The sequence below is a fragment of the Pelodiscus sinensis genome, chromosome 4 (assembly GCF_052426305.1).
Source record: "Pelodiscus sinensis isolate ZL-2025 chromosome 4, ASM5242630v1, whole genome shotgun sequence".
Lineage (NCBI taxonomy): Eukaryota > Metazoa > Chordata > Testudines > Trionychidae > Pelodiscus > Pelodiscus sinensis.
In genome coordinates this window covers 130,736,935-130,809,023 of record NC_143055.1, presented here as the reverse complement: position 1 = coordinate 130,809,023, position 72,089 = coordinate 130,736,935, and the positions used below count along the sequence as shown (strand labels likewise).

The window sequence follows — 72,089 nt, the reverse complement described above, 5'->3', positions numbered from 1 at the left end:
TGATAGAAATGTAGCTGTATTAGTCTGGTGTAGCTAAAACAAAATACAGGACTATGTAGCACTTTAAAGACTAACAAGATGGTTTATTAGATGATGAGCTTTCGTGGGCCAGACCCACTTCCTCAGATCAAATAGTGGAAGAAAATAGTCACAGCCATATATACAAAGGATACAATTAAAAAAAAAGTGAACACATATGAAAAGGACAAATCACATTTCAGAACAGAAGGGGGATGCCTTGTTAGTCTGAATTTGCAAAAGCGGCGAGGAGTCCTGTGGCACCTTATAGACTAACTGAAGTGTAGGAGCATAAGCAGTCGTGGGCAAAGATGCATGCATCTGACGAAGTGGGTCTTTGCCCACGAAAGCTTATGCTCCTACACTTCAGTTAGTCTATAAGGTGCGAGAGAAGATAGGAATCACAATCTCCTGCTGGACTGGATCTATGCTACTGTTGTGAACATAGCCTTCCTCAGGACAAACTATAGCCTCTTTGTTTCTGGCCAAAATCAGGAACTGCAGAGAGGCACCAAAAATCTAGAAACAACAAAGCGACCCAAACTTTTTCTAAGTACAAAACCCTCCATTATGTGCAATGTGATCTTGAGGCAAAGGGTGAGGTCTCATCTGTAGCCACATTTTGAAAAGTGTAGGCTTCCTTTCTCAAGTTGCAATTAGGAGATATCAAGGGCCGCTTTAGTTTTGCACCTCTGGCTAATGACGCTGCAAGTCAGCCCTGCCATTGGAAGTCCCTAATAGTCTGCTTTGCAGTTTCCAGTCATTTGGAAGATACAGATTCCACATACAAAAAGGAAGGCCAGATATCCACCTTTGAAACAGGTCTCCCGATTCCTACTGAAAAGATGGGAAAATATTCAATCATAGGCTCATAAAATTCTTGAACTGGAAGGGACCTTGAGAAGTCATCAAGTCCAGTCCCCTGCTCTCATGGCAGGACCAAGCACCATCTAGATCATCCCTGACAGGTGTCTGTCTAACCTACTCTTAACTATCACTAATGATGGAGATTCCACAACCTCCCTAGGCAATTTATTCCAATGTTTAACCACCCTGACAGTTAGGAGATTAGAGAAAAAAACAAACTTCCTATCTAAACTCCCTTGCTGCAATTTAATCCCATTGCTTCTTGTCCTATTCTTTTGTAACAACCTTTTAGGATGGTACTAGAAAACTGCAATCATGTCCCCTCTTAGTCTTCTCTTTTCCAAACTAAATAAACCCAATTCCTTCAGCTTTCCAGCATGGCTCATGTTCTCTAGACCTTTAATCATTTTTGTTACTCTTCTCTGGACCTTCTCCAATTTCTCCACATCTTTCTTGAAATGTGGTGCCCAGAACTGGACACAATACTCCAGCTGAGGCCTAATCAGAGTAGAGCAGAAGAATGACTTCTGGTGTCTTGCTCAGAACACTCCTGTTAATGCATCCCAGAATCATGTTTGCTTTTTTTGCAACAGTGTCACACTGTTGACTCCTATTTAGCTTGTGATTCACTACGACCCCAACATCCCTGTCTGCAGTACTCCTTGCTAGACAGTCACTTCCCATTTTATATTCACTCTTGGCTGTCAGGGTATGGGTAATATCCTGAACAAAGCTGCGAGGGAAACAAATTTTCTATCTAGTGAGAGTTTTTCAGATTTCAAATATTTTCCCTATCCAGAATTGACCCCTCACCCAAAGTCAAAATCTTTTTTTTTTTTTTTTTTTTTTTTTTTTTTTTTTTGTAAACTGATAACCTAGAAAAAAAATTCAGATTGCGTCAGCTGAAATGCTTGATTTCAATGTCAATTTTTTAAAAACCCTTTTTAGGTGTCAATTAACTTTGAAACTTTGAAACAAAAAGTAGTTTTGAAACTCCCCTCTCCTGCATTTTTTATTTAGAAACTGTTGACAGAGTGCTGGGAAATATTTTTTTATGAAGTTGTCCAACATTTTTCCGAGTGGGAGATTAATTGAAAACAACATTCTTCCTAGAATGGCTGAGGTGCATCTTCTCTCTGCTCCAGAGGAAACAAGAGTGGACAAGTACATGGTCCCCATTGAGGACGGCAATCCAAGCACCCCAGCAGATGCAATGAGGTGTTACGTACATTCACTTTCTTGCCACCTCCCCTCACATGGGACAGGTCTAATTAGAGAGTAGTACATCAATGATCAACTTACAGAAAAGAGGAGAGGAACACATGCCAGTGGCTTATCATTAGGTATGGGCAAAACTGGGAGTGGTTTTGCTGACATCTCATCTGTCTGGTTTCGAGCGTAACATGCCGCATTTTCCAAGTTGCTTCCATTCACTTGGGTGATGCAAACTGGAGCAATCGTGTTTTCTTTTTGAAGTAATTCTTTCCTGGCTTCATGGATCATCCGAGGGAATCATGCAAAACCTAGAATCGTTGTGTTTTAAAAAAATTGCACTATGAAAAAATCTGGCACCAGGACAGCAGCGTTGTCAACCCCAAGCATTTAAAAGTCATGAGTCAGGCTCCCAAAAATCATGGGCAATGGAAAAATCATGATTTTTTTTCAGCCAAAGATAATACATTTTGAATTGTTTTGTTCTAATGTAAGGCCTTTAGAGTACACTCAGAGCATGTTTTCAGGCATTTCTGAAGCTAGGATTTACTTTTTAAATGTGAGAGCTGCAATTTTCCACCTAATCAAAAGCCTCCCGGAGCAGGTTCTTTACAAAGTATACCAAGCATCACAAGACTTGTGATGGGTTTTCACTGTGGTGTTGCAAAATGGCACGCCACGGGTGCATCTACACTGCAAGCTTACCTCGAAGTAAGCTGCGCAATTTGCTCAGCTTCTTTCAAGGTAATTTCAGAATAGTTTATTTTGAAATTTGGGATTGTGTTCACAGCACCAAAACTTTGAAATAAAGTGCTATTCCGAAGCATCCCTTAGCCCTCATGGAATGTGGTTTACAGGGATGGCGGAATAGCAAGCCCATTACATTTCGATATCCTGAAATAGCTCCGCAGTGTAAACGTAGCCACAGATACCACATATGTTTGTGCAACGGGGTGTTTGTTTACATGGCTAGTTGTGTGTATAAATGGTTGTATGCGTGTGCAAATATTTGATTAGCAGGTGAAGTTGTGACGTAAGTTAGGCACGTGGAATTGCCTTCTAATTCTCAGCTGTGGAATGTATTTACGTGTTGGCTTTCCTAATTTCTGACATATTCTGCAAATATGCAATGTACGGTTGTGGTGGCTTTATTTGTACAAATAAGAAGATATCGGATTGAGTCCCCTTGTGCAACATGGAAAGAGGACTAGGTAGCACAGGCAATGAGGCTGCTGGGAAGTGTGAGAATGAGATCTGCTTCATATACAGGGGATTGCCATGAAAAACAAAAAAGCACGGACAAAAGCCCCACCTCCTTAGCACAGGAACATCGCACCTTTAGGAAAGGCTGGGGTTCCAGTCCCGATGCATGACTTGAATACACTAAATTCTATTTCAGGACCAAGACTGCTGTCACACGAACTACCTTGATATTCTCCTCCTTTTATGAACATGGACTGGCTTGGTCCCAGTCACAATTCATTTATCTTTCCCCCTTTTGCTCATGATGTTTTGGGGGTATTTGTCCTTATTGTGTGGACATACTCTATTACTTGGCCCATCCTTAATTAGATATTCACACAAGCTCTCGCTGTGATTTTGAAAAGCGAGATTTTCCCATGACCTTACCTGCTCTCTTTGGGCTTGTCTCTGAATACAGACAGCACACCCCAGTCTGCACAAGGAAATAATGTAGTTCTTGGCAGGACATTTATGTTTTTTCTCAGGGATGGGTCTTTTTAAGTGAATGGTTCAGTGTGGAAAACGTCTGAACTCAAAATATTGCAATGGGGCCCCTGGGGATGTAACTTACTGAGCTTAGGGCTACATGGATAAACTCTAAGATGTAAGTAAGTAACCGTGCTGCTTACAGTGACTTGAGGTGACTCATATAAATTGCCTGTTGCTATTCCACCTGCCCCGTTATCTGTCTACTAGTCAGTCTTTTATTCGATTGTGAGCTCAGTCATGCTACGGTGTCTCTTATTATTAAGACATGACATTACTGTATCTCAGTTCTTCATAAAGGAGCTGATAGAGGAGGTATCGGAGCCTTTAGCAAGTAATTAAGGAATTCATCTGCAAACATCTGGAAGATAAGGTGATAGGTAACAGCCAGCATGGATTTGTAAAGAACAAATCATGTCAAACCAAACTGATAGCTTTCTTTGATAGGCTATCAAGCCTTGTGGATAAGGGAGAAGCAGTAGACATGGTATACCTAGACTTTAGTAAGGCATTTGACATGGTCTCGCATGTCCTTTTTGTCAATAAACTAGGGAAATACAACCTAGAAGGGGCTACTATAAGGTGGGTGCATAACTGGCTGAATAACCGTTCTCAGAGAGTAGTCATTAATGATTCATATTCACGCTGGAGGGGCATAACAAGTAGAGTTCCTCAGGGGTCTGTTTTTGGACTGGTTCTTTTCAATATCTTCATCAACGATTTAGATGATGGCATAGAGAGTACGCTTATTAAGTTTGCAGATTATTCCAAGCTGGGAGGGGTTGCAAGTGCGTTGGAGGACAGGGTCATAATTCAAAATGATCTGGACAAACTGGAGAAATGGTTTGAGGTAAACAGGTTGAAGTTTAATAAGGACAAATGGAAAGTACTCCACTTAGGAAAGAACAATCCATGTCACACATACAGAATGGGAAGTGACTGTCTAGGAAGGAGCACCGCAGAAAAGAATCTAGGGGTCATAATGGACCACAAGTTAAATATGAGTCAAGAGTGTGACACTGGTGCAAAAAAAGCAAACATGATTCTGGGAGGCATTAACAGGAGTGTTGCGAGCAAGTCACCAGATGTCATTCTTCTGCTCTACTCTGCACTGATCAGGCCTCAACTAGAGTATTATATCCAGTTCTGGGCACCATATTTCAAGAAAGATATGGAGAAACTGGAGAAAGTCCAGAGAAGACCAACAATAATTATTCAAGGTCTAGGAAACATGAGCTTTGAGGGAAGTCAGAAAGAATGGGGCTTATTTAGTTTGGAAAAGGGAAGACTGAGAGGGGACATGATAGCAATTTTCAAGTATCTAAAAGGGTGTTACAAGGAAGAGAGAGAAAAATTGTTCTCTTTGGCCTCTGAGGATAGGACAAGAAGCAATGGGCTTAAATTGCAGCAAGGGAGCTTTAGGTTGGACATTAGGAAAAGCTTCCTATCAGAGGGTATGTCTACACTAGCCACCCTAGTTTGAACTAGGGTGGCTAATGTAGTCATTCGAACTTGCAAATTAAGCCTGGGATTAAAATATCCCGGGCTTTATTTGCATGTTCCCGGGCGCCGCCATTTTTAAATGCCCAGTAGTTCGAACTTCCTGCTTGTGGCTACACATGGCACGGGCTAGGTAGTTCGAACTAAAGCCCCTAATTCGGACTACTTTATTTCGGTGTCATTCTTCCTGCACTGTCACAGTGGATGCTCAGCATTTTCTTAGGTTTCACATGTGTTGCTTCTTGGTCCTTGTGACCTGTTAGCACTCAAAATATAGGTATGCCATTTCTTCTAGCTATGAAGTATACCAGAATCCTCAAGTTTTGGACATATTTTATAGAACCTTCATCTGAAACCTGTTTTTGTCCATAATGTTCCTTGCTGTTCCTTCTTAAGTTCTCTCTTAGCCAAACTTCTGAAGTCCTTTATACTCAGAGGGTTCTTTATATCAGCATCCTCATTTTGTAAGGCATTTTCTTTTGCTGCATTATTGGCCATTTCAAATGCTTTACTAAAGTCTAGGTATACCACATCTACCGCTTCCCCCCTTATCCACAGACATGTTTTTCTATCAAATAAAGCTATCAGATTGGTTTGACATGATTAGTTCTTGACAAATCCATGCTGGCTGTTACCTATCACTTATTATCTTCCAGATGTTTGCAGATATATTCCTTAATTATTTGCTCCATTATCTGTCCTGGCACAGAAGTTAAACTGACTGGTTTGTAGTTTCCTGGATTGTTCTTATTTCCCTTTTTATAGATGGGAACTATATTTGCCCTTTTCCAGTCTTCTGGAATCTCTCTTCTGTCGTCCATGACTTTTCAAAGATGATAGCTAATGGCTCAGATACATCCTCTACCAGCTCCTTGAGTATTCTAGGATGCACTTCATCAGGCCCTTGTGAATTCTCTAAGTAAATTTTAACTTGTTCTTTTCCTATTTTATCTTCTAAACCTACCCCATTTCCACTATCATTCACTATGTTAGACATTCCTTCCTCATCAGATTTCTTGGTGAAGACCGAAAAAAAGAACTTATTAAGCGCCTCTCCCATTTCCAAGTTTCCTGTTATCATTTCTCCCTCCTCACTGAGCAATGGGCCCATCCTGTCCTTGGTCTTCCTCTTGCTTCTAAAATATATCTGTAGAATATTTTCTTGTTACCCTTTATGTCTCTAGCTAGACTGAGCTTGTTTTGTGCCTTCTCTTTTCTATTTTTGCCCCTACATACTATACTATTTGCTTATATTCATCCTTTGTAATTTTACCCAATTTCCACTTTTTATACAACTCCTTTTTGATTTTTAGATCATGTAAGATCTCCTGGTAAAGTCAAGGTGGTCTCTTGCCATACTTTCTATCTTTCCTATGCAGGGGAATAGTTTAGTCTTGGGCTCTTCATAATGTCCCTTTGAAAAACTGCCACCTGTCTTCAAGTGTTTTTCCTCTTAGTCTTGCTTCCCATGGGAACTTACCTACCAGCTCTCTGAGTTTATTAAAATCTGCCTTCCTGAAATCCATTGTTTCTATTTTGCTGTTCTCCCTTCTACCATTCCTTAGAATCATGAACTCTATGTTGAGGTTGCGATCCAGAGCTAGAGCCAAACCAGTTGTTCCCCATTCTGTAGCTGAGCACTTGTTTTTCTTCCCTAAGTGCACCACCATCCATTTGTGTCAAGTTTTATTATGTTGTCCACAGCTGAGTTCTCCCATTTGTGATGATCCCTTTGAAAGCTTAGTTCTGTCCTCCAAAGTGTTTGCAATTTGTCCCCCATTTTGTGGTATCTGAATATTGTATCACTGTGTTCTCTAGTCCTCCATAAACTCACAAGTGACCTTATAAACACCATGTAGTTAATAGAGATTAAAATATGAAGAAGAGTAACAAGTGATACACTTGCTGGATGTACTCTGCATGGGTACCATAGCATTACTAAAGATGTTCAATAACTCCAGACCCAGAAAGGATCCCTGCAGAACCCCTGTTGAGACCCGCTTCCAATTTGACATCCTTTGATTAATAGTTGTTTAACTAATTATATATCCAATTCATTCTTGCTAGCCAAGGTAACACTAGGATTATAAATGTGGCAGCATAGCCCCCTGGAGTCTATGGGTATGTATTCCGGTTGCTAGCCTATGCTGAAAGCATATGCCATGTCTTCCCTACTATGGTTAACCTTAGTGCACTCACCTTTCACTTGCAGTGATTTCAGAGGGAGTTAGATTCTTGAGTGCCGGAGTCCCATTGTCTTTAATAGAATCACAACCAATAATACTTAGAAACCTCAGTGATCGATTTTTAAAGGCAATTTAGGTGTCTAAAAAGGCCGATAAACACTAACTGGGATTTTCAAAAGCACATGGGTGCTAACTCCCATTGGTCTCAAGGGGAGCTAAGTGCTTACCCTATCTAGGTGCTTTAGAAAGCCCCACCAGTTATCTGTCTGCATCTTTAAGTGCCTACATACCTATTCTTAAGTCACTTTTGAAAATGGGACTTAAATTTGGCTACTTTTGAAAGAGACTTACCTGTAGCGCTATAAAGATACAGTGTGGCTAATCGGTGGAAAATGAGTATTGGAGTAGTTGTTAAACAGTTATGTGACCACCAGGGGCCGCCTGTCCACATAGGCGAACTAGGCGGTCGCCTAGAGCACCAAGTTAAATGGGGCACCAAATGGTGGTGCAATATCATTGAAGGGTTTGGAGGTGGGGGCGCCGATTGCATTGTTCGCCTAGGGCGCCAGCTGCTGGCAGCTAGTCTAGGGCTGCCCCTGGTGACCACATGCTCAAAGGTCGTGGCTCGGGGTCTCTTCTCATTTATACCAGGTTTATACTGGCATAGCTCTCTTTCCTTCAGTGCAGTTGCTTCTGGTTTTCACCAATAGAAGGGTTAGCCTGTACTGGGAACTTACATCCGTGTAGCTGTGCCTCCAAGGGGTGTGAAAAATCCACATCCCTGAGAAAGGTAGCTATGCCAACTTAACTTCAGTGTAGCCAGGGTTGGGTTGCCAGAAGATTTGCAATGGCCTATCTACCTTTTGGGAAGGTGGATTAACTATAGTGACGGGAGACATTCTTCCATCACTGTAGTGAGTGTGTACACTGAAGCTCTACAGCGACCCAGGTATAGTGTTTTCAGTGTAGACATATCATTTCATATGTGCTGCCTTAGGCGTATACTCGGTATCTCATGGCAGGACAAGATCCCCAATAGCGCAGTGCTTGAGAGGGCAGGCACTGTCTCCATGTTCACCTTTCTCAAACAGAGGTGTATACACTGGCTTGGCCATGTCTCACATATATTGGATGGCCAAATACCGAAGGACCTTCTCTTTGGTGAACTGGCGTCTGGAAAGAGGCCGAAAGGGCGACCTAAATTGCGCTATAAGGACACGTGCAAGCGTGACCTCATCACGCGCGCTATCAGTGCGAACACCTGGCATTCGCTCGCCTTAGACAAGTATGCCTGGAAACAGGGAGTGAAGGAAGCTCTTGCTATGTATGAAACTACCTTGGTGAAGGAAGCAGAAGACAAGAGAGCCCTCAGGAAGATCCGTGCCCGTGATACCAGAGCGACATCTGCCTACTGCTGCTCACAGTGCGGAAAGGACTGCCATTCCCGGATTGGATTGCACAGCCACAGAAGACGCTGCTCGAATTAGTCCAACGGGGGCGCAAACCCATGATTCTTCAGGATCAAAGGATGCCTACGATTTATCTTAAATCAGATTAGAATTAGCCCCATTACAATACATAAGCACCAGGGGGCAGTATGCACACACACCAACAAAGTATATGGGCAAATGAGACCTTCTCTGGTAAATGTCTAACATGCTATCCTGGATGAGAAGTTGAATGAGGGCATGAATTTTTGGCACAGGGAGGGAAAACTGAAGCACCACAAGTCTGGCTCTAGGGTGTCATTACTGCAGGGTGGGGATAAATGTTTTTTGGGGGCTCCTGGATGTTGCTATTTTTTAAAAAAAAAGCACTTTCCAGGGTTCAGAGAAAGTTCAGGTTTCTTTAGACCCCAGGAAAATCTTGTATTTTAAGAGATTTAAAAGAAAAATGTGCATAGTGTGTCTGGTGTGGGTTTTTGTTTTTTTGTTTTTTTTTGTTTTTTGCTGTGATTCCTACTGCAAGACCAAAAACTTTCCTATTTGTCACCACAAAAACAATAAGGAGTCCCGTAGCACCTTCAAGACTAATACATTTATTTGGGCATTAGCTTTTGTGGGTAAAAACCACTTTGTCAGATGCATGGTGTGACTAGCACCAATGCTCAATAAAGATCCTGTAGGAGTTTGTCTCTGTCTGTGGGATTGGAGTAAATCTGGTTGTTTCTTAGGGCCTGGCTGTCGACAATGGATCTTGAGGTGTGTCCTGAACAGAAGCCAGAGGCCTGTAGGTAAGACTATCAGTCAGCAGGTTTCTGGTATAGGAAGGTGTTTATGTGGCCATCATTGGACACTGCAGAGTCCAGGATGTGGATCTCTTGTGGTCCAGGCTCAGGTTGATGATGGGGTGGAAACTGTTGAAATCCCAGGGGAATTCTTCAAGGCTCTCCTTCCCGTGGGTCCATAGGATGAAAATGTTGTCAATGTAGCAGGAAGTGGTAGGGGATGAGAGCTGGGGAAAGGTCATTCTAAGCCAGCCATAAAAAACGTTGGCATTTTGTGGGGCCATGCGGGTGCCCAGAGTTGTGCTGCTAACTTGAAGGCATAAATTGTCCCCAAATCTGAAATGGTTGTGGATGAGGACAAAGTCACAGAGCTCAGCCACCAGGTGAGCTGTGGAGTCATCGGGGATGGTGCTCCTGACAGCGTGTCATCCATTCTCATGTGCAATGTTGGTGTAGAGAGCTGCTACATCCATGCTGGTCAGGATGGTGTTTTCAGGAAGATCACTGATGCACTGTAGTTTCCTCAGGAATTCAGCAGTGTCTTGAAGGTTGCTAGGTGTGCTGGTAGCACAGGGTCCGAGGAGAGAGTCCATATACCCTGCTGCAAGTGTGTCAGTGCCTGAGATGATGGAGCATCCAGGATTTCCAGGTATATGAATCTTGGGGAGCAGATAGAATACTTCCACTCGGGGCTCGGGATGGGTTTGTGTAGATTCGGCCCCGTGCTATTGCAGGGAGTTTCTTTAGCTGATGGTAAAGTTTCTTTTGATATTCCTCAGTGGATTCAAAGGAGAGTGGCCTGTGGAATGTGGTGTTGGAGAGTTGTTTAGCATCCTCCTGTTCATAATCTGACCTATTCACGATGACTCCAGCACCCCCTTTGTCACTCTCTTTGATTACAGGGGCAGAGTTGTATTTTGAGGCTGTGGATAGTGTTGCGTTCTGCACGGCTGAGGTTATGGGGCACGTGATGTTGTTCGTTCACAGTTGCAGCCTGCGCACGTCTGCGGAAGCACTGTGTGTAGAAGTCCGGGCTGTCATTTCAACCATCAGGAGGAGTCCACAAGAAAACTTCTTTTTGTAGTGTCGGTGGGTCAGTGCATTGTTCAAGGGAGTGCTCCTTGAGTCAGAGACGGCAAAAATAGGCTTCCAGACCACTGCAGAACTGTATCGTTTGCATGGGGATAGTGGGGCAGAAAGAGAGTCCCCGAAATTGGACAGATTCCTCTGCTGGGTTAAGTGTGTGGTTGGATAGGTTAACAGTGTTGTTGGGTGAGTTAAAGGAACCACTGCTGTAGCCCCCCTGTGGCATGTAGGAGTTGAGAGACTTTGTCCTTTTTCTTTAGTACAGAAGTAAAATATGCATTGTAAATGGCTTGTCTTCTTTCTGTAAAGGCCAGCCATGTGGAAATGTATGTGGAAGGTTGGGTTTTTTATGAGCATCTCCAGTTTTGAGAGCTCATTCTTGATCTTCTTCTGGTTGCTGTACAGGATGCTGATTTAGGTGGTTCCTCAGTTTCTTTGGGAGTGTGTGGCACAATCTCTCACTAGAGTTGGTGTAAAAGTGGTAGCCCTATGAGCCTGTAACTTAGAAAAATGACCAGTGGTCCTGTAGCACTATAGAGACTGACAAAGATAGAGTGTCATGAGCTTTTGTGTGCGGAACCACGTCTACATAGTTTGTGTAGTATGTTGATTGTAACGGACTTTTCACCTTCAGTCCATTGTCTATCCATTTGCATCTGGAGAGGAAGATGATGTCTGTCTGTATCCGAGTGAGTTTGTTCATGAAGTTGATGGGTTTCCACTGCATGTGGCTAACTTCAGTGTGTTGCATGGTGACAAGTCTCAGAGGGATAGGCGTCTCAGTTTGTATCTGCAAAAGCAACAGGGAGGCCTGTGGCATCTAAGAGACTTACAGATATATTTGGGCATAAGCTTTCGTGAGTAGAACCCACTTTGTCAGATGCATGGAGTGGCAGTCACCTCCTCCTTGTTTTTGCAGATTCAGACTAATTCAGGCCTGTCTGTCGCTGTTCCACTGCTTCACAGTGAGGAACTTTTAACATATTTTGGCCTTCCCTGACCACAGTTTGGGGACCCTGGAAGATCATTTGGAGGGGAAATATCCCCTTTGCCGTTCTCCCCAGCCTGCATCATGCACTAAGAACAGTTGCAACAGGGAAGAGCCTTTAGCCTGCATACTGTAATCATCATCCTGATTTGCATGACTTAAATACTTCCTGGGATGTGTCATCATCTGTACTGTGAGAATGCCTGTCCAGCCCCTGCAATACATCCACCTGCCCTAATGCTTTGCTGTGAAAGCGGGGGCTGTTTTACCCAGTAGTTATGGTAGTTTGAACAATGTGGGGGTTTCCCTCTCGAGGCTTGTTTACTTGACCAAGAATCTCAGCCTTTATTTCCTGAATACCTGTCGGCTTCCGAACCTGCCTCCCGCCTGCTCTCTGTCTCATGCATCCTGTTTGGAGAGGACTCTTATGCTGCCTCTAGTTGGTCCCAGACGGTGCTTCCATATAGGTGCCCACCTGACTTTTGCAGTGTATTACGCCCATGTTGTGGCTGCACCCAGCCAAAGCTTTTCTCATCCAATGCTCTTGTGCATTCCACCTCTGATTCCATTGTTACTGGAATGCTGGGGACAGCTGTCTGAGCTGTGGGCTTTTTGAAGTTTCCTTAGAACCAGCCTCTTCCTTCCCCTAGCCCATTTGCTTATCCAAATCCAAATTTTGATGGGTGCCTGGAAGCTAGTTGTGAGATATGACGAAGGAACGCGTCGGAAATGTCAAATTTCAGTTGTGATTGTCTGCAGCCATCTGGGGGAGCTACATGCGGCTGGGTACTTGAGCGGAGCATTTGTCTGTTCTGCATGTGCAAATACACCTTTGCGAGAATAATATGGCTCCTCCGGTGCAGGCAGTGGATGTGCATGCAGAATCAAAGGCTGCTGTTTAGAGTAATCAGCTTTTGTAAACTGCTAGTCCAAAAGGAGTGCAGGGAAACAGGTCTCAAGCAAGTCAGTAACCAAAACCATGGTCTATCAGCAATGATGGAGCAGAATGGGATGCAGGCATTTGTAACTACTCTGTCTCCTAAAGCAAGAGGCTTCTTATAAAAGCGGTTTCTTTGTTGGGATGATTTCTGAGTTCTTAATCACTCAGTTCTCCAGAACTCCACTCAACTCCAAATGCCTCACGGAAGACTTTGTATTGGCACATAATCAAATACACTTCAATGGATCAAGCTTAGGTGTAGGGAGTGGGTACCCATCCCGCATACATGCAGCTGCAAGTTTATCACTTGTTGTTCTTAATATTTTAATCTCCATTAACTACATGGTATTTACAAGGCCACTTGTGAGATTATGTCTTGTCCCCTTGTTAACCACTGTTTCCTACTTCTGTTTTCTTTCATTATTCAAGTAAGGCTACAATTGCAGTTGGTCGTCCCTCCCCCTTTTTTTTGTACAGCAGTCTTTTTTTAATTATTATTTTAGACTTTTGTTTGCTTGTTTTTAGGCTTATTACTTAATGCTGCATTTTTTGGGACTGCAGTGGTGGTTACTAATTGTACAATTATTAAAAACAAACTTAATTAGAAGATGGAGGCTTACTCCCTCTCCAGGGTTAATTGTTTTTGCAGTGGGGTGTCTGCTTTATTATTTTGTTTGGGTAGATGTTGTTTGATGGGCACTAACTGTTTTAAAGTGTGTTCTATTAACTCCTGGCTTGGTTATTTTATTTTTTTGAACCGATTGAATTCCAAATGTGGTAATGCATCCATTATGTACAATACCCTGGAACACATGCTTATTTTATATTTATGGATAGTTTGTGTTTATTATTACTAATAAAGGGCTCAGAGGTTCTGGCTGTTAAGATTCAGGCTTAAGGAAGGCATAGGAGACCCAAACTTTTAAAGAATTTTTTTCACCATTCTAACTTTGCCTTTATTTTAATGACATTATAGAAGAAAACCTGGATATCATGTTTGTATTTATCAAGGCAGGAGATATAAGTGTGAACCAACTCATAGACAAATTAAAGTAACATGTTGGGGTTCAAACTAGAAGTGGTCCCTTTTAACTACTGCACAATGCTTGCCTTTCCCAGTACAGTATAGGAGTTTTTATTTTACCAACGTCTTAGCATTTGGCCCATGCTGTATGGTTTGGAGGCTGTTCCCTGTTTCCCAAGAGTGAACAGACAGGCAGGCGGCTTTGCCTTTATGACACGACACCTGCATGTATCAGTGTCTCCCCAAGGGCAAGCAGCAGGACAATTTGTGGCTTTTCAGATCTGGCTCTGTCTTGCAATCGTATCTGAGAAGGGAAAACAAATTTTGTTTCACACTCTGTGGACTGCAGAGTTTTTACAATTCACTTTATGGGGCTTAACCTTTGGGTAACTTCTGTACTAGCTGGTATTACTTTGTTACCTTTTTAAACTATTCTGTGGTGCTAAAAGATGGTACTTTTGTGTTTGCTTGTTTTTGTTTTGTTTTTCCTGCTCCTCTTTACTTAAGGCCACTTTTATTTTGGACAACATGTATTCCACACGTGCTACCCATGTTATTGTTAGAATACTTTGATTTAATGTTTATACTTCTAAGAAAGCAGTTATAACAATATGCCTATTTATATAGTTAATGAGTCTTCATGAATGAGTCTGTGGTTTTATTCATTCAGTGGATGCAGTCCTATTGCTGCTGTTCTTTGTTGCAAGGCTTGCTTATGTTCTCACAGCATCTTTGTGTTCGCTTGGTCTCAGAATAAGTCTCATTTCAAGTTTTCATTGTATACAAGTACTGTAAGTGTCTGAAGGTGAGATCCATCCCTGTGCCAAGGCCTAAGCACAGTTTAAGTCCAATTTACATTCTCAAAATAGGGCTTAAGTGAGATTTAAGTGGTCTCACTTAAGTTACACAGTTACATAGATACATGATCTATACCAGTGTTTCTAATCCTTTTTTTTTATAAAGTACCCCTTTAAAAAAAATTGTAAGTACCCCTAGTACCTACAGTTTTCAGACACACAATTTGTTCCCCTATCATTGCAACACATTTGTTTAAACAACTTAATCATAGCTGGGCAGGCGATAAAAATTGTGGGTGTAAAAAGTACAAACATAATAAAGTGCTGTAAAACTTAGAACAAAAATTCAGGTTTTCTCCAAATTTCAGTTGTGTTGATGTATCCTCCAGACTTCTCTCAAGTACCACTGATTTATACGTTATTAAGAGAGAGACTCCTCCAGCTTCTAACTTTGGACCCTGTATCCATCCCGGGATGGGTTTCAACATTTAAGGGGGGGGGATACTGTTCAGCTCTGAGATTTTATTTTGATCCAGTAGAGCAAAAGGAGCCATTTGTGAAATCCAGAGCTAGATTTGGATTTGAAACCCCCGCAAAGCTTGGAGGCCTTTGGATCCAGCTCTCTGGTTTGGCATAATCTTCGGAATGTATTGAAATAGCGCCCTGACATTCCAGGTGCTGGCTTGATTTCCAGAAATCAAATATTTGCCTATGGGCTTGTCTCCATTGTGCCACAATGTGGACTTGTACGCTGGGGTCATGAGAGCTCTCAGAGGTGTGGTGTGCTAGCTGCTCTGGGTAGACGCTGGTTGCCCATTCTAAACTATCCCTAATGCATGTCAGTTTGGTCCTGCTTTGAAATGGAAATACATCAGTGTGAGCTAGGTTCCTTTTTAGAGTGCATCAGGCGGGTCTTCACTGGCCTGTTAGAATGCTCGACCATTCCTCCCGCTGTAGTTTGCATGGCGGTGCCCAGCAGACAAGGCTTCAGTCCGCGTAACTCTGTAGCTTGGTCACACTAACAGCAGCTGAACTGCCCAAGCACTGCTGGGTGTTGAGCTAAGACTGTGTCAAGCCAGGGCTTTCCCTGCCAAAGTTTTGACAGCCATTGTATTCTCTGATACTAGACATTTCTCTGGGATGGTGGACCCTGAAAAAGGGGCAGGTTTTGTGCTATCATAATGGCTCAACACCACTGCTTTGCTCTGGTCTGATCCTGTATGTACCTACATACACACAGAGGGACAATGGGTGCCTTCAGGGGGAGGGGGGAAGGTGTAGGCAGGGCCACCCAAAGAGGCAGGAAGGGTGTGTGAGAGCACCCGATTTATCAATTAAAAATTTGGGGGGGGGGGTACAGGGAGGCAGTACACCTCCCAAGTGCCACCACAAGTTACTTATGTGTATATATGTGCATACACACACACACACACACACACACACACACACACACACACACACACACACACACACTTTTACACAGAGGGAAGATCTCCACCGCACTGTTTCTGACATTGCCTCAGTAGAATGATAGGGGCTGATCCCAAAGGGAGGGCCACCATTCTGGGTGTCCTCATGGACCTTCTGACTGTGCTCACCCTGGCTAGTGAGTATGTTCACTAGGAAGTGATGGAGGCATTGTGAGCTCATGCCACTCGTGGGACGGTGTCACCTTCCTGGTGAGGTGTCTCAGTTAGTCTTGCATGGAGAGGGAGATGATCAAGAAGGAAGGAGAGTCTTGTCAAGTGTTCACTATGTGCCTTCTTCACACGTGCCATGGTAGAACCAGGGCACTTTCCAGGAGACCCATTGACCTCCCATTGGTGTGAACAAGTCTTTCCATTGACTTCAGTTGGAGTTGGATGGGGCCCGTAGGGTACGTCTACACTACCCTCCTAGTTCGAACTAGCGGGGTAATGTAGGCATACCGCACTTGCAAATGAAGCCCGGGATTTGAATTTCCCGGGCTTCATTTGCATAAGCGGGGCGCCGCCATTTTTAAAACCCCGCTGGTTCGAACCCCGTGCAGCGCGGCTACACGGGGCACGAGCTATCGTTACTCCTCGTGAAATGAGGAGTAACGGTAGTTCGAACTAGGAAGCCTAGTTCGAACTACCTAGTTCGTGCCCCCTGTAGCCGCGCTGCACGGGGTTCGAACCAGCGGGGTTTAAAAAATGGCGGCTCCCCGCTTATGCAAATGAAGCCCGGGAAATTCAAATCCTGGGCTTCATTTGCAAGTGTGGTATGCCTACATTACCCTCCTAGTTCAAACTAGGAGGGTAGTGTAGACATACCCTTAGTCTCTTTCTGGGCATTGTTCCGTGGAGCAAGTATGAGAGTGGTTGGTTGTCAGATGATATTGCGTTCAACCTTGATCATTTCTTGTGCATCTGATGGAACAGTCCGGTCAGGGACCACAACAGGAGAAACCTGAATTCTGAATTAACTCAAAGCACGAGAGAACCTCAGGAAGGCCTAGGACAGCAGAGGTCCATGTCGAACATAATTCAGACCCTGCCATTGGGTGCCCTGGGTAAGTGGAGACATGCCCCACCGGTGTAATGTTGTTGCACAGTCATTCCTTTGGTTTGGTCAATGTCATCGGCACAGGCATGAGCGAATCAAGCAGATGAGATTCTTAGGCTCTTCCACCGGCTTGTAGAATCTGGACTCCAGTGTATTTTCATATGCACAGAATGTGTTTGTGACTCTACAACGGTCTTGATAATACCCTTTAAACCTGGACAGTTCTCATGGATCAATGCAGCTGCCTCGATCCAGAGTCTCATGAACAGAATGCTAACCATGACCCTGGTATGGATTGGCTCTTCTCAGCAGCACATTGGTCCTCTCATTGTCCATAATGCCCTATCTCCAAAGGCATCGACTGTTCCTGATGCTCTGGTGGTTGTACCATATTTACAGCAGAGCACCAACTGGGACAATAAGACCACCTGTGTAAGTCCACCTAAGTCCATTAGATCTAGGTCTAGACTAAACCACCCTAGGTGAAGACTGGCATGGAGCTAGGATCTCTGTGCGTCAGCCCTGGGAAAAAAATTGTGCCATACAGTCATCTCTCGGAAGCACAATTCCTCCTCTTCTGTTTTTTGGAATGGGGAATATTCTTTGTCAGCCCCTTATCGGAGGGACCCTCACATCTGAGCCAGGGCTTATGCTAAATCCTCCCCACCCCCTACAACTGCAAGATCCATGTGGACCCCAGCCATTCAGGGGCTGGATGAATCTTACTTTCTCAAGCTAGGATCCTAACCTACTGTATCCCCCTGCTCGGGAATGTGCCCTAAATGTCAAAGGCTGAATTACATTGCTAAGAGCCATATTATACCCCGGGGGGGGGGGGGGGTAGAGGAATATTCTTTCATTATGGGCTATCCATTGCATGCTATAACTTGGTCATAAAAGTAGATACGAAATGAGCCCTGGTCTTGTAGCTAGCACATAGCTTGCACACACTACACACATAAACGATAGGTATGCCAATAGCTCGCAGCCCGAAAGAGTTAGGTCATGTGTTATAATAGCATGCAGATGAACCTGCCGCTCTGCAAACGATGTGTTGTGTTTTGGACACTCGTTATGCAACATGCTGCAATGCACTCTGTCAGGGTAGCAGATATTTGGAAACCATGCTGCTGAGCCCTTCTGAAGGCTTCACAGAAGTCATTCCCACAAGAAGCACACGCCCCGGCCAGTCAGAACTCCGATTGCTCAATGCCTAGTTAGGCAGGGAGGAGAGACAGCACAGTGACGCCCTTGCAGGCATAAGAGAGAAGGGTGTGAGAACCCAGCTCCCTGGCCAGCCGGTAGAAGTGTGAGCGACCCTGCTCCAGTTGCACTCTTGCTCAAGCCTTGGAGAGGCTGGATGTGTATGCTCTTGTCACAAGAGGGCGCTCCTTCATGTTGGCTCGCTCCCTGCCAGCGCAGTCACAAAGATTTGTTGAGCAACCCCCCTGAAAAGTCGTTTTCCACTCAAAAACGACTGCAGGAACGGCCTTGTGGGGTTCTCTCTGTTCCTGGCTAGTACGTACCACTCGCCGGGCAATCCATGCACCGCTGTACCTGTGTACTGCAGAGATGCTCCGATTATAGTTAAACCCAAGTACTGGTGGCTTCTCCATCTTGTGATGGCTTCTGCTTTTCTGAAAGATTTGCCTTCATCAGACACAAGTCATTGTGCTCCATACAAAGGCCACTGGAGAAATTCTCTGGCCTGTTACACAGGATCTCAGTCGTTCTCACCTTTCCAGACTGCTGTACCATTTTCAGGAGTCTGATTTGTGTTGCCTCCCTCGAGTTGCACTTCAACTGAAAACGACTTGCTTACAAAATCAGAGCTAAAAATAAAGACAAGTCACAGCCTGGTATTACTAAAAAATTGTTTTTTACCCCAGAGTTGTAAAATAAACCAATTGGAATATAAATATTGTATTTCTATTTCAGCGAGTAATATACAGAGCAGTATAAACAAGTCCTTGTTGTCTTTAGGAAGTTTTATTTTGTACTGACTTGGCTAGTGTTTTTTATGTAGCCTGTTGTAAAACTAGGCATATCTCTAGCTGAGCTGCTATACTGTCTGGAAGAACCTCGGCACACGCCCAGGGGTACACATACCGCCGGTTGAGAAACACTAGATCAGCTGATCTAATGGTCTCATCTTGCCTTAAAATCTCTGACCCTATGAAAATCCTTTTTCTAAACAGCAAGAAGCTTGGCCATGCCTTGGTATCCACACCCTAAAGAGTTGACAAGGCAGGGCAAGATTTTTGTTTTCTTGTCCATAATCCGAGTGGGCTCGCGGAGGGAAGGAGTGGGGAGATTTTTGAGTTTGGACCCAATGCAAGAGAAACGGCTGACGGAGACTTAATTGGTTTAGAGAATTGAGTGGTCTCATCCAAGCTCCTGGAATAGAAAAGTTTGCTGCTGTTTGTTCAATTGCTGTGGCAGCAGAGACCCAGTAGCTGGCTGGTGTAAGACGGGAGGAAATGAATGTCCGTGTTCTCATATTGGTTGGAATGTGGCAGCAGGAAGAAAAACACTGACGAGCTTTAATTTTCGTGGAAAAGCTTAAAGCAGGGAAGGTCCCGCGTTCTGTAACAAGTGCCAAACCTGCATTAGTTACGTCCCGCCCCTTCCGCCCAGTGAATTAGTGCAGGGAGAGAGGGCCGCTGAGGTGTAATAAAAACCACGGTTGTTTGTTGCGGGGGGGGGGGGGGGGTTGCACTTTGGGATATTTTACCTTCCCATTTCAAGCATATCTTATCATTAGCTAGCAGGAGGCTATGACTGCACGATACCCCACGTGCCGGGGTTCGGGCCGTGCCTAGCTACAGGCCCTGTTGAAAAGCAGGCGGTGTCGGCACTGCAGTGCGTAGCGCCATGTGGCAGTGACAGGCTCTGGTGGGGGCAGGCAGACGGGGAAGGCAGCTGGCACCAGGGGCCCTACAATGCTGTCTGTGGTACGTACCCACAGGGTTCAGGCATGTCTTTGCTCACCACTGTCTCTTTTGCTATTTATACCCATGCTAAGGCGGGCGGGCAGTGCTTGTACCCTCCATGCCTCTGTAGGGAGCAAGCCGTGGAGATGTATCTGGAGACATGGATGAATTCAGTGGTCTCCAAACTTTTTACCTCAGGCTCCCCACTTAGCCCTGTCCATGCCCCACATCCATGCATAGCCTAGAGCAGGGAGTGGGGCCACGGCTCTGGGAGGGGGACATGGACAAGGGCAAGGGGGCTGAGGCTGGGGCTGCAGGTGGGGGCAGACGCTGAGTGAGTGGGGGCAGGACTGGCAGCCTGGGGGATGGGGCCGACAGGCACAGAGTCCTGGGTGCAGGATTGGCAACCAGCATGGGGGATAGGAGCAGAGCAGGGTGGTGCTCCCACCCTGCCCCCCATGGGGGCTGGCCTGGGTCCCAGCCATGCCACCTCGAACGTTCCTGGGTGCCCCCTTCAGCTCCCCAGCCTGGGGATCTCTGGAACAGCGCTGTGTAGCACTCCACGCCCCAGCTAAAATGTTCTTGGAAAGGTAACCCAGTACACAGCGTTTGAGTAACCAAAGAACTAGGAATCTGCAGTATCAGAATGAGGTGAGAGAAAACAGCAGTGAACAAAGCCTCTAACAGCCGGAAAGACACCTGCCCCAGATGGCAGCTTCCCCCAGGGAGGAGCTTGGGGTCCTGACTGTCTGTCATTTCAGGATTTTGCATCCTTTATTGCTGGATGAATCAGACACTTCATCTCTGTCCCAGGGAATTCCCAAGACACCGGATTTCCTAGTGACTCTTTCCCCGTCTGCACACGGGAAGTTAGCCTGGGTTTTGTACCATGAGCCTGACATTTCATTGATTTGAAACTTTTTTTTGTACTCTACTCAGAATGAGATTTCACGTGAGAGAATCTCCTGGACTCAAACAAGAGGCGACGTTAGGAACATCTGGCAGGGTGTCTCAAAGCCAAGGTGAGTTGGGTGCCTAATTCCCTTGGGCATTCCCTGAAAGTGCCATCAACTGCAGCGAGTGCGTATCTATAGACGATTACGGTGAGGTAAATGACACGCGCACACAGCCGGATTCAGTGCACACTAAATCAATCGATAGCATCCCTCTGACTTCAGCGGGCTTTGGGAAACAGATCCTGGGACCTTCTATTCCTGCAACAGGAAAATGCTAGTAATGTTACATGCCACACAGCTACATTAAAGGAATATCAAGGTTGCAAACTGAAGCTCTCAAAAGTTAGATGTCAGAATTTAGGAGGCCAGTGTGACCATAATTCAGCTCCCTGCATTATGTGATCACCTACTGCTCTTCTTCCAGACTCCTGCCTCGTTTGTCATTACTAGGCTATTGGCCAGATCAGTGGATTTCAACCTTTTTTACTTTTGCAAACCCCTAAGAAAGTGGAAAGGAGGTGCTGACCCCTTTGAAAATCTTAGACATGGTCTGTGGTTCCCAGGGGTCTGCCTGTGGACCATAGGTTGAAAACCTCTGTGCTAGATCATTGGAGATCAGCCACTAGAAGGCAGCATGGTATGAAGTACCCAAGTGAATCTGCTTTTGTCCTGTGGAGAGGGTGCATTTCAGTGTGAGATGTATGGCTGTCAGTGAATGTGATGGGAAAAGAGAGGTGATATTATCAGTCAGTCCCTCTAGGTTTGTTTCATTTTTGATATTTTGGGGCTAATTGGCCAGGATGACCAGAGGAAACGGGTGATCTCACAACGGAAGAGATTCCAAATGTGGTGGCAGAATGATGCTCGTTTGGAGCGGTGTGTTAATTAGGAGCAACTGTAAGTGTGTGGTCACTGCACGGTTGTGATGCACTCAGGGGAATATTAACGCAACTCATGACTAATCCCCCTAACGTGTTAAGATACCTTCAGTGAGGCCAATCTCTTGAACTACATAATTAACGCTAAAGACACAAGGCCAGATCTTCAGCTGATGTTAGTCCGCAGAGTTGTCCTCACTGGCAAGCTCTTTGATATACAGCAGCGAGGGGAAATTAACTGAGACATAAACTGATTTCTGACATTGAAAACTCCTGGGTCCAGTTCCTCACCTGGTGTAAATGGCTGTAGCGCAGGGGTGGGCACTAACATGACGGTGATCTGCCTGGCTTGGTTCCTGGCGAGGAGTGGCTATGTTTACCCGCATGGGCACAAGTACCAGTGATCGCTGCTCCCATTGGCTGCAGATCGCTGTTCCTGGCCAATGGGAGTGGAGGGAAGTGCTGTGGATCTGGACACTTCTTCCCTTAGCTCCCATTGGACAGGAACAGCAATCTACAGCGCTGCGATCATCGGAACCGGTGGCCATGCAGGTAACTATAGCAGTGGGTACCCTGATGGATTGGCTCTGGCCCGCAGGCCAGTATGTGCCCTTCCCTGGTATCTCACTGCTGAAGTCAGTGAAGCTGTTGAGCGGATTTACAGACTGTTAGGGCTGAAGTGGCCCAGACCAGGCCATCTAACGCAAACCTATTATTGGGGTGTGGAGAGGGAGGGAGCATTGCTATCTCCAGACAAGCCAGGACTCGAAGACTCTCCGTGAGTAAAGGGCTTGTGCCGCGTGACATAATCCTCAGTGTGCCCGTCACAAACACCACCCTCACAAAGGACACCAGCTGGCACCTTTGGTGGCTACGAGAGTCCAAGGACTGACTTACCCTCTTGACTCCTGAGTGTGAAATTCTGGACCCCTGACGTCCATGGCAAAACTCCCATAGACTGTAGTGGGCCAGGATTCCGTCCCCAGAGTGGCGTCTACAGCCCAAGTGGGAGGAATATTGCCAGATCCATGTGCAGGAAATAGTATTGTCCCACTTGTTAATTTAGGGCTTGTCGACATGCTGCCCTGCTGTGATGCCATGTAGACAAGCCCAGCTGAGTCTCGAAACATTGCCGTGAGCTAGGGTAGTGCCTTCCCCACTTCACATATGAGGAAGATGATGCTCTGAAAAGGGGTTTTGTTCAGCATCACGGAGGAAGTCAGACGTTCCAGCTGCCTCTGGACACGGTTTCAAGGCCTGCTGTGCAAAGTGCGGATAAAAAGGACTTCAGTTCTCAGGGCTGTCAGGCTAGTGCTTCCCACTAGAATGGGGTCCCTTTCATCAGCCGTTCTAGCTAAAGTTGTTTGGCTGATGCTAGCATGGTAAGTTATAGAACATTTTTCTATTACCGGGAGGGAAGAGAGAGCTGATAATTACCCAACAAATGTACAAGGGAAGATAAAGGCCTATTGCTGCCACCTACTAAATAAGCCCAGTTCTGACGGATTTGGGCTTGTTTAGTCTGCAGAAAAGAAGAGTGAGGGGGGTTTTGAGAGCAGCCTCCAACTCCCAGACGGGGGTTCCAAAGAGGATGGAGAGAGGCTGTTCTCAGGGGTGGCAGATGGCAGAACGAGGAGCAATGGTCTCAAGTGGTAGTGGGGGAGGTCTAGGTTGGATTAAGGAAAAACTGTCCCAACAGCCTTGCTGGGCCCTTAGGACAGGTGTGGGGGGTTGGTCCTGCTTCATACCCCCAGAAGAATCAGGCCCTGGGGCAGTTGCCCCCTTTGCCCACCCCAACGTTGGCAGGCCTGGGAACGGGTTTCCCTAGGGAGAGGGTGGAATCTCCACCCTTAGAGTTTTTAAGATGACACTTGACAAAGTCCTGGCTGGGATAATTTAGTTGGGGTTTGCCCGGATTTGAGCTGAAGGCCGGACTCGATGGCCTCCTGAGGTCTCTTCCAACTCTAATCTATGTTAGGCAATGCCCACGCCTCTCTTGGGGCAGCCCTCTCACTCAAGTAGCAAGGCAGAGGGTGCGTTGGTGATTGGATTCCCTTCAGCACAGAGTAGGCAGTTAGAAAGGACTTGGAGTCCAGGCCCTACAGGAAGAGGCAGTGACTCAGAACTCTTGGGTACCAATTCCCCATACTGCCTGGGCCTCACTACGCATACTTGGTGAATTCACTTTTCTACGCCTCAGTTTACCCTTTGAAAAATGTGTCAAACACCTTAGAAGGCTGTTGTGAGTGCTAGTTATTTAGGATCAGGTTTTAAACCCCTTGCTCCCACAAACAGGATTGGGAGGAGCTTTTGTGCAAATAATTCACCAATGGGAGTAAGGCATTCATAATCTGGGTGGGGCTATTTCAGAGTTGTCTGTGGGAGGTAAGTGACCAATTTCAGTTGAATTCCAAGGAATTCCCTTTGGCATACAACCAAATCCAAGCCCTGGCCTTAATGTTCTGGGACAAGGAGCATGCTAAACATGCACAATATGGACTTAGCGCGAGACACCTGTGGTCCTCAACCTACAAGGGACTGTGTTCCCATGGGCTTTGCTTTGGTGATGGTGAATCTCCTGGACTCAAACAAGAGGTGACATTAGAAACACTTGGCTACATGAAGCCTACATGTTAGTTTACAGGGAAACTTCTAAAAAGTGCATCCAGAGGGGAAGGAGGTTACATCATTAAAAATAGGTCAGGTAGGATGTGACAAAGCTGCATCGCAAGATTAGTCTGACTTTTTCAGGAGGAAATGTGCTTATTTGACTACTTTCTGATCGAGGCAATGTTTTTCTTAGCCCATTAACTAATTGAGTTGAAGGCAAAAGGTCTTCCTACTGCCACTCACCTATGAAGCTGCTCTTTACCCAGAGAGATGAAATGTTTGCTCCATTAAAACAGCCTGTGAAATAGATGAAAGTTCAACAAAAGCTATAAATAGTAACTGGAGCGTACTTTCCTAGAGCATGCAGATCCTCCACACTCACGATATCTTGTCTGACATTAGCTCTAGGTTTGACGTGAAATAGCTTTCTTGCAGCTTCTGGAGAATGAGCAATTAAAACAATAAAGAGGTCAAATAATTCCAGGAAAGCTGGTGAATTCCTACAGAGGAGATGACAATAATTGTTCTTCAGTGGCTCTCTCTGCTAGGCTGGGAACTTCTCTAAGGAATGCCTTCTCCTGATAATAACGTGATAGGTAGCAGCCAGCATAGATTTGAAAAGAACAATTCATGTCAAACTAATCTGATAGCTTTCTTTGAAATGAAATCAAGTATTGTGAATAAGGGAGACATGGTGGATGTAGTATACCTAGACTTTAGTAAGGCATTTGATATGGTCTTGCATGACTTTCTTATAAATAAATTAGGGAAATACAACCTAAATGGGGCTACTACTGGGTGGTGCATAACTGGCTGGAAAATCATTCTCAGAGGGTAGTTATTAATGATTCACAGTCATGCTGGAAATGCATAAAAACTGGGGTTCCACAGGGATCAGTTCTGGGACTGGTTCTTTTCAATATCTTCATCAACTATTTAGATGATGGCATAGAGAGTATGCTTATAAAGTTTGTAGATGAAACAAAGCTGGGAGGGGTTGCAACTGCTTTGGAGGATAGGGTCATAATTCAAAATTATCTGGACAAACGGTCTGAGGTAAACAGGTTGAAGTTTAATAAGGACAAATTCAAAGCACTCCACTTAGGAAGGAGCAATCCATGTCACACATACAGAATGGGAATCGACTATCTAGGAAGGAGCATGGCAGAAAGGGATCTAGGGGTCATAGTGGACCACAAGTTAAATATGAGTCAAGACTCTGACACTGGTGCAAAAAAAGCAAATATGATTCTAGGATACATTAACAGGAGTGTTGCAAGAAAGACACAAGAAATAATTATTCTACACTGCTCTGCACTGTATAGACCTCAATTAGAGTACTGTGGAGTACTGGGCACCACATTTCAAGAAAGATATGGAGAAATTGGAGATGGTACAGAGAAGAGCAACAAAAATGATTAAAGGTCTAGAAGACTTGACCCCTGAGGGGAGACTGAAAGAATTGGGTTTATTTAGTTTAGAAAATAGAAGACCGAGAGGGTACATGATAGCAGCTTTCAAATACCTAAAAGGGTGTTACAAAGAGGAGAGAGAAAAATTGTTCTCCTTGGCCTCTAGCAGAGTGATTAAACACTGGAATAAATTGCCTAGGGAGGTTGTGGAATCTCCATCGCTGGAGACATTTAAGAGCAGATTAGGCAAACATCTATCAGGTATTATCTAGCTAATGCTTGGTCCTGCCATTAGGGCAGGGGACTGGACTTGATGACCTCTCGAGGTATCTTCCAGTTCTAGTGTTCTATGATTCTATGACACTGCCACCAACCCTCTTTGTTATTGTGTGAAGTTGTTTGTTTGTCATCAAGGGTGGTATATCTTTGGAAACAGAGGCCCTTCTGGGAGACTTTCCTTCTTTGCAAGAGGATGCTGTGATCCAAGACACTAAAAGGAATTAAAAAAGAACTAAATTCATGGAGGTTAGGTCCATTGGAGGCTGTTAGCCAGGATGGGCAGGGATGATGTTCCTAACTTCTGTTTAATGGAATAACACCTCAGTGAACATAAAATATTATTCTGCACATGCATGAAAATGATTAGAGGGAATATTGCTGCATGTGTAAGAACATAAGAATGGCCATACTGGGTCAGACCAATGGTCAATCTAGCTCAGTATCCTGTCTGCTGACAGTGACCAATACCAGATGCCCCAGAGGAAGGGAACACAACAGGTAATCCTCACATGATTCTATCTCCCTCGCCCCTCCCTGTCTTCCACTTCCTGAGAAAACAGAGGCTAGGGACACCATTCCTACCCATCCTGGCTAACAGCCATTGATGGACCTAACCTCCATGAATCTATCCAGCTCTTTTTTGAACCCTGTTAAAGTCCCAGGCTTCACCACATCCTCTGGAAAGTTGGCTTTACGCTGAGTGAAGAAAAACTTCCTTTTGGTTCTTTTAAAGCTGCTGCCTATTAATTTCATTTGGTGAGCCCTCGTTCTTATACTGTAGAACAAGAAAATAACTTTTCCTTATTCACTTTCTTCACACTACTCATGATTTTATAGACCTCTATCATAGTCCCCCTCAGTCTCCTCTTTTTTAAGTTGAAAAGTCCAAGTCTTTTTAATCTCTCATCCTATGGGATCCATTCCAAACCCCTAATAATTTTTGTTGACCTTTTCTGAACCTTTTCCAATGCCAATATATTTTTTAGATGAGGTGACCACATCTGTACGCAGTAATCAAGATATAGGTGTACCATGATTTTATATAAAGGCAATAAGATATTTTCTGTCTTTTTCTCTATCCCTTTTTTTAATGATTCCTAACATTCTATTTGCTTTTTTGACTGCCACTGCACATTGAGTGGATGTTTTCAGAGAACTATCTACAATGACTCCAAGATATCTCTCTTGAGTAATTGTAGCCAAATTACTCCCTATCATATCATTTGTATAGTTGGGATTATTTTTTCCAATGTGCATTACTTTACATTTATCAAATTTAATTTAATTTGCCATTTTGTTGCCCAATCACGTAGATTGATGAGATCTTTTTGAAGTTCTTCACAGTCTGCTTTGGTCTTAACTATCTTGAGCAGTTTGGTATCATCTGCAAATTTTGCCACTTCACTGTTTACCCCTTCCTCTTTATTCATTTATAAACAAGTTGAATAGGATGGGTCCCAGGACAGACCCTTGGGGGACCCCACTAGTTACCTCTCTCCACTCAGAAAACTTACCATTTATTCCTACCCTTTGTTTCCTCTCTTTTAACCAGTTATCAGTCCATGAAAGGACCTTCCCTCTTATCCCATAACAACTTACTTTACTTAAGCACCTTTGGTGAGAGACCTTGACAAAGGTTTTCTGGAAATCTAAGTATACTATATCCACTGGATCCCCCTTGTCCACATGTTCATTGACCCCCTCAAAGAACTCTAGCAGATTAGTAAGGCATGATTTCTCTTTATAGAAACCATGCTGACTTTCCCCCAACAAATTATGTTCATCTATGTGTCTGACAATTTTATTCTTTACTATAGTTTCAACTAATTTTCCCGGTACTGATGTTAGACTTAACAGTCTGTAATTGCCAGGATCACCTCTAGCGCCCTTTTTAAATATTAGCATCATCAAGTTAGCTATCTTCCAGTCATTAGGTACGGAAGCTGATTTAAAGGATAGATTATAAACCACAGTTAATAGTTCTGCAATTTCCCATTTGAGTTCTTTCAGAACTCTTGGGTGAATGCCGTCTGGTCCCAGTGACTTGTTACTGTTAAGTTTATTAATTTGTTCCAAAACCTCCTCTAATGTCACCTCAATCTGGGACAATTCCTCAGATTTGTCACCTAAAAATAATGGCTCAGGTTTGGGAAACTCCCCAATATCCTCAGCCATGACAACTGAAGCAAAGAATTCATTTAACTTCTCTGCAATGACTTTATCATCTTTGAGTGCTCCTTTAGCATCTCAATCATCCAAGGGCCACACTGGTTGTTTAGCCGGCTTCCTCTTTCTAATGTACTTAAAAAACATTTTGCTATTACTTTTTGAGTTTTTGGCTAGCTGTTCTTCAAACTCCTTTTTGGCTTTTCTTATTTTATATTTGTACACATAATGTGACAATGTTTATGCTCCTTTCTATTTTCTTCACTAGGATTTGACTTCCACTTTTAAAAATATGTCTTTTTATCTGTGTCTGCTTCTTTTACCTAGTGGTTAAGCCACAGTGGCACTTTTTAATTTGGGGTATACATTTAAGTTGGGCCTCTTTTATGGTGTCTTTGAAAAGTTTCCATGCAGCTTTACTTTTGTCACTGTACCTTTTAATTTCTGTTTAACTAACTTCCTCATTTTTGTGTAGTTCCTCTTTCTGAAATTAAATGCCACAATGTTGGGCTGCTGAGGTGTTTTTCCCACCACAGGGATGTTAAATGTTATTACATTATGGTCACTATTTCCAAGCGGCCCAGTTATATTTACTTCTTGAACCAGATCCTGTGCTCCACTTAGGACTAAATCAAGAATACCCTCTCCTCTTGTGGGTTCCAGAACCAGCTGCTCCAAGAAGCACTCATTTAAGGTAGCAACAAATTTTATCTCTGAATCCTGTCCTGAGGTGACGTGTACCCAGTTAACATGGGGATAGTTGAACTCCCCCACTATTATTGAGTTTTTTAAATTTGATAGCCTCTCTAATCTCCCTTAGCATTTCATAGTCACTATCACTCTCCTGATCAGGTGGTCGATAATATATCCCTACTGCTATATTCTTATTACTGAAGCATGGAATTACTATCCATAGAGATTTTATGGAACATTTTGGCTCATTTAAGATGTTTACTTCTTTTGATTCTACATTTTCTTTCCCCGCCAGCATAACCTGTTCTGTCCTTCTGATATATTTTGTACCCTGGTATGACTGTGTCCCATGATTGTCCTCATTCTACCAAGTTTCTGTGATGCCTATTATATCAATATCCTCCTTTAAAACTAGGCACTCGAGTTCACCCCTTTTATTATTTAGACTCTTAGCATTTTTGTATAAGCACTTTAATAATTTGTCACTATTTATCTGCCATTTCCTGATGTGTTAGACTCCTTTTCATTTGATTGTGTCTCATATGATCTGACCCATACTTCCATCCTCTCCTCCTGACTAGAACATAGAGCATGTCTATTAATAGACCGTCCCCTAAGAGATGTCTCTGTCTGATCCATGTGTTCCTCCGCACCTGTCGGCTTTCTCCCAGATATTTACATATTTACATTAATATGTAAATTACTTGTTTTCCTTTGTTTTGGATAGATCCATTTAACAACTCCCCCAATATACTTGCTTTATGCTCTTTAGTCATGATTCCAACATATATCCCTAACTCTTCCTACCTACCACATACGTACACCAGACAAGAGTAATCATGATCAGTGAGCTATGAGTTTTCAAATGATACTTCGCTAGGCATGTTTTGTACAACAATTATTACAATAGTGAATAAGGTGCGACTAGAGGGGTGCTTCATGTCACAGAATGACACTAACAAAAAGTCCATGTTTTCCATTAAAGCAGCAAAGGGGTTGGATTTTTGCCCAACATTTTGCAAATTTACTGGGAGAGGTTCCAATGGTCTCATTGCTTCTTTGTGCTCCCATCTCTCTCGACTCTTGTCTGATATTTAGATTGTAAGCTCTTTGGGGCGAAGCACTTAGCACAATGGCCTCCCGGTAGGAACAATAAACTAGCTGTGTGAGCTCTGCTAATCAGATGGGCTGCATTTGACTCTCTCCTGAGTGGTCCCACAAGCACACAGTGTACCAGGAACACTGATCTGCAGTAAACAGAACCACCAAGACGGCAGTGGGAGGAGATGGCAGGAAACAAAACAACTTGCTGTTCAGCAAACGAACAGGGGAAGCAAGAGCAGGGAGCTTTCTTTACCACCAGACTCCATGTTGCCTTTCTCACAGTGTGAACAGACTTTACTTTGAGGGTTTACCCTTAGCAGATCTGATTTCTGGTCTTGTTAAGTCAGTGAGCTGGACCTCAAGTGGTAAGCTACTGAATCAACTGGTGGTCTACATTATTAGTGTATTATAAAAACACATAGACTGAGGGCTTCTCTAAGAGCTAATGACAGCCTGCTGATTAATATTGTTGCAATATGTCTGTATTAACATTCTACGTGGAAATGCTTTAAAGTCGGTGGCCAAATGAGGAGAAACAGGTTTCCTCCAAGACAGGACAAAACTTGGCAGCTATTTCCTGTAAATGAAGCATGGTAGAAACAAAACAATGGGTGGGCTATTCACATACAGAGTGGTGGGAAGCCCACCAGAAGGAAGAACCGCATGAGGTCACCCTGCCTCTGGGAACAAAGAATCAAAGATGGGAAGCCATCTTTGGCACCTGTCACTGGACCTGAAGAGACCTGAAGTCTTGCAAATTGAGGAAGATGGGTCCTTCAGCTAAGGGGAACGGAATCTAGGTGAGAAAAATATCTTAACAAATGGCCATCGCTTTCCAGGTTACGTGAGAGACGTTTAGGTGGATGTTTTCACCTGTATGTGCTTTAACCTTTTCTAACGCTATTCCTTTTGCTTGGCATCACCCTGGATTATGTGAATAAATAAGTATTCTTTTCACTATAAACCAGCTCAGTGCTGTGTTTAAAAGGAAGAGTGTATTTACCTTAGTGAATTTAATAAGCAGCAATCTGCTTTTGGACCTTCAGAACAACAATAAAGTTGATTTATTCCTCTAACCTGTCCAGGAGAGGGTTGTGCCTTGCAGAGCACATGGTTTGGGGGGAAAAATCAGGACTGGCATGAGTTGGGCTCATTCTGAAAGTAGTAACTACAACTGGCAGAGACCCAGGAGCTGGTGTGGTGCTGGCAGGCTGCTGGGGTCAAAGGGGCCAGCCTAGGGCTATACCTCTACACAGACGCTCAGGTTGTGGCCTGCAATCTTGTGGCTGACTGTGTGTGTCCTCCGAGGCAGAGAGTTAAGTAGCAAGGCATTGTCAGGCATCGAGGGTTACAGGGTGGGAGGTGACACCACCCCTCACTGGTCTGGATTGCACCCCAAACACCATTGCGCCTATACTAATGAAAATAGTTTTACTCATACACAATACTAATTAAGGGTGAGGCCACATTGATAGAGTGATTTTCCTTTTTAGTGCTTCACTGGGCTTTCCACAGGCAGACATGAAGCTCCCAGCCTTGCCAACCCCAAATGTTCAACAACCCCAAGATTCAGAAAAATGATTTGTGGGTCTCTTGCTTTGCCTTGTGGGTTTTGACCCTTTTACTCTCTCCCCGGTCACCGTTTTGAAGCTTCTTTCTGAAAAACCAACTTCTGTTTTAAAATGGACGCGGAGCTCCTAGCCTCCTGGCTGGTCTCCTGAGGCCTTAAGTAAAACACCAGCTACTGTGAGACTTGTGATAAAACCACCAGTGGCAGCACTGGTCTTCTCCCGAGACAAGGAATGGCCTTGTGGTTAAGGCACTGGGTTGTGAATCAGGAGAGCTGGGCCTAAGGGTGTCACAAGGAGGAGGGAGAAAAATTATTGTTCTTGTCCTCTGAGGATAGAGCAAGAAGCAATGGGCTTAAACTGCAGCAAGGGAGGTTTAGGTTGGACATTAGGAAAAAGTTCCCAACTGTCAGGGTGGTTAAACACTGGAATAAATTGCCTAGGGAGGTTGTGGAATCTCCATCACTGGAGATATTTAAGAGTAGGTTAGATAAATGTCTACAAGGGATGGTCTAGACAGTACTGGGTCCTGCCATGAGGGCAGGGGACTGGGTTCAATGACCTCTAGAGGTCCTTTCCAGTCCTAGTATTCTATTATTCTAATCCCTCTCTGCCACAGATATCCTGAATGACCATGAGTAAATCACTTAATTTCTCTGGGCTAGTTCTTGAAAGGTATTTTGGTGCCTACCCCCCTTTGGCTTCAAGGGGACTTATGCACTTATATCTTTGAGGATCTCTGTACCTTCATTTGTGTTCTGTACAGTGGGAATAATAATACTTCCCTCCTATTATCCTTTGTCTCAACTATTTAAACTTTCAGCTCTTCAGGGCAGGCACTGTCTGCTTGGTGGTATCTCTCCAGTGCCCAGCATAACGGGGCCCTGTTCTCAGTCAAAGGCTCTAGATGTTACAGTTAGGTACACAGAACAATAGGTACAGTGGGGTTTGGAGAAGGCAGCATGCAGTGACTCCAGATGGAATTTGGCTTGCCACACATGGGTGAACCATTCTCCTCTTCTGAAATAGCTTATGGGGGTTTTCAGGTCAGGATGCTTGGGTATATTTGGGGGCAAGCCAGTCACGCCACCTTAGAGGGATCTGTGGATGGGGAATGTACCTCAAGCAGGTCCACAGAGGGGCCAAAGCATCCAGAGCCCTGGGCCCGTTAAATTGCCACCAGAGAGCCACACTCCAGAGAGCGCTGAGGGTTGGGTGGGGTCTGCATGGTCCTCCCCCCGACCTTAAGAGGAGACTGGTGGAAGCGCTAGGGACCACATGTCTGTAGAGCAAGTGACATGAGAGGAACAGAACAGGAAGGGACGCACAATGAAGAGGAAAAAGGGGCATTGTGGGTAGCTTGTTTTCAAACATCTGTGTGGCAACTACAACAAGCGTTTACATGGGAAGCTAGATCCTCCTTAGGGGTGGGAGGGAAGGTGAGCTCGAGATAATTTCTGTAATAAGATGTAGCACAGGAAGTTTGGAAGCCTGTGCTCTAGTTCTTGAATTTCTTCCTTTGTATTTCCTCATGGACTGGTTTCCCCTTGAACTTGTTGGCTTTGCTGTGGAATTCTGTTGGTATTTACTACCTGGGACAGTGATAAAACTTGGAAAACACTGATGGGGTCAGATTAGATTAGATGATTGCTTAGTATTTACAGCTGTCAGGAAAATACTAAGCTGATGCAATTCTTTCTGGGAAGAAATTCCTGCCTCCGTTATAGGTTCATAAATACTTTAAAGCGGGAGACGAGGGCTTTTATTACAGCCTCAGTGAGTGACACAAGGTCAGTGCATGACAGTTATGCCCAACTTTTCTCATTTCATAGTGAATCCAGCCTTTAAATGGACACAGTTTCACAATGGATAAGGGTCATTTAATTTGCCCAACAGGTCTGATCTAATTAACTAATTCCCTGCTTGATAAAAACATTCATCATCTAAGACTGTTAAGGTGGCCTCTGCATTTTTCTTCATTCTTACTGCACAAGAAATTTACCTCTTGACATTATATATATATATATATTTATGCAATGCCAGGTACATCTTCTAGTATATACATTTCTAGTATGCTTTGTTTTAATATAGTATATTTACCACTTGACATATATATTCTTACTGCACAAGTTATTTATCTCTTCTCTTACTCCTCATGAGAAGCTGAAGTACTGGTGCCAATGGGGGTGTCCTTTGAGTTTGATTTAGTGGGTCTATACTACACCCGCTAAATCGAACCCCGGAAGATCGACCGTGGCAGCGTCAATCTTCCGTGTAGCGTAGACGTGCCCTTATGGTGTAATACAGTTTCTATGCTTGTGCCACATTGACCTACGCACATTGACCACGGCTCAACGCCCCTGGGGGCGGTGGCATTACTAGAACAGCGTAACAGGGAGCTATGTCTGCAGGAGGAACTCTTCAGTGGTGTGGCTGCCCTTCTGACTCTAGCTACAAATGGGTTCTTCTCTCACTGCATTTAAACTACCTCTCCAAGAGGAAGCACTTAGGTCAATGGAAGAATTATTCTAGTAACCTACCATGGTCTACACTATGACTTAGGCAGGCGTAACTATGTCTCTGAAGGGCATGAGCAGAGTAGCTGGGTCAACCTATCTTTGTATGGTAGACCAGCCCTTAGTGTACCAGCGACTAGAAATCTCAACCTACCATGGGTTGTGCTAGGTGTAGGCCCCTGCCCATTGGTTCCCTGGTTTCCTTGCCCTGGGTTGCATTCTGCAGCCATTGTAATGATGCAGAAGAGAAGTGTTGGGTTAAACTCCCTTTCAGAAAATCTACAGTTCACGTATGGGCCTTCCACTTCAAAGATTCCAGATTCACACAGGAAAAAAGTGTACTGAACGCAATGAAACATTGCAACGAGGTGTTGTAACAGCCTTAGTTTGTGGCCTGCTCCCCTTCAAGACAATGGGAGCTTTGTCACTGATTTCAGTTGGAGCAAGTTCAGGCCTCAGACCTGGAAAAGAACATAAACCAAAGTATCAAATGATGCAATGGGATTGACAATAAAGATATTTCTGTTACATTGGAATTAGTCAACCATTGCCTCACATGAATGTTGCTGCAGGAGATCATAATATTTCCACTTATGAAAAAAGAAAGGGACACTTATAACCAAGATCAAGAGGCTCAGGCTCTATTCCTGGTTCTGCTGCTGCTACTCTTTGTGACCTTGGACAAATCACTTAGACCCTGAGCGTGCGAAGATACAAGCACATGCTTAAATTTATGTACCACAAATAGTCCCATTGATTTCAAGAATGCGCTTTAATCATAAAGCCCTGCCCTTCCCTTGATTTTACAGTGTGTAAAGTTATATAAATGTAAATCTTTGCAAGGCTGAAGCCTAAATCTCTTTGTGCCTCAGTTACCATATCTATAAAATAGAAACAAAGCCCCCTGCCTCCGAGGCATTTGTGAGTTCATCCTCACCAAACCCAGTAAAGTTCTAATTTGTTAGTTTATTTGTTCATTCATTTGTTTTAAAATTGCACTTTTTGTACTGATTTCTGTTACAGAATAAAATTCTATTAGCATAATTTAGGGACTGGACTCGATGAACTCTTGAGGTCCCTTCCAGGCCTAGTATTCTATGATATGTTAACAAGTGTTTTGAAGTTTTGAAAACAACCAATTACTTGTTACTGCATTAATCAGTGCATTAACCATGATATATTCACACATCTATAGCAATCTCCGCTCCATTACCTAACAGGCCTCAAACCATTAGGGCCAGATAAAGCATAGTACAACTAAATACATTATTGAGACTCCCTGTTAAAATGGTCTTTCAATGCCTTCCACAGCTAGATAGCTCGGTGTCGAGCTCTTTTAATAGCTTTTGTGTCTGGCTGTTCCAAGTCAGCAGACAGCCGCTCCATCTCTGCCCTGGTGCCAACTTTTCCCCCTTCGCTTCATAGATATTACACAGAACACAGCAGGCAGCTATAACTTTTGGAAGATTTTTGTCACTGAGATCCAACCTCTGTGGCTGGATGCCCAGGGGGGTACTTCTCAATGGTGCTGTACATTACACATTGATACAACCGCTCCTGGTGAGAACCCACTGTGGACACAAGGAGGCAAGCATGCACATGCATGAGCAATGGGGTGGCTGTATGCCCATGTAAGGTGTGTTGGCAAAACTTTGCGGTACAGACAAGGCCTTCAAATAAGGGTGGCAGAATCTAGCACATAGTGAGGGGACTATCCTAAAACATCACAAATAGTAAGCAAACCGAGGTGTGTGTTCTTGCCTGCAGGTTTGTTCTATGGTACAGTGTTTCTCAACCTTTATTTTTTATAAAGTGCCCCTTTAAAAAAATTATAAGTACCCCCAATATCTACAGTTTTCAGACACACACATTATTTTCTACCATTGCAACACATTTGTTTAAACAACTTAATCCTAGCCAGGCGGGGGATGAAATGTTTGGGTGTAAAAAGTACAAAAATAATAAAACGCTGCAAAACTTAAAACAAAAATTCAGTTTTCTCCAAATTTCAGTTGTGTTGACGTACCCCTCCCCCCCAGACTTCTCTCAAGTACCTCTAAGGGTACTCATACCACTGGTTGAGAAACACTGCATGGTAGACCATGCATGAGGGGATAGATATTGCTTTACGTAAAACTATTTGCCTCCAGCTACAGTCCATTAAAATATATTTGAAGATTGACTTGCCCATGATGGCATCTGCCAACTGCAGAAAATTCAAAGGTTCTTTTATGTGTCTTATTGTTGCTTATGAGCCAAGGAACATGATGAAATGCCATTGAAAGACAGTCACTCCACAGACATTGCATCATGACCATTACAGAAAATGCAGAATAAAGGGGTAGAGAAAGCTGAGCCTTTGTTATACAGACTAGTGCGGAGGCATGAGAGATATGATGAGTGATACACATCAAGCAAAAAAGCCCTGAAATAAAATTTTCAAAGGGCTTAGATAAAAAAAAAGAGGGGAGAAAAGCGTAAAAACAGTAGAGGAAAAGAGAGAAGTCTGAGATTTGAGAACATCACCATGCAAAATGTGGGAAAATAACATGCAATACATTTCTCAGGAACAGCTAGCAAGAAAGGGAGGCTGTCCGCAGCACTGTAAGGGTATAGGCACATCTGAGAGTCCCCACCCGAGCCCTGGTGTTAAAACAGAGCAAACCTTTGTGAAAATGGTGTAAAGATATTTTTCTTGTTCATTTTGTGTTGTAAAGATATTTTTTTGGTTCAAGTTTTGAAACTTGAAAAGTTTCGAGCAGTTTGACACTGGTAGAAAATGGAGTAGAAAAAACTAACCATGAAAAAAACAAGGTGTTTTCCTCTTGAAATTGAAAAAGAATGTCAATAACATTAACATTATGTATCAAAATTTTGAAATTTGAGAAACATCACTGCTAGAGAGCCTTTCCCAGCCTTATCTTGGTATTAATAAACAATGAGGTTTTCTGTGGCAAAAATGACCGTTGGGCACCTAACTGCCATGAGCTGTGGGTGCATAACTCCCATTGATGTCTTTAAAAATCTCCTCTTTACATAACCTATGCATTGGATCATCATATATTATAAAGAAATAGATGCACAATACACCTGTAGCTGTCCAACTGTTGGTCAGTGCTGCCATATCTTCCAATAGTGCCCAATAAATTGCATGAGTCTGGCTGTCTTCACTGTCTAATAACAGGAAGTTCCGGTTGCACTGGTAACCGTGTATTTGCCAAATTGGCTCTTAATGCAGGCCAGACAGAGTGGATTTTTTCTCTCATGCCCTCAGAGAGTGCAATTGCTTTAATGCTAGATTCTGTGAGATCCCTATCCTGTTTATTATTCATAGATGCCAGTTAGCTTTGCTTAGTGAATCCCACTTCCTAATTCAGTGGGGTGGTGTAGTGTGGGAGGATTACATCACTTCTGGGGGGTGGTCTCTGGCAACATCCTGTCAAATAATTTCTGTTGTTTCTACAGGAAAAATGGATACATGTCTCTAGGCATTACAGGTGGGATTTTCAGGCCCAACCTGTGACCAGCCCTTTGTGTCCCTGCTGCTTTACTACATTCAACCCAAGGAAGCACTGAGGTGAGAGGAAAAGAGCAGCAAAGTCCTGCCTAGAGAGGCCTGACTGGAGCAGCCATTTTGGAAACTAGAGAGACATGATCCTCCCAGGTCTAGAAGGGGTTAGCAACAGCCAATCAGCACCTTGCAGGCTCAGATAAAAGGAGTGGCGTCACCACGTCAGTTGGTAGTTGAGAGCTGAGGAGTGAACAAGGGGGCTTTGCTCTGGCCGGTAAGTACCCAGAGTTTGTGGCCGGCCAAACTTACACAGCCACTGCTGAGGGGGAAGGAGACAGCCTGTAAGAACAGGACCAAGGAAATAGCAGCAGGAGATTGCAATGGAGCCAAACATGGCAGCTGTGTTCAGGGTCCCTGGGTTGGAAACCTGAATTGTGGGCGGACCCAGATTCCTCCAGCAGCAACAGAGCGTCCACGCCTGAAGGGTTTATTTGGCAGCCTGGGCAAAAGGCTGAATTGAAGGGTCTCTGAGCCAGGCTGAAGACCTTAGTGAGGGCAAAGAGGCGGTTCATGGAAGGGGTTCATTTGGAGGCCCGTAGCGATGGAGACCCGTCAAGGTTAGTCAGCAGCCTTCAGGGGGCACCAGGGGCCACACCCAACCACTCAGAGGTCCCCTTTACATCATCTCATTCCCTTCCCAGTGGGAGCGTGACCATGACTTGGCTGGGAGTAGAGTTAGGCTCATGCCAAGCACTTTGGAAAATGTCACCCCACATGATAATCTGCCCACTCCACAGCTGCTTAGACAGAATAAACTGTCATGCTGGGCAATGTAGACGCTTCCTTTAGAGAAATGTTGCTCACGACGGGTCCCAGCCCCTCCACAGCCACATCTAGTTGTGGGGGGGCCTAGACCGTTGTGTTCCATTTTGCTGGGGATTGATCTGTGCTGAGCAGGGCCCACAGCTTTGATGGGCCCCTAAGCAAGGTGTGTGTGTGTGTGTGTGTGTGTGTGTGTGTGTGTGTGTGTGTGTGTAAGGGTTGATTCTATACTCCCGGAATGGGCAGGGACTCAGGCAGAAGGGGCAGGGTTGAGCCCTCAGCGCCACCCGGAGCATGTCTCCCCGCTTCCCACAGTACCCTCACTGCCGCCTGGTGCACACCACACAGTGCTCTGGCAGTGTTGAAAGGGCCCGCAGCTCTGCTGCCACCAAATCGCCCAACTCCAGGGCAATCATTCCCTTTGCCCCCCCTTCAGTGGGCCTGTCTCTGCTGGATACAACACATCTGTGCTACCCAAAAATCCTGAAAGCAACTTTTGAAGCAACCATTTACACTTGTGCAGGTGTTTTTTTCTCTCGAAGCTGCTATTTGCAGGTGACAAGTGTAAGCAGGGGCTGAACTGCTGCAGCTAAAAGGAGGGGTGGGTGTGCCCACTACAACTGTTTAGCTCTGCAAGATAATTAACTGTTAACTGTTGACATGTAAATACAGCTCAGGAGAGAATCCGAGGTGTGGCTATGGAAATCCCATGCAGCCAGGGCTGATGGAAGGTCAGTGTTGGAATGGAATGTGGAGAATTGTAAATAATTTGGGGCTGTTGTGGGGGTCACTAATCATGCTACCCCCTAAATGTGGGAACTGTAAAACATGCCACCAGTGCTTGCAGGAGAGACACCACCATCATGGTAAGAGGTCTCGGAAGAACAAGCCTCCCCCCTTCCAGAGTTGAGTGAACAGAGCTGGGGGGGAAGGGTTAAAGGGCTTGAGTCAGCCTGTTTCACACCTGCCAGGTCTGAGCTATAAGACTGGCCCAGCCTGCACCTTTCCCCCTTTGTTTTAAGGACTCCCTGAGGAGTCCTTTCTTTTGCTAGTCCAGTGGAAGCTGGATTCCTTTTGCCAGTCCAGCTGGTGGCTAAAGATTTGAAATCATGGAGAGCTGAAATCACTGGTTTGGCTGAGAGCCAGACCCATTGCAGAGCAGTGGAGTGGTGGCGACCAGCAGAGTGGCTGGTGGGAATCACTGGCTGGGGGCGTAACGTGGCGCGGAGCGGAGGCAGGCGAGGAGCGGTGACCAGCGGTGTGGCGTGGAGCGGTGGCAGGCAAGGAGCTGTGACCAGCGGCGTGATGCGGAGCAGCAGCAGACGAGGAGTGGTGACCAGCGGCGGCAGCAGGCGCGGAGAGGCGGCAGGCGACCAGCGGAGCGTCCGGTGGCGTGGGATGAGACAGCTGGTGGAGCGTGGTGGAGTGTCGTCAGGTGCCCCCTATCTATCCTGCCACCCCCATTTCTAGCCAGCGTGGGAGGTGAAACCCTGTAGGTGAACTTTGGGATTCTGGGTGGCATGGACTAGGGACAGAGACTTTCGGGGTGTTGGACTCTTTGGACTTCAGGTGATTCTTGGCTGGGGGGGTGCTTAGCTCATGTTTGGGTTATGAACTCTGTTTGTGGTGTTTCCCCCAAGCTATCGCCGTATGACTTCTCTCTCTGTTTCATTCAATGTTTCTTTCCTACACTCAGACTCAGTGCTTGTGAGTGGGGAAGCATTGCCTCTCAGAGGCACCCAGGGGTGTGTGAATTTCCCAGATTACTGGATGGGGGCTCAAGCCGGTTCTGTGTGAGATGGACCCCAAGATATTGAACCCACCCTGGTTACCGCCAGGCCTACCTGGCAGAAGGGTTACACAAGGATATTTTTGTTCAGGGAAAGTGTGTTCCATTCACTGGCTCTGTTACAAGACCTTGCTAGGGCCTTAGGCTGTTGTAGGGCAGTACTTTGCATGAGTAACACAAGGAAGGTACTCCCTCTGCTTCAGTGTATGGGAAAGGCATCAATTATTCTCCAAAAGCATTTCCCGCTGATTCACTGCTCTTTATCATCTCATTTGCAGGCCTCATCTTGAATTTCTACCACGCCCAAATCTCCCATTGACTTCAAGGAACCGGATAAGCTTATTGTGGGAGCTGGGTCAGAGCCACTCTGGCAGTTTCGCTACAAGAAGCGCCAGCGTTCATCAGCACTGGAATGCGCGTGGCGCTCAGATAACCACCACGGTGTGTTATATCAGGTATGACATGCCCAGCGTTGAATTCAATGGCAGGTTTGGAGGGGAAAAGGATTCCTGGGTTTGCCTGTAGTTCTGCAGTTCACCAACACAATAATTCAGGATCTCCCACTCTGTTGCAAAACACCCACTTTCCATTGCTATGAACCACTGGGGTGTCAGACCTTTTAGCTCAGTGATGCAATAAACACAGCAGAGATGTTGTTAGGCTCTAGACCAGCGTTTCCCTAACTGTGGTCCGTGGCCCAGTACCAGTCCTTAGAAAAAAAATACTGGTCCTTAGAAAAATTATCGTGCATGATCCTATTCATTTGTGTGATGGGGTAGCAGCACCCCGCACCGCCAAGCCCAGTGGCGTGGCCCTCTTGGGAGAGCCCGCTGCCACGGTGTCTCTACTGGGCACGCTCCCAGGCAGCGGGGCTAAATCTGGCGGGTGGTAGGACCCAGGGAGAAGGCCGGGGACTGTGCACACCGACACAGAATGCCCAGCTTCGGACACAGCTGGGGGAGCCGGTGCCGGCCAATAAAGCTCCCAGGATTGGGGCCAGGAGGGGGGACGAACAACCGGCTGGACAGGTAGGGCCAGTGACACAGTTTATTTGCATATTCATTTGCTTAATGAATATGCAAATATGCAAATAAATGTTACCGGTACTCCAAAAGCTTGTGAATGGGTTTACTGGTCCCCAGTATCAAAAAGATTGGGAACCACTGCTCTAGGCAAAGTGTAGGCATTAGAAAGACCTGGTTCCAGTGGGATCTTATGATCTGAATAGGCAAAGGGTAGGAAGGCGCTGAGAACTAACTGATTAGTCCCCAGTGACATAACGAAGTATGTATCCCAGTCCCATTCACTATCCATTGACCCACAGAGTCTCCAAAGGCTCCTGTGAAATACATTCAGGCTTTGTCTATTCTGCACTGCTTTTAGCAACATGGCTGGGGCAACACGGCCCGTACCACTTACCATCTGGCGGTGTTAACAGACGTCGACAAAATACTTCCGGCGTCCCCACTCCCCCTTCGAGCAAGGTTCAAGTTGCCAACAGGAGCGCGCTCTGCCTGACAGCGCGCCATTCACACGGCCACTTGCTGCAGCAAAACTTCTCTCTTTTGGAGGCGGAAGGGGAACTTTTTTAAGCACCTGTGAACAACAAAAGTTTTGCCGCTTCACTTGGCAGCATCGACAAAGCCTTGGGCCTCTGCCCACAGTGAAGGTTTGTCAATTGTATCGTCAGCACGTGGTACATGTACAGCAGAATCATCCTCTGTCTGACGATTCCCACGGTGCCACCGTACTCCACTGGGAACCCTTGGGCTGGGCCAATCGGGTTGGAGCGCCCTGCGTGCTCTGCTGGGGCGAAGGGGGAGAAGCTCGCTTCATGTAAATGACTTCTGGTGCTGAGTGCCCAAGATTCCACCTACGAAGCGCTGTTGCGTGGGTTGGGATTTGTCTGTGTTTTGATGTGTCATGGTGATAATGGCTCGTTATTGCTGAACTCATGGAAGGGCCTGGGAATTGTGCAGGATGTGCCTTGGGGATTCTGACTGAATAAGAAACGGATGTTGGCTGGGTAACGAAGCCGGGCTCCGCGGAGAAGGAAAGGGCTGTCATAGGGACTATGAGGGCGGGGCTATTCGGAGGACCAAGGATGCTGGTCGGGGTCCTGATTTGTTCTGGGGACCCCGTGCAGGACAGGTTGAACCTCTGTGGTCCGGGACTCTCTAGCCCGGCCACACCTGTGATGCAGCAGAACCAGAGAGCCCCAGTGGCAGAGGTTTCTGGTGGCTGGAAGCTGAGCCAACCAGTGGGGCCAGCAAGGGAGAACCAGAGCTGGTAGGGCCCAGGGGGCTGGAGTTCACACTCCACGGGAGCTGCTGGGGCTGTGGGAGCTCATGAGTCTGGCAGCGCTGCCAGGGTCATGGGAGCTGGTGGGGCTGCTGCAGCTCAGGGGCCAGGAGGCAACAGTGCCAGGTGGCTGAGGAGAGGAGCCCAGCAGTGAGGCTGGCACCCTCCCCTTCCCAGACCTCTTCTGGTCCAGCCAACTCCCTTGCCTGGGACTGCTCAGGTCCCAAGGGAGCTGGACCAGGGAGGTCCAACCTGCATACCTGGACAAACCGTCATGTTACCACGGTGGCTTCCGGCCTTGTTTTGTGTGGAAAACTGAAACAGTTGAGGGACAAGAACCCCATGACCACCCTCGTGCTCTTCTCTTGGTTTTGTTGCAGGCCCTGGAGGGGAGGGGTCTTTGTTTCACTGCAATGACTTTGGGTTCTGGGAGATCCTTGTGGTGGCAGCTGGCTCCACGGTGAGGCTCGGCTGGACTGGGGGTGACAAAGCAGAAGTAACATCACAGTGCTCCAGCCCACTTAGTAGGGGAGGGGGAGGAGCAGAGCTCTAATTGCTGAGCCGGGTCAGAGGGCTGCGTGGCTGAGCAGCTTTTCCTTAGGACTGGAGCCGGCTGGCAGAGGAGAGCCACCGCCAGATGCTCTGGGCTACCCCTGTGTTTTAACCTGGAGCAGTAGAGTCTGTGCTGAGACAGAGTTCTGGGACCGCCGTATCCTGGGCACTTAGTTGTGACTGGGACTTGCTCAGACGCCTGAGGTGCTGGATTTTTTTATGCTCCTTTTGACTGTTTTCTCCACATAAAAAGTTACTTCTATTCCATGTTCCTAACACACTCCTGAGGGCTTATGAGTGGGGGAAAATCTGCCTGCAAAGACTCCCAAAGCAGTTGCATTTTAACTTCCCAGACTCGGAAGTGAGAGGCCGACACTGGCTGGGGTCTCGGGCTATAATGGTTTTTATCTTAGGGCAAGCACCTCAGATGCACTTTGTTTCCCTCACCATTGGCACCTGGCAGAAGGGTTACAGAACAGCACTCGATTTCCAATCCATTGTCCTCAGTGCTAAGTGTTGACACCGAAAGGCCTGCGAGCTTGGTGGAGATTGTGTGGCTGCCAGCTGACGGGCAGCCAGGCCCAGTAAATACATGGCCATTGGAAATGATATAGCAAAAAAGGTCTGATGGACCAGCAGTGAGCCTGGGGCTGCTTCTACAGAAGCAATTAGCAGGTTTCTCCTTGATTTTAATGGGGGTAGGATTAGACCCAAAGCAATAAAAACACCCCAGTAAAAGACAAAGCCAAGAAGTAAATCCAAAGGTTTGAGTTTCCATGCATGGGGCTTCTCGAAAAGTAACTCACAGTATTACCGACTAGCGTGATTTTTGTCACTAGTTTTGCTTGCACTGTTTACTCCCCTTAAAGCCTAGTTCCAGGAGTCAAGGGAATAGGCGAGTGCTCAGCTTTCATTTAAAATCACATTTCTTGCCAGCGGGGTTGTAGAGAGAATTTAGAAAATGTGGCGCCCCCTACATTCCAGAAGCCAAATGTACAGCATTTCCAACGTGTGTTGTTTTAAACATCATACTATGTGAAGACAAGATTTTTTTTTGTGCGGTGGTGGGGAGGCAACTCATTTTTCAACACTTGAGTGTGAGCAAGATACAGCTGTAAGACACCATTTTTTGGCTTCATGTTAATTGTCCCTCGGGGATTCTTTGCCCAGTGTGCTCAGTTTTCAGGTAAAGCAGTGGTAGTTTGTAGGCTTGCTTGTCTAACTCCCAGCCTTTTGAGCACAGCAGCCTGCAGTCCAAAGATCGAGCCGGGTCTTTTTCTCCTCGTGCACCAATATTAAAGATGCTACAGAACATGTTCTGCCTTCATGTACATCTGTACAATGCCTCCGTCTGCAGCTGATGCCTTCAGTGGTGGTGATTGCACCGGCGTTCCTCATTGGCTCTCTGAAATGTAGTGAACAATCCTGCAGGTGATGCACAAGAGGGGCTGGGATCCAATTCACTTTCTCTTATCTGAACAGGATTTACGGGGAAAGAGAGCGTTCCAAAAACCCAGCCCTTGATGGTGCGGAGTTACCCTTTCCCATCTGCTCAGCTGTGCCCTAGGAGAATCGAGGTAGCTAATCCGCAATAGAAGTTGTCACCTTTTTTTATTCCGCGCTTGAAAAATGGCTTTGCCAGCGATCCCGCAAATGAGATTTGCGCCAGGCTTCTACATTTGGGATGAGCGGAGGCAGCGCTTGCCCATTTCCACAGAGAGGGAGAAGGCTGTATTACATAAAGGATATTTAATGTGATGCCATCGTATGGGTTTCACGTCTGTTGGCGTGGTTACCACCCCAAACATTAAACTGCTCTGTGTGCCAATGGAACTTGAAAGGAACCGCAAAAATGTGGGCTAGACTTGCAGGTCGGCAGGTTGCTTAATGCTATCGGTGTTCCCTGCTGGCATCTCCAATAACAACTCCGTCTTTGTTTGAAGCATCTGCCTCCCAGTTGGGCAAACCATCACCAGGGCAGAGGGAGTTTCTGCCTTTTCTGGTAGACTGAGAAAGGAACGGAAAACACAGTGCGAAGAATTCTGTTCAGTTTGCACATCCGTTGCCACTGCCTATCATGCGAGAATTGTCCAACTTGCCCAAGAAAGCATGGTAGAGCTGCCTGTTCTTTGTGTATTGCCCCAGCACATCCAGAGGACACGGTGGCACAAAGGCAGTCCATGGTTGGGGAGGGATGCTGTAATTCTTGGAGGCACATGTGTACCGGAATTACTGACTTCCTCTTCTTCAATCTTTTTCCTTTCCCACTTTCTACTTCCAGGACATAACTCTCAGCTACCCTCAGGTGGCAGAATCCCAGAATGTTGCACCCAGCTCTGAAGAGTCAGATGGTTTCTTCTCTCTGGATTGACTCTCAGCTGCCTTGATGGGTTCATAACGGTTCCGAGCTGGCAGTGATGGGATGTTTTCCTCCAGAAAGTAAGTTTCATTCAGTGGGAGGGCTTGGCTGCACACTGCATATCTGACCGGCAGATCTGATGTTTTGTTCCAGTAAAGGCCTGGTTAGGCAACAATTGCTTCATGTCTGCTATTTGCATGTGTTCATCAGAACATTTTATCCTCTTTCCCTCTTCACATGTCAATGTAACACTGATTCGGGATGATGCTGTAAGCAAGGAAGGTATTTGGCCATCCTACCATGACCTACTTGGTTCAAGTCTCGGAGATTACAACTTAAATAAACAATTATTTTAAATGCATGTTAATTTATTTCTCCATTAGTTGTTGCACTAAAGCAACAAGATGGGTGAGGTAATATCTGTTAGTGGACCAACTTCTGTTGGTGAAAATGACAGGCGTTTAAACTTATACAGATCTCCTTCCCAGGTCTAGCAAAGCTACTCTGTTCATCACAGCTAACTACGAGGTCAAGCAGATAGTTTAGCATAAGTACTTACTGTACATTCTAAGGAACCATTCCCAGTGAAGCGGCCTGTTACCACCCTTGTAATCACCGGATAAAAAGGGAGGTGGATGGGTTATAGATGGTTGCAATTCTGTGATTTCATTAAGCCCATGAGTTTTAGCGTCTTGCAAAGTGATCGATTTAAGCTCCCACAATCTGCTTTGGAAGGTGCGGTGCATTTGAGGATGAGGACTGAGAGGTCAGATACGGAGTGATCGCTGTGCGAGAAGTGTGTTCCTCACCAGGGAGAGAGTGGTTTTGACTTTTATTATTTTTCCTGTGAGTGTTCATTTGAGAGCGCAGTGGTTATCCGGTGTCAGCCGGAGGCGTTTAGTGCTGGAGGTGTGTTGTGGCGGGGTGTTGATCACTGTAGCAGTGGCGATCTGTCTGGAGGTTTTGCATTTGTGGTTCTGGCAGGATCTGGTGTTGCTTTGAGATGGGGCATCCTGGTCTGTGGGGGTCTTCCTCAGAATCATAGAGCCATAGAGTTAGCACGGACTGCAGGGATCATCTATGCAACCCCTGCCAAGATGTAGAATTTGAAGCACCATTGCAGAAAATGGCAAGGCCTCACTGCCTCAGACAGGTAACAGCTCAATAGATTTCAAGACCAGACGGGCGCGCCATGATCATCTCATCTAACCTGTCTAGTACAGGCCTGAAACCTGCCCCCAAACAATTCTTTTTCCGCTAAAGCGCCTCCTTCTAAATTGCCATCAATGGAGGATCTACCACAACGCTTAGGAAACTCTTCCATGGTTAATGATCTTCATGTTTAAAAATGTGTACAAGAGGCCCCTGCTTTGTGATGGCTTGAGTTATGACCTCCCCCATCTCTCCCGCACTTATGGCCTTTTCTGTAAGTGAGGAAGGAGCCAAAATCCCCCGACTTACGTCCTCGGCCCTGCATTTATGACAGCATACGACACCTGTCGTAAATGCGGACTCGAGTTACAACATCCCCGACTTGCGACACGATCTCTGGAACCGATCGTGTCACAAGTTGGGGGCAGTCCAGTCTCCCCTGGTCTAGCTTCACCTTCCAGCCATTGGCTCTGGTTTGCTAGATTTTCCACCCATGTAAATACTTACAGACTATGATCAAGTCGGCCCATAATCTTCTCCTGGTAAAGAGGAGTAGGTCATGATCCCTGAGTCGATCCCTACAAGGCATGTTATAGAGGGGGTGATCTCTCCAAAGCTGGTCCATTTTCTGGCCAGTTACAGGTGGCTCAGTAAACAGCAGCACGGGACATTGTCAGAGCAGGAGAAGGCCTGGACTGGAGCGAGATACTTCTGTGGACCTCTCCAAAAATATCCAGCTTTCTAAGGGGACTGAGCACCTTCCAGAATGCCTCTATTTCTACCACCCCCTGGAGGGCTGTTTAATGAATTAGTTAATACTCATAAAACACTTTGAAGATGGAAAGAGCTAGATAAATGCTGCGCTTTATTGTTACCCAGCCTTGGGGAGAACTCGTTCATACCAGCAACATTAGCATTCGCCCCACCCCGGGCGGGTGGAAATCAGATTGGAGTGGGTAGAAACCATCTGGGAGTGGGGGAAGGACATGCCTGGTAAATTGAAGGAGTGAAGCAGGCTGAGAAACAGAGCCAAGCTCTCTAAGGGAAGAGGGAGAATTCAGCAGTCCTACAAAACCCCCTGGCAGCCTCTTAAAATCCATGATCTCCTGGTTTCCCCTCCACACGCTGATCCTTCGGAAGAGCAGTAGAGTCGCCACATCCCAGCGCTGGGGCCTGGCATGGTCACATGGTGTCATGGTATGAGCAGATGGCACTGCTTCGGCAGGGGGCCTACAGTGGCAGGTGGCTGCAGAGAGGCTGATGGGTGAAGCTAACATGTTGTGCATGTCCCCTACTCAGTGCGGCAGACATAACAGAGCCGGGGAGAGAGGGATTCTCTCCCCTCACTGCAGAGGAGTAGGCCTCTCATCCCATTCCGGAGGACCGCTCTCCTACACATGTCCACGTGAGCCAGAATGGGCAAGAACCGGGCCATCTTCTGCAGGTGTCATTTCACGAGTGGGTGAAATTCAGTCTGTGGGGGAGTGTCTCCAAAGAGCACTCACTCTTGCTCTGTTCCTCTAAGGCCGGAGTGGGGAACCTAGATCAAGCCCCTAAGGCTCAGGGCTCCCCCCCAGAATTGGGAAGCCTGCAATGGTACTCAAGCCCCTCTGCTGCCTCCCCGTGGGGCTGGAGCATACATAATCTACTAGCCTAAGCCCTGCTAGGCTCTGGTGTCTGAGAGGAATGCGGGGAGTGTCTTTCTGCTTCTTAGTCAGGGACCACGTCAGTTGAAGGTTGGTTGGTTGGCTTTGCTTCTCACTTGTGTGCAGCCTCCGATGGATTTTCCTGTGGGTCAGCGGCCCCCGACCACAAAAAAGGTTCCCCACCGCTGCCCTAAGGGACCCCCATTCATATTGACAATGTATCTTTAAACCTCATCCCACGAGGCATACCGGGGAGGTCGACAAATGCCTTTGATGTCGACCGCGGAGCGTCCAGACTACAGCGCTGAGCCGCCAAACCGCTGATCGGCTCAGCGTGGCAGCCATTGTAATTTAAATGAAGTGGCAATTATTTAAATCGCCGCTTCATTTGGGTATGTCTAGTAAACTAATCTAGATGGCTCTTGCGACAGAGCCATGTAGTCTAGACATACCCTGAGAAACTGCCTGCACTGAAGTTACAAGGTGGAAAGAGACTGCTCAGTGGGGCTCTTACTACTTTGGGCTAAGGCATATGCACTCTGACCTAGATCCTCAAAGGTGTTTAGCTTCCTTTCGAATAGACATTAGCAGCCTAAATACCTTGGAAGATTTGGGCCCCTGTATTTCCTCAGTCATATGATCGCCAGTCCAGAAAATGCTGGCTTTTGAGTGAACCTGGCTTCATGTAGACTTGCAAGGGGCCCCTCCAGGGAAGAAGAGAGAGGTTCTGACACAAGCCCTTGCCGGGTGTTTACAGAGTGTGGATTTGCTGCTCCTCACAGAGTCACAGACACGCACGTAACTGCCAGCCCCCTCCGCACTATCCAATAGAACAAGCAGCAGGAGCTGGGGTGGAAGACATGACCTCTTGGGAGCACAAAATGGCCTCAGCAGGGAAACATCCTGGCACTTCCTGTCTCAATCCAGCCTCTGAATATAAAGATTATCGACCAGCCTTGTTGCATGTTTCATCAGGATCTCATGTATGAAGCAGGGCATGGGCGGCCCTGCAGCATAAAGCAAAGCCCAGTCACTAGCCCGCAGCAATGGGAATGCTCCTAGTTCCTAAAAGGATGTGTTCTTTTTTAGACACATATTTAAATGCAGAACGGACGGTCCAGGCGAATGCCGTCCTGTCTGTAGGGCAGAGCATTCTGCCTTGTGCCTGAATTCGATCAGCCAGCAGGAAAGGTAGCGTCGCCTTCCTTATGGACTGACAGGAAATAAATCTGGCAAAGGGATGTGCCCCATGATTTCATGCCTGTGAACTGAGGCTGAACCTGTTCAGCCAGAATGACAGGATGGAGTTGGATAGCTCCCCCTCTGCACCCTCAATCTGCTGGTTGGGGAAAAAGTCAGGCTTTGGCTCCCTGACACTTCCACACTGATTGGTTTATTTTTTATTTAGCGCCACTACATTCCATGCAGAATGCTAGCATCCCGATCGGCATGCCTGCACAGAGGGCTTGGTTCTGTGGGGGGAAGGCAGGTAGGAGCGCAGAAGGGCAGAGGCGAGCTGTCAAAGGTCACAGAGTAAGAGCGTGGAGGGAGACATTCGCCCTTGTGCAGAAAACTCACCCAAAACCTGGTTTGTGGCAATGAAGTGGCGCAGGCCGGACACAATGCAGAGGGGTCCGGTCTGCCCTAGGTGTGGCGAGGAGATGGCCAGCAGGATGACTATGATGAGGTCATGCGTCAGCTTGATCTTGTTACCACAGGCGAAAGGACATCTTGTAACGAACTTGTCGACTTGTGCTATGACCAGCCACTTCAGCATCTAGCCAGTAGAGGGTGCCACAGAAGCCAGGCAGCTGGCTGTGTGGAGGCTGGTAGGTGGAAAGGCCCAAGAGCCGGACAGAAATGGCGGCAGGGACTAGCAGTAGCTGCAGCATGAGGATACAGGCCTGTGAGCGGCAGAGACCAGGACTTTCCCTTTTCTACCTCTCACCCCTTGAAGCTAGGCTGGGAACTGTTGCATTGAGCATTTTTGCTGTAGCTCTCTGTGGCTGTGCCTAGCATGTTGGCACCTTTTATTTTTGGAAGCCCTAGTTAAGACTCTTAGGCCAGGTCTACACCTGACCCAGCAGCTCAGCTTAAGGTACACAACTCCAGCCAGGAAATTGGATGAAGGTCCAGAGAAGAGCAACAAAAATGATTAAACGTCTAGACAACATGAGCTATAAGGCAAGGCTGAAGGAATTGGGCTTGTTTAGTTTGGAAAGGAGAAGACTGAGAGGGGACATGATAGCGGTTTTCAGGTATCTAAAAGGGTGTTACAAGGAGGAGGGAGGAAAAATGTTCTCCTTGGCCTCTGATGATAGGACAAGAAGCAATGGGCTTAAACTGCAGCAACGGAGGTTTAGGTTGGACATTAGGGAAAACTTCCTAATTGTCAGGGTGGTTAAACACTGGAATAAATTGCCTAGGGAGGCTGTGGAATCTCCATCTTTGGAGATATTTAAGAGCAGGTTAGACAGACATCTATCAGGGATGGTCTTGGTGCTGGGTCCTGCTATGAAGGCAGAGGACTGGACTCGACCTCTCAAAGTCCCTTCCAGTTCTAGTGTTCTATGATTCTATTATTCATCCCCCACGCCTGTTCACTAGTCGTGTAGCTCCCAGGTGCTGCAGTGAAAAACAAAGGGAGGAATGTTCTCAGAACTCACAGGCCAGCCTATGTACCAGTAACAGATCAAAAGGGACCAAATGATTTCTTTCAGGTCTGCTAGATGATTAAGGAGATCCCTTCTGGCATGGCCCTTCCTTGTTTGGTGCCATGTAGTGAGAAAACTCTTACCAGGAAGTGTCATCATTCAGCAAGACTTTTGGTCACCCAGCAAAATTTGTAGGATGAAAGAAAATGTGAAGGGAAGGATCTGAGATGCTCTGTAGGGCTTAAAGTACATAGAGTGAGATTTTCAAAGGCATCTAAAACCGAATGCTTGGCAAGAGCCGAAAAGGGATGATATATGTGGCTGACTATCAAGGGTTTTCAGGAGTAGAACTATGCTTGGAAGGATTAGAATGTTGTTGGTAAATATCAGTGAACATTGATTTGACTGGCCACACACAAGCCACTGAAAATATATTTCCATTGAGAATAATCAAAATTTACAGATAGGCAAGTAAGACAAATGAGAACTTCTTAGTGACAGATGGCATAACAAGGAGCCATGGTCTCAAGTTGTGGTGGGAGAGGTCCAGGTTGGATATTAGGAAAAACTATTTCACTAGGAGGGTGGGGAAGCACTGGAATGGGTTGCCTAGGGGGGGGAGGCGGGTGTGGAGTCTCCATCCCTAGAGGTGTTTAAGTCTCGGCTTGACAAAACCCTGGCCGGGTTGATTTAGTTGGGATTGGTCCTGCCTAGAGCAGGGGGCTGGACTTGAAGACCTTCTGAGGTCTCTTCCAGCTCTATGGTTCTATGATTCTATGAGCATCAAAATCTAGTGATTTCGACTTTTGAATTAGCCTTGTTGATGAGAGATGCCATGATCAGAGCCATCTCTAATGTAAACTGCTCCCCTAGCTGAAGGAGGGAGTGTCTTGTTTATTTATAGCTGCACTCATTTTCTTTGTATAGCATTTATGGGGTAATATAAAAAATGTTCTTGGTGCCACACACCTCTGTTAAAAGGCAAGAAGCTATTTTGTGCAGTAGTGACGTAGTGCCCTTTGGTATGTCTGGACAGTTAGTTAGCATGCCAGCTATGCAGACGTGAGATTTATAGAGACAGATTACTTCGTCTCACCTGCTGACCTGAAGCACAATGGAAAATTAAACAGTCACAATCATAAAACAGGCTAGCAGCAATGGGTAACTGCCTGAAAAGTGCAACTGATTCCAGAACTGCCAATGGTGCTTAAAGCAAAGAGGAATCGCAAGGAACATTGTGGCAAATAAAAGCATTAAGGAGGAAATCGCATGCAAGAAAATGTCACTCGTGCCTTATTCTTCAAGCAGCATATGAAACCATGGCATCATTGAGTAAATCAACCAACCACCAGGAAAAAATCTATCCCCCTTCTTGGAGTCGGAAATAGATAACCAGAATCTCATCTGCATCTCACCAAGGAGCTGCAGCTGAGCGAGCCCAAAGTTTTCAAACATTAGATCCTATCTAGCAAGAAGATCCAGTGATAGCTGATTTAATCAGCTAGTTGGATGAGAGAGCTAACTGTTGGTTTGCTCTTCTGGGATGGAACTATTCTAGACCCACTTGGAAAAGCTGCTTCGATTTACATCTGTGCAAAGCTCCTGTCTTCTGATTATTCTCTGAGTCACTTTTTTATGTTCCTGTGGAAGCTGGTTTAAAAGAAAAATGGAGGGGGAACTTTGCAAATAAAGAAGAACCCTTTTTTTAAAAATCAGAGATGGGCAAAATTAATTAAAAAACATAGTTACCCATGTTTAACTCCCATTCTCTTCAAACAACCCTCAACTTCATTCCCATTGTCTTCACTGGAGCTAGTGGGGGTGGAAGGAGAGGAAAGAAAGTTTCATAGACATTTCCCTAGGGTTTTTTTTTTAAATCTGAAATTGCAATATTTGGATTTGCTCTGAAACTACGTAAAAAATTTCTATGGCATTTTGCCTGGATTTGTTGTAAGTTTTGAATCAAAGCACATTAAAGTCTTCTGTTCTGATAAGGTTGAAATGAAACTGGCTTGATTTTTCATTTTGAAACAAATTTGGTCAGATTGACACGTTCCCACTGAAAATTTTAATCTTGATTTACAGCCATTTTCAATGGGAAAAGAATTTCCATTGGAAAATGTTAATCCAGCTCTACCTGTGATCAACACATAAAACACAAAAGGGATAGTACCAGGTAGCTAAAAACCATACAGATTTCAGCTTCTACCAGTGCCAGCCTGATGATTATCATGGCTAAGAGCAAATAGCAACAAAATATAAACAAATGATAAAGTTCATTTGCATTCAGATTTTATTAGCATTCCATACGCAACCAGCATTTACATTGCTGAAGGTATAAAAATTCCATGGCGAATTTAAATAGCTTTTCTTACTGATAAGGTCCCTTTTGATCCCTGTATTGTCAGAGATCACTGAAAGACAAATGAGAAGTGGCATATTTTTCAAAATTAGACGCATGGAAGTGAATAAATTTCTTTGTACGTGCCATTAGAAAATATTTATCGCCACATACTCCTAGTAGCAATTTCCCTTTCCCCAAAAATCTTCTCCTTTTGAAAGTCACAACCTGTTGCTATGGAGATGATTATTATGTCGCAAACAGACAGCTATGACTTCATGTGGGGAACAAGTAAGCGAAAGAGATAAACTTATATGACCCCATGATGTAAGCAAATCTCTTACTGAGAAGTCTGTTATCATAGGGTGAGAGTTTTGGCTTCAGTTTCTAGCCTTCATGATTGCAAAGAAAACCATATGCAAAGTGATGCGATGCATTTAATGATGATACTTCCACCTTGGTAAAGTGCTTTGGGATTGATGGATGAATGAGCGCTATAGAAGAGATAGGTATTATTAATTATGATGATGTTGTTGTGTTAGTTAGAAACGTAGCTAGCCATTTGCTCATGAAGTTGTGATGACTGTACATGCATCTCCATGTGGTTTACATATGGAAACAGAGCCCTATTGTAGGTTGTTACACACATATCCCCACCTGTCAAAGCTGCTAACCAGGCCCACTGACAGTGCGGGGGTGGGAGGGACAGCTGCACAGGGGCCCGGCGTTTCAGCTGGACAGAGGCCTGGTGTTTCAAAGGGGCCTGGAGCTCCTTTGGTGGTGGCTGGGAGCTTTGGACCCCTTTGAAATGCTGTGGGAATGTCACTCCATCACTCCACAGGTTGCTAAGGGAGGACCCAGTGCTGCACTCCAGGTGATGCTAAGAGCTGACTGTTCTTAGCCCCGCTTCTTCTGCCAGAGGCTCCACCCCTTCCAGGGGCACGGAGCCGGCCCTCCCCATACTTGGCCCCCTGACCGGCGGTGGCTGTCCCTGCAGCTGCTGCTGCTAACCATTTCACCGCTGTTCACATTAGCAGAAACATCACCCATGGGTGTTGTCGGCAACTCTAATCAGCATTAATCCATGGATCCGATCCAAAGCCTATTGGTCACAATGGGAGTCGTCCCAATGACTGGTATGGGCTTTGGATCAGGTTTGGTATGTTCTTTACACCCTGAATATAATGGAAATGAAAGTCGATTCTGAGAACCTAATAATAATAGCTAAAAATAACCTTGGCTGTGTGCATTCAGAATTAATAGAAGTTGGGTATTTGTCCTTTTTAAATAATCCTTTGTTGGTTTAAGTACTGTACTTGACATTTACAAACGTAGCATTTTGACAATCCATTTTGGGGGTTGTTTAATGAAGGAATGTGAGAACAAAGGGACTATTTACAGGAACAGCCTGTTCACAATGCCCCAGTGGAAATGGTTCCTCGCGCTGTACAGAATGAAGAGAGAGAAAGGTTAAGATTTAGCCAAAGAAAGGACGCAAATAAACTCTGAATGAAGCTGAAGAATGCAGGTGATCCTGGTGCATACCAGCGTTGGACTGATGCATATTTAAGGAGGAAAACCACATGTATACAGTTGAAGAATGAAAACAGGTGGCTCTGAGAAGATCAAATTAGAGCAAGGATTAAAGAAAGAAATCAAAGTGTAGAACAAGTGTGCATAATTTGCTCCAGTTTTCATTACCTTTGCTCTCCAGTGGAGAAGTAAATCTAAGGCACAAAATACATACAAGTCATTGAGTTACCTTCTGTTCTAGCTGCATGTACTTAGACAGCATGCCATGAATAGCATGTCATGAATGCTCTTTGGAATACCAGACACTGTTGTTAGTTATTTGTACTCAAGGTGTGTTAGGTGCCGTGAATACACATATTAAGCCACATCCCTGATCCAAGGAATTTGCAGTCTATATAGGCAACCCATAAAACAATTTTTCTTCTCATTCAGTAGCTGGGGAATGGAGGCACAAGACAGATTAAGTGACTTACCCAAGATCACACAGAGCAGGGAACTGAAACACAACACTGATTTCCTTCGTCACAAATCCAGGCCTTAATCACATAGCCATACCCCGCCTCGGCCCGGACTAGCTTGAAGGTTTTTCCAGCAATTCAACAGTAAGCATTTTCCATGATGAGGTGCTTCATTAAGCTATCCCTACAACCATCACAAAACAGTACGGGGTGTTTTGGTCCCAGCTCTGTTTCTCATCATAATTACAGAAACAATTCAGGACAGAAACAGCCCTTCTTTTCAAAGGCAGTTAAGAATGTGTGTGGAGGGGGGAATCTTGGATAGTACTTAACAGTATCTTTCCACTCACATCCATGCAATCGGCTGTCAGATGGGATGGTAGCTGTATTATAATCCTTGTTGAATGATATATATATTTTTTTCATCAAAGTGATCATTCTTAAGCAGGCTAAATAATCTTACACCTACCTGAGTGCAGACAATTTCCTTAGAAAGTTTACAGACTGTTTATTTCAGAGCCTGCCAATAATGATCAAGGATAGGGTCCGATCCTTGGGAGACCAGTGAGATACTTGGCTGTATTTCTGCTAAAAAAATGGCGCTGGAAATGAGAGCACATGAGCAGAAGGACCTTAAGTACGCTACTACTTTTTCTAAGAGACGTTTTACTGCTATTAATGAGCCAACCCTCCAAACAAACAAACTTTGGGATTGTGATCTGCTTTTGCCCCAACCTCTCTGGGTACCTGCAGCACAAATATGTATTTTCTCCATGGCTGCTGACCACTATTTTAATTCCCTAGAAGGAGAACGTATCCTTTCCATCCAGTAGAGGGCAGCAGTATATATGCAGTACTGCAGGTGGGGGAGACAATAACCTAGTATTCATTTTCCAAAGAGAAGACCAGGATTAAGAGAGAGCTCGAGTCTGTGCAGAGCACTTTGTGTGTGAAAAGTTAATTAACACTGGCTCTGTTTTACAGATGAGGACAACTGAGGCAGACAAGCGGTGGGCCTTGTAGAAAGCTGCACAGCGAGTAAATGGCAAAGTAGGCAGAACCCAGGAGTTCTGGTGGACCACCTCTGCTCTCATTTCTCCAATCAACAAACTGAGACTTTCTGCTGCTGCTTCTGCTGGGGGTATGACTGCTGGTTAGGTCCTGTCAGTAGTACTGCCCACCCCGCCATTTCAAACATCATAGCTGTGTCTAGACTGCATCCCTTTTCCGTAAAAGGGATGCAAATTAGACACATCGCAATTGCAAATGAAGCGGGGATTTAAATCCCTCCCTCTTCATTTGCATAAACATGGCTGCCGCTTTTTTCCAGCTCGGACCTTTGCCGGAAAAAAGCACCAGTCTAGACGGGGATCTTTTGGAAAATAAAGCCTTTTCCGAAAGATCCCTTATTCTTTTTTTTTAAGAGGAATAAGGGATCTTTCGGAAAAGGCTTTATTTTCCGAAAGATCCCCGTCTAAAGTGGTGCTTTTTTCCGGCAAAGCTCCAAGCCGGAAAAAAGCAGCAGCCATGTTTATGCAAATGAAGCAGGGGGGGGATTTAAATCCCCGCTTCATTTGCAATTGCGATGTGTCTAATTTGCATCCCTTTTACGGAAAAGGGATAAAGTCTAGACACAGCCCATGAGATTGGCTCGAAAACTGCACTGTTGCAATTAGTTTAGCTTGCCTTCCAGTTGCTGAGTCACTGGGGTGTACAGGTGACATGTTTTCAGACTTGTGTTGTTGTTGCAATTATGAGAGCCAAAAGTGCACTCGTTTTTCAAAGAAAGCTGTGATTCCCACTTGACTCCAGAGCTGGGGCTTTAAGAACACGCCCTCCCTCCCCCAATCACAAGAATCATGGTAAAAATCACAAGAGCTGGCAACACTGTAGCAGATTAGAACGAGGGAATAGCCTGGCCCCCATGCAAGTTACCCATAGTGCGTGTCTACACAGCAAGCCGTTATTTCGAAATAATGTCAAGTTGGAGTTCTTCTTACTCCGACTCCTGTAACCCTCATATCATGAGGAGTAAAGAAGTCAAAGGAAGAGTGTTCCTTCTCCGACTTCCCACTTTGTAGACAGCCCCAAAAGCCGAATTAAGCTATTTTGATTCCAGCTACCAACTGACATAGCTCAAGTTGCATATCTTAATTCGGCTTTTGCCCTGCAGTGTAGATGTGCCTTAAATGAAGATCGGATACCTTTCTGCTTCACTCACGGATTATTGGGCTTAATAGTGTTTCCTTAGATCCCAGATCAGCAAAAGCATTTGAGCACATGTGTATTTATATACCTGCTTAAGTGCTTTGCTGAATACATATGGACTATCTACATCAGGCCTTATGTAACAAGGAAGACCAATTCCCTTCACTTGGAATTCCATGGTCCACATTATGCAGGAGGTCAGACAAGATGATCATAATAGTTTTAATTTCAAAGACTCTATTAATAAATTAGATCTTGTGATATATTCAAAAAATGTGGATTTACAGGAATTAGGATTTGCAAAGTAAAAAAACAAAAACTAAAAATACCAAACTGATCCCAAACCTATGAGCTCTGGACAGGTTTATTTTTCCTCTCTCTCTTATCTCACTACGCAGGTGGAGATTCTTAGACTGAAAGAAGGAGTACATAATACGTCCTTATTTTTTTTTCTCCACACCAGTCATGATTGTATAGACCTCTAGCATATCCCCCCTCTTTTCCAGGCTAAAAAATCTCAGTCTCTCCTCATATGGCAGCTGTCCCATGTCCGAATAATTTTTATTGCCTTTTTCGGAACCTTTGCCAATTCCAATAGATCTTTTTGAGGTAAGCCAACCACATCTGCAAACAGTACTCAAATTGTGGGGGTTACAATGGATTTATAGAGAAGCAACCTGCTATTTTCTGTCTTCTTATCTATCCCTTCCTTAATGATTCCCAATGTTCTGTTTGCTTTTTTGACTGCCGCTGCACACTGAGCGGGTGTTCATGTCCATTATTTACATTACTCATTACAGTAGCATATGCCGTAATGAGTAATCTCTTTGTAATGATCCCTAGTGTGTTTTAACTGCTTCTATGTTAAACCCCACTAGGGACACTTTAGTGCACACCCACAGGGAGAAAATAACTCACAATACATTAATACGCGTTAGAAATCACTCCCCCACGCCTCCTGCCCATATTACTGCACCATGGAGACAAGCCCTTGATATAAGTAACCACTTCTTGTGGCTCTCCAGTCTTTAATCAGATAGACACCAATAGTGTTTTGGGTGGGATGTTTTCTCCGTGAACACTGAAAATCAGAAGCCCTATATGCAGTGCAAGCTACCTGATACAACAGGGCGCCAATCCTAACTGGGGCCCCTCGTCACAACCGTAATGAGAATAATAAATAATATCGACTGGCCCGATTTGTGCTTTGACACCATTAATCGATATACACGCAAGTGCATAGGAGGATCTCGGTTAGAATGAAACATGCACCTTCTGCAATGAGAGAGCCCCAGTTCTGTTCTTTCCTGTGCCAATCACACTGAGCGGCAACCCCCATCTCCCGCTGCATGTCCTTGCTTAGAGTCCACAGAACAGCTCTGGCAGCATATTTAAGCAGATTGGAGGCCACACCTGCATAATGTAGCAGTCATCAGATCCCCGCGTGCTTGAAATATTTCAGTAGAGCCAGATTAAAGGAAGTAGGGGCCGGATGGGGATAGTTAAATAATCACAGCCAGCTCTATTCACTTCAGCCGAGCTACTCCAGCTTTACATAGGAGACATGAGCGCAAGATATTTGGAGCTCCTGTTGGGACAGTCCTGGGCTGCAGTTTCCCTCTGGTCAGCCCTGGTGCAAGCAGGCTCGCACGTTTCATGCAGGCTGGCATGGTACTAATCAAACCATTATAGGTCTCAGCAGAACCTGCTCCGAGCGCAGGCATCCATCAAACCCACTTCCTTAGGCAAGACACCTGGACCGAGCTGGTATTGTGGAGGAGTGGGCTGTAGGGAGCGCTCATGTGCGCATGCAACCCCCACCCTCATGCCCACTCGATCCTGCTGGGTGCCATTGCAGATCAGTTTCAGATTCAGACAGACACCAGCACTCGCGAGCACTCCCCTTGGGGGCGGAGGGCAGGCATCACACAAGCAGGCGGGCAGTGCAGCTACACAACATGCCCACAGTCGCTTGTGCAATATTTAGTTTATTCTGCTGAGACTGTGTTATGGAGGCACATGATAAAGTTTCAGGTAAATCAACATACTGGAGCCAACCCTGCATTTCCTGTCTTGGGTGGGGGGTTTTAACGGACTGACTGACTTGTGGCTTATGCTCAGAGTATTCCCCATTCCCTGGCATTTTTCATAGGTGCCCCAAAATGTCCAAATTTCACCTATTTGGAAGCCTGGGTCTTGGGGTACCAGGCTTTTGCTCACTGTGGGCCATGAGCATTTACCTGGGCTATTCTTTCAAGGTGCATCTAGCTTTATCTCACTTGGAGGAGGAGCCCTGGATGTGTGCATGGTTACTTTATACCAGTGTATCTTAAACTTTTTAAGACTGAGGCACACCAAACAATATATTTTTTTTATGAGGAACACAAAGGATTTTTTGTTGAAAAAAAGAAAATTTGTGTGTTTGTGTGTGTGTGTGGGGGGGGGGGGGGGAGGAGAGATAAAGGGACAGGGGGAAAGTTATTGAGAAAAAAAAGGGCTGGAGGGAAGTTATTGAGCAAAAAAAAAAAAAAAGTTGTTTGCCCCTTTAAAGGTGGCCATTTTGAATCCTGTTGTTCTCCACGACATACCTCCAACTGTTCTGTGGCACACCAGTGTGCCACGGAACACAGTTTAAGAAACACTGCTTTATATAGTATGTGGATTGTACTTTATACCAATATGCAGTAACTAGCACCATTGGCATAACAGAAATAAGGTAGAGGGGTGTCGGGGGTACAAGGAAACTTTTAATTTTGCCAAAATGGAGAAGTGGTTTCAGGTTGACTTGAATCAAAACACTGGATTGATGCAGCACTAGTCCGTGTCCATCCATGCTTCATGGGGATGTAGCTCACTTCTGCTCCCATTCTCCTCTGTGGGCCAGGATGTCTGCTTGGGTATTCATCCCCCATGATGCACTGCAACATCCCTGCTAGTATAACCACTATTTTTTTCTACCATTGCAACACTTGTATTTAAACAACTTAATTGTAGCCGGGCAGGTGATAAAATGTTGGGGTGTAAAAAGTACAAAAATAATAACGTGCTGTAAAATTTAAAAAAAAATTCAGTTTTCTCCAAATTTTAGTTGTGGGGACATACCCCCAGACTTCTCTCAAGTACCCGTAAGGGTACTCGTATCACTGGTTGAGCTACACTCCATTGCCATCTGCAGGGTGTAAGCAGCACGTTCACACTTGGCGGGAAGTGACTGATGTCTTGCAGCAAGTTCCTGTGCAGAAAAATAAGGATGACTTAGCAGGCAGGAAATGCTAATGTGCTTAGCCCCAGCTTACCGCCGTGTCTGTGAAAGCAATGGTAAAACTCCCATGGCCTTGGAATGGGGGAAGGCTTTTGACAATCCCTGTCTTCGTTATTGAATCAGAGGGGTTTATAGGCCTGTGTTTTGCGGTGTAAATGCTAAATTGATCAAGCCACCAGGGCTCTGCCATAGCTGCGCTTTGTCCTACAGGCTTCCCAGCTGTGCGGCTGTTTATAGGAACAGGCAGTTGGTTTTGGGGTGTGCGTGGGTGGGTGAGGTCCAAGGAGAGAGCCGTGCATGCAGGATATCTTCCTGGGCATGTCGGTATTTTTATATCTCAAGCAAGGATTCGTATCCACCACATCTGTAGGAGCGCTGTGTGCACACCCAGAGGCAGAATTTAGCCTCACATGAAGACATCAATTGCACACTTATTCATTTTGATTTTACATGTTCATTCCCAGAAGCCCATCCTAGGCGCATGCTAGGCCCCCTTCTGTCATTGACAATTCTAACATTTATGTAAGCCATGCCCAGAGCAGCTTCACCTCTTTACAAAAAAACAAATAAAACCCCGTTGCCCCATATCCCATCCCATCTGATGCTGGGCTTCTCCTGGACGTCACTTAGATTTGCTTCAGGACCGACTTTCTACCCTTTTCTTCCCCTGATGCTAGAGACTTACCCCAAATTCTGTTTCCTCTAACAAATATGGATCTCTTGGGGACTTCATTGCTGGCTATAGACTGTGGACCACAGGCAGAGAACACTTTATGGAAATGGTCAGTGGTGCCCTGGCCTATAAGGACAAACCTCTGTAACCTGAGCACTGGGAAATCCCACCATGCCTGTAAGTAGTATAGGGGACATGACACATGGATAAGAGTTCTAATTCCATCCAGTAGAAGGGTGTGGAAGACATTATTATTGGTGCTAATATTCTTTATTTGTGGTAGCACCCACTATGTGCTGGGCATTTTCAAACTCTTTAAAGGCATCCCTGGCTCTGAGAAGCTTTCCATCTGAAGACAGCGGTTCAGGAGATAGGGAACAATAGTAGACACGAGATTTATAGATTCACTGACTAGTTCATTGCTGAGTTCCTTGGGCACACGGGATCACTCAGAATCTGGTTGTACACTGCCCAGCTAGCCCATGGAAACGGACTTCTCCTGTATTCCTAAAAGACATTGCCACTCAGTGTGAGTTACATTTAAACTAGCTGAAGATCTGTCTTCCTAGCTTCACAGTTCTGCTCCTGGTTTCACCCATCCGCCCCCTGGAATTTCACACCTGGCTTATTGAAAGCAACCAAAGAACAATGAGTGGACAGCAGCTTCTCACATTCTCTCTCCCTTCTGCATGCACTTATTGAGTCATCAGCCACGCTGGAGAGGGGTTCACTCACATAAGTTGTTAGAACTTAAAAAAACAACAAAAAGTTCTGCAGCACCTTAGCACAGTGGTCCCCAATGCGGTGCCCGTGGACACCATGGTGCCCGCTGGGACATTTCTGTGCGCCCGCCGAGTGATTGGGGCTGGCCCTGCCCCCGGTGCATGGCATGTGAGCGGTGCCGGCCCCTGGGTATGCAACGTATGGGCATCCCTGCCCCTGGTCACGCAGCACAGGAGCAGCGCCGGCCACAGGCATGCAGAGCCGGCTCCTGGGCATGCAGAGCATGGGCTGTTCTGGCCCTGGGAGCGTGACGTATGGGCAGCCCCACCCCTGAGCGAGGGGCACAGGAAGGGCACCGGCCCTGGGAGTGCGGTGCATGGGTTGCACCGGCACTGGGCACGCGGCATATGGGTGGCCACACCCTGGGCATGTGCGTGGCCCCGCCCCCGGGTGCCCAGCAGCCCCAAAAGGTTGGGGACCCCATTGCCTTAGAGATTAACAAAACAGGTAGATGCTATCATGTGCTTTCATGGGCACAGCCCACTTCTTCAGATGAATGGAGCAAGGAGTCCCAGGGACAAATAAATAGCCGAGAAAGAGACAAGATGGGGAGGGAAAGAGAAGGGGAGACAAATGAAAACAATCTTGTCAGTTAGAGTGTCCGTGCTAATAGAGTAGGCTGTAAGTACCTGGTGCTTCGCTTTTGATGTCATTAGGGCGTGGAACGTAGCGGCCCACCCATGTTAGATCTTTGTTCAAACCTTGATTACAGGTGTCACACTTGTCAATGAAACCAAGTTCTGCAGCTTCTCTCTCCAGTTGTTTTTTGAAATTGCTTTGTAAGAGTATAATCACTTTTAGATCCACTAGTGAGTGCCTGGCAAGTTAAAAATGTTCCCCAACTGGAATGTTACCATTCCAGTTACCATTTCTGATGTCTGATTTGTGTCCATTAATCCTTTGTCACAGAGACTGGCCACTTTTGCCAATGTACATGGCAGAGGGGCAGTGCGGGCACTTGATGGCATAGATCACATTGGTGGACGTGCAGTTGTATGAGCCCCTGATGTGGTAGATGATGTGCTTAGGCCCTGTGATGTCACTTGTGTAGATGTGTGGACAGCGCTGGCACCGGAGTTGATTGCAGAGGTGGGTTCCTAGGAGAGTATGATGGAGGTGTTGCTGGACAGAATTAGTTTCAGGTTAGGGGGCTGTCTGTAGGCGAGGACTGACCTATCCCCCAAGGCCTGTGAGAGCGAGGAGTCATTTTCTAGGACAGGTAACAGATCATTTATGATGCGATGGAGGGGTGTAAGTTGGGGGCTGTAGGGCAGCGTTTCTTAAAGTGTGTTCTGCGGTACGCTGATGTGCCGTGAGGCAATCGGAGGTGTGCCATGGAGAGAACAGAATTTTTGTTTGTTTGTTTTTTTGGGTTTTTTGGTCAACAACTTTTCCCGGGGGAATGGCCACCCTTAAAGGGGTAAACCTTTATTATTTTTTTTTGCTCAACAAAAAAATCCTTAGTGTTCCCCATAAAAAAAAAAACATTGCTTGGTGTTCCTCAGTCTTTAAAAGTTTAAGAAACACTGCTGTAGGGGATGACCAGTGGTGTTCTATTGTTTTCCTTGTTGGGCCTAAGTGGTTAAAGTTGTGTGAGGTTTCTTCACCAGCCTGGGCAGTGTTTAAGCAACGTGTGAAGTGTCTTTTGGGGCTCTCCACGACAAAGCCCAGACATGCAGTGTTGGTTCCAAATAACCATGTTTAGTAACTATCCACAAACACACATCGCTCCACAGAGAATGTGGCTCTAACCGGTTTCTTCTAAAACACAGAACAGAGGCAGTACCATAGGTGGGCACACGGATTATGTAGGAGGACCCTACTTTATTCCTGTATGCTGCACTATGTGTGAGGGATCTCTCTCAGCTGGGCAGTATACTGAAGAACAATAAAAGAACGCGTCACCATTGTTCAAAGACAAACGATACTGGAGGCATCTCGCTTTCAGCATGCGATTGAAATGCCTTTCTCTGTGCACAGTATTGCATAATAATCAGACCCGTACAGCCTCTGCTGTAACCGTTTCTGGAGCAATAAAGGCAGATCTGTGCCCTCCCCATCTTCACCCAGAGCAAACACCGCATGGGACAGCACTCACAAAGCAAATATCCGGTGACAGGGAAAGAAACATTTTCACCAGTCACTCCCGGCCTCCTCGCTGCCCTAGGCAAACTGGCCTATCTCTGCCCCCCACAGATTGCAGCCACACACGCGATAAACAACTACCAAATAGTTTCCTGTCCCTGGTATTTGCATGTCCCAGGCAGCTGCCTGATCTGGTTGCAAAGCGGAGCCAAATGCCAGGGCTGTATGTAATTAGCCAGACACAATTAATGATTCAGTGATTTGATTGCCACACAGTGTCTCAGACACTGTGTAGATCTATCAGCTGAATAGACTCACAAGTTCTTACATGATTCCCAACCTCCCCTAGTAAACAAACAAGCCACTTTCATTGCTAAGGATTGATTAGCCCACTGGCCTGATTTTTATGCCGGGGAAAGACAAACACGTTTCATCATGGCCTTGCTTCTATGATTTCAGCACAATGGCACCTGCATAAAACCTCCAAAAGGCTGTTTCGAAGGCCTAGTTCTCCAAAGACAAATCTAAATGGTCACCATTTCAAAAGCACCTGATCACTTGGCGCCAGAGCCACAAAGCTACTTGGGTACCCAATTCCAACATTTAGATGCTGCTGACAGTAGTATACGGGCCCTACCATCAATCAAACTTCGATCCCACCCCATGACCTTCAAGCCCCTTCCCACCTGTCACTTAAAGATCCACCTCCTAGGGGTATTACTTCTGGGTCAAGATGGACACATCTTGGAAGTAAAGGGCATCATGTGACCAGTCAAGACGTGTTTCACTCCCTGTAGGATTGCCCTAGAACAGATTTGACCAATCAGGGGGTTTATGCAGCGGCATGACTGGACCGGAAATGGGTCAGGTGACCCCTCTAAGAGCTCCTCCCACCATCTTTTACCCATCAGGATGAGTTCTGGCTGCAAAAGATTTCCTCAAGAGCAGATCTGACCAATCGGGGGAGTTTTGGGGTAGGGCAAACCATCTGGCAGTGGGTTGTGTGGCCCCTTGAAGAACTTCTTCCACCACCCTCTACCAATCAGGATCAATTTATCTCCCTCCCCCACATAACCACCCCAAGAGTGGAATTGACCAATCAGGGCAGGTTCTGGGATGGGGAGACGCAGCCAGAAGAGGGTCATATGACCCCTCTAAGAGTTTCCCCTACTATTGTCTACTAATCAGAGTGCAGCAGCTCCCCCAGAAGTCCCAACACCATGCAGAAGAGGCAATCTCATTCCAAGAACACCTATTTTGGAAATCATGGAAACTCTGAGAGGAAACTTGGATTCCCTCACCACTTTCTTGAGAACTTCAGAGCTTCTTTTAGCCCCATGGGCTTTGAAGCATCCTCGGAAAAAGGGCTACCTCAGCAACAGCTCTGAGGAGGAGGGAGCGGCCAAGGAGAGCCCTTTGGCTCAGCCGTTGATGGATACACTGGAACGCAACCCCAAAACCCAACTGTTTGTGAGGAAGACCGATGAGCCTCTTGTCTTCCATCTCTATGCAGGTCAACGTGGAGACCCTGGTCGGCGTTGCATCAGACAGTGAAGATGAACTGGGCCTGCCTTTTTTCTCCTCAGTGCCACTACAAATGATTGAAGAGATGCGGAGGAGGATGTCGGTGAGAAGTTTAAGAGGAGGCTTGGCCTGGAACTGACTGAGCCAGTCGCGTGTCACGTGCGTAAGAAAGGCAGGGGGCCTGTGGTACGTATGACTGCTTATGCTGCCCTTATTCACTTTCTTTTCAAATGTTGTGAGGGTTGTGGCATGGACGCACTAGCCCAACTGCACCATAACTGAATGACGTGGACATCGTGGGATATAAACCGCGAGCTCCAGCACATGTGCTTACTGAGCTTGGACAGCTGATTAAACACTATTACGCACTGCAATGCCTGTGCTTAATCATAGACTCATAGAACACTAGAACTGGAAGGGACCTTGAGAGATCATCAAGTCCAGTCCCCTGCCCTCACGGCAGGACCAAGCACCATCTAGATCATCCCTGACCGGTGTCTGTCTAATCTGCTCTTAAATATCTCCAGTGATGGAGATTCCACAACCCACTAAGCAATTTATTGCAGTGCTTAACCACTCTGACAGTTAGGAAGTTTTTCCTAATGTCCAACCTAAACCTTCCTTGCTGCAGTTTAAGCCCATTGCTTCTTGTCCTATCATCAGAGGCAAAGGAGAACAATTTCCCCGCCCCCCCCTCACTGTGACACCCTTTTAGATACCTGAAAACCGCTATCATGTCCCCTCTCAGTCTTCGCCTTTTCAAACTAAACAAGCCCAGTTCCTTCAAGAGCTCAAGAACATGTAGCGCAAGGGATGACCGTGGTAAAGGCAGAGCAAATCGGTCAAGATCCTGACAGAGTTGTGGCCAATCCGGGAGATGCTGGCGTACAGGGTTATATTGACCATGAGAGCCGCACAAAAAGTTACCTCATTGGTAACTGATTTTGTTTTTCTTAATCTGTTCGCCAGCCTCTTGTTTCTGAAGCCTCTTGTGGAGGAGGCGTCATTTTATGGCCTCTTAAAAGAGGTTCAGATGTTTCTTCTGAGAGTTCAGAGATTTTAGGCACCGCATACCCCTTTGTTGTGGTTGTGTTCAATTCCACCGTGCGTCAAGGCCCCAAGATGGCCCGCTTCTCCTCAGTATGGGCACACCTCTCCTGCTGCTCGGTTTCCACACAGGTTCAGCACAGTGGGAGCATAAATTTGCCACCCACTCTGACAGCTAACAACAGGATAATGAGGCCTTGTGGGAAGTACACTTTACCTTACACAATTCCAAAATAATTTGTGATGGTCTAAATTTGTCAGGCACTCTATCAGGATGGCTGATAGGGTGTTCGTTGGTTTTGTTTATAAAAGGGTGCAGGCTAGTGACGTCATAATAATGGATTTCCTCACTAAGGTTAGATTTGTAACACAAGTGTTAGTCTTCCTCCCTAAAGGAGCATCACTAGGCATGAGAAGATGAGGCTTGGTTTACCAAACTCTGCACACTCCCTGCCTGTTTCTGTCCTCACTACATAACCACGTCTTTTCAGACAGTCGGCCTTGAGCTGCGTCTTGCAACAAAGAAACCCAAAAGTTGTCCTTGTCACATGGCTCTGTGCTTTTCCCCAATGACAAATGACACAGCCATGGGCAAAATGCAAGCTAAACTAAAAGGCGGGGGGGCCCTCAATGACGGCGTGACCATCTAAAACAGTGGTTCCCCCCTTTGGCATTACGCCCCCCTTTTTGATTTTTGAAAAACCCTCACACCACTCCTCCCAAATAGCAGCAAAACTTGTTGAGAACTGAACAGGGCAGGCGGAGGAGGCTGGTCTAAAACCATGGCTTGAAAACTTTTTTTTCTCATGGACCACTTGAAAATTGCTGAGGGTCTCAGCAGACCATTCAATGATCTTTCTGGATGTTGTTTGTACTGTTAACTAACTACTGTAAAGCACTTTGGATTAAAGCTCTCTATGAAAACAACCCTTAATCATTAACTTCTGGTGTTGTGGGAATAAAAGCATACGACCCATATTTTAATATCAGTAGGGGTCTGGGACTGGGAAGAAGCTGGAGGAAGAAGAAGAAGGTTGTCTCTCCTCAACAGCTACTGCCCTGGACCTGGAGAAAGTCACCTCTTTCTCTGGCCTCCGCAGCCTTGTGCTTCTCAATTTCCCCACCCTCTCTTCTCACCTCACTCCCTCCCCCACATACCTCCTGCTTCCCACACTACACTCTGCCAGTGACTCCCTATTCCCCCCAAGATCACCACCTCACCTTACACATACATATTCTCCAGGATCCAGGCACTTAAGTAGTGGAATCCATGTGCCAGCGTTTTCTTTTTGTGCAAAACCCCCTTTTTCCGTGAGCTCCTTGTGCCCCCAAAAAGGAGGTTTACCGATCTTGCGGAAAAAGGGCTTTTTGCGCAAAAAGAAAATGTCCCCACTGCTTGTTTCTGCGCAAAAACCCCAGCGCAAAAACATATCGGCAGAAAATATGCAAATGAGATCCCTCCTCCGCCTCGCCCATTACGTCGAAGGCGCCTTTGCTGCACGTCAGTTTAATTTTCAAACCCAGCCCCTTCCACAAAAGTTTTTCTTGAAAGAAACAGGTCGCGGGGTAGGTGAACAGCTCTGTCGTGCTCCGGGCTGTCAGCTTCACCCGCCGCATAAACCCCCAGATTCCTGCTCCGGTTTTTCAAGCCGTCCAGCAGTGTCCTTGTAAAACAGGCCAGCAAAAGTCGTGTAGCTAAAGGTATAAGGGTAACCGTTGTTGCTTTGGCTTGCCAGGCAGTCTCCTAGCGTGACATCCAGCTGGCTGAAAATAGATGCCACCGGGCAGTTCACCAGGCCCACCTTGTTCTCCCTGGCGAGGTCCACTCTGTCTTCTTTTACAGTCTTGTGACAAAGGTAAAGCAGCATGTTCTTTAAATCCATATGATCTAGGCCATTCCCTGGGGCTGGACCCCACGGTAGCCCCCAGCAGTGGGATCGGGCCTGCAGCAGCCTGCAGCAGTGGGGACAGAGCTGGAGCCCATGGCAGCCTGTGGCAGCCTACGACAGAGAGGCCACGGCTGGTGCTGGAGCCTGAGACAACGTGGCAGACAGTTCAGCTGGGGCCAGGGGCCAGCAGCCCAGCAGTTTGGGCCTTGGAGGCAGGTGACTGGGACAACACAGCCCACTGTGTAGGGGCAGGCTAGGAGGCCAGTGGCAGGGGAACTTCCTTGGTCCAGAAAATTCCCTCGTTCAGGACTGGGGGGGCAGAGGGGCAGCTGGTGGTAATGAAGCCTCCGGGGCTCGCAACTGCCATCCCTGCCTTGAGCTGCTCCGGACAGCTCTAAAGGCTCCGTCTGGGTGTGTGTGCGCACACTGTGCTCCAGGCAGTGCTGAAGGCTCTGGGGTCTGGCCCTGCCCCTTCCATCTGAGGCCCCGCCCCTTCCGGGAGCATGGAGCCGACCCCGCCCACCTTGCCCTGGGGCCCGGTGTGGCTATTGCCTATCGGTTCCCCTGCTAGTAACTCATCAACTCCTACCTCACCTCCCACTTGAGTTGTCCACGGCCCCCTGAAACCGACCGATGAGCCAGAAGACTCCTCAGGCTGGAGGCATGAGCAGGAGCAGTCAGCCACAAGCACGTGCCTCTTGCTGCTGACATATTTTGAAATGCGACCGGGATGTGGTAATCCTTTGGCATGGCTGCCGCTTTTTTTTTTCTCTCTCTTTTAGGTGCTAAGCCATGGAGCTGATCTTGTTTCATGGAGCGGTGGCATTCCTATTTGCGCATGTCACACAGAAACCAGCCCGACCTGTGTTCTGTGCCCCATGGAGCCACACAGGTGACGACCCTACCCCCATTTCCATTTGTGCTGGAGAACCTTTCCTCGGGAAGACACCGAGCGAATAGCTTCCTTGCCCAGCACGAACGGCTCTGCAGGGGCTTAATCTTGCAATGTGCAAAGCACGCCGGTGAGATGTCGCCCTTCCTTAGACTCTTCCCACATTTAGCGTCCATCTACACAGCAACGTTATTCTGAACTAACTGAGTCCGCGTCTACGCACAAGCCGTTATTTCGACAGAATGCTGAAATAGTGTCGAGCTGGAGGACTGCTCATGCCGACTCCTGGAACCCTCATTGCACGAGGAGTAAGGGAAGTCGGAGGATGAGGACTCTATTTCGAAATAAGTGCTGTGTCTACGCTCTCACTTTTGAAATAAGTGACGCGAGTAGCGTAGCTCAAGTTGCGTCGCTTATTTCAAGTTAAGCCCTGCTGTGTAGACGTACCCTTAGTGGAAGCTGATGGTGCAACACTTTGGAGCACCAAGACACAGTGAGACCAGAACAACACAGGACTTTTTTCACTCTGGTATTGACATTTGGAGATACAGGAATGTATTTCCTCTTGCCATCTGAAGGTTAAGGCAATTCCAGAGCTGACTGGCGCGTATTTGCTTTGATAAAGAGTTAAGCAGGCAGCAGGGCGTATGTTCATAGTGCTGGTGGCAGCGATGCTTACAAGGAGGCACCTTTCTTTGTTCCTTTAATGATTCACTACTTGGGAGTGTGGGAATCAACTTATATAAAGTTTTGCTAGTACGTAGATACACCAAGAGCCTGAAATAGTGGATTGGTGAGAACCTGAGACAGAAACTCTACGCGTTGTCCTGGTGGCCCAGAAAAAACAAAACTGGAAAGGGCTACAGAGGGCACCCCTCCTAGATATGAGGAAGTAGTCATTCGTCATTTTTTAATTTATTGCTTTTTGCGTCTTATTAAAAAGGCTGCCGGCAGAAGCGTGCAGTAAGAGAGGCCTGATTTTGAATTGGACCTCAGCCAAGGCTCACGTGTGGGGACTAAACTTTTGCAGCTGGAAAATCATTGTGGGTGCAGTGGGGGTAATTCTGACCTCGGACGTGTGCCTGTGTGACAGCTGCTTTAAATACCAGCTGCTCCAGCGCATAATTACAGGCGTGAAATTGCAAGTATTTCTAGCTACTGCACAAAGGGAGGTTGTTGTTTTTTTAAAAAGAGCTGCCCTGTGGTCCCTTCATGGGGCGAAGTCTGTCCTTTCATTGGGTGGGGCGTGGAGAGAAACATATCCATGGGGTTTTAATCATCCGTGGGCCTCACCAGTCACAAAGGACCTGGATAGAGCTCTGGAGCTATTCTTCCTTAAGTGCATCTCTAGCAGGTTTAGATTCCTTTTGGGCTGCTGCTGAGCAATTTATGCCAGCGATGGGCTAGCTAGGCCAGTGAGTGGGCCACATGAGTGGCCTCCTTCATCTCAATAGGCCGCAAGATTGTCGTAACTGAGACAGTCTCCCAGAGTGGGGCAGTTTTGCTCCCTGCGTGTGCATCCCTAGAATGTGCGGGTGGGTGATGGAACCGCAACAGCCCTGTGACTGGCTGCAGAAGGAGCACACGGCTCTGACAGTCTGTGAGATGTGCAGTCAGCACACCGCTCACTTTGGGTACGTCTAGACTACCTGGCTCGTCAACGGAGCCGTGTAGATTAGGTTTGTAGACATAGGGAAATGAAGCGGCGATTTAAATAACGAAAATGGCTGCCACGCTGCGCCGATCAGCTGTTTGTCGGCACAGCGCGGGAGTCTGGACGCTCCGCGGTCAACATCAAAAGCCTTTGTCGACCGCCCCGTTATGCCTTGTGGGATGTGGTTTACCAGGGCGGTCAACAAAGGCTTTTGATGTTGACCGCAGAACATCCAGACTCCCGCGCTGAGCCAACAAACAGCTGATCGGCGCAGCATGGCAGTAATTTTCATTATTTAAATCGCCGCTTCATTTCCCTATGTCTACAAACCTAATTTACATGGCTCCGTCGACGGAGCCACGTAGTCTAGACGTACCCTTTGTGTGCCCTTGCTTTGTGGGCGTGTTACTTGAGTAATACCAGTAGGAAAAAATCCTATGTGGGCAAAGCCCAGCAGAATCGGGCAACCTCAGGCCTGGACAATGGTAAACAAAACGTCACACCAAGAACCCGGATGGGTTCCCCACCACTGATTTATGCTCTCTCGGCCTTTGAGGCAACACTTTCAATGACCTGAAATAGCCGCCATTGCGGGACACGTTTCTCTTGCTCGGGATGAACAGGTCACTCCAGCGTGCAAACCACTGCACGAAGTGAGGGTTCACGCCGTGTTGGGAATCTCCAGCAGGCCAGACAAGAGGGGCTTGGTTCTCCTGTGGAGTGAGACCCCTGTGCCGCTC

General features: G+C 46.1%; 1 long non-coding RNA gene across 1 annotated transcript; it reads left to right on the top strand.

The window, feature by feature from the left end:
- Nucleotides 1–20,968: 20,968 nt before the first annotated feature.
- Nucleotides 20,969–71,304, top strand: LOC112546175 (uncharacterized). Its single transcript, XR_003089811.3, has 9 exons — nt 20,969–21,054; nt 37,680–39,982; nt 40,615–40,791; nt 44,672–44,766; nt 45,471–45,628; nt 56,317–56,473; nt 65,857–66,053; nt 68,651–68,770; nt 69,586–71,304. It is a non-coding gene; the product is annotated as an uncharacterized LOC112546175 (long non-coding RNA).
- The last annotated feature ends 785 nt before the right edge of the window (nt 71,305–72,089 follow it).